The following is a 72,089-nucleotide window of genomic DNA, read 5'->3' on the forward strand; positions in this document are numbered from 1 at the left end:
CTTACCTGTCCTGGAGTCCAGCGACGCCGGCAGCAGAAGACATGCAATCGCTTATTACTCTGCTGCCCCCACTGCCATCCTCGGTGAGGGAACCAGGAAGTGAAGCATTGTGGCTTCACTGCCCGGTTCCCTACGGTGCATTCGCGACTCGCACAGCGCCGTGCTTACTGGTCCCCACTGTTCTGGGAGCCGTGTGTTTCCCAGAACAGAACGGGGGGGGGGGGGGGGGCGATAACTGACGTTCTGCCCACAGTCTACCCGCAGACTGTATGGTCGGAAGTGGGTGCAAATACCTGTCTTAGACAGGTATCTGCACCTCCCTCCACCCTGAAAGGTGTCAAATGTGACACCGGAGGGGGGAGGGTTGCGATAAGCGGAAGTTCAACTTTAGGGTGGAGCTCCGCTTTAAAGCTGTTGTATACCTTGCTTTGTGATTTTTTTTTTTTTTTTTTTTATCTACAGGAAAGCCAATAATTACCTGTAGGTAAAATGAATATCTCTTAAGCGTGCACCGTTCAGGTGATATTCACCCTGCATGCATTGCTGACTTCAGCGGCGCATGCGCTCTGTAGGTCTGGCGTATTGTGCCGAAACTTCAGAGCTTCTTGTCGGGAACCGGCTCCGAGGATGTTATCGCGGCTCCGGCCAATCACAGCGCTTGAGCCTCCGAACCCGGTAAGTAACGCTAAGGGGGAACATGTAAGTGGTGACCGCGTGCCGCTGCAGGGGCTTCATTCTAAGGTAAGTATATTAGCTGAGTAGGCCTTTTGTTTTACAGGGTTTTTTTTTTTCACAGAGTTTACAAGCACTGCCCTGCACAGTCCAGGATATAATTCCATCAAGGTCCAATCTGGTCTGGTCAATTGTGGATAGCGATATGCAGAACAATACATTTGTCAGTGTCCCATGAGATATCATTACCTGTAAGAACAATTACATTTTTTTTACAAATCCTTAAATCTATCCCCTATTTTGTAGACGCTATAACTTTTGTGCAACGCAATCAATAAACGCTTATTGCGGGGTGTTTTTTTTTTTTTTTAAAACAAAAATATGTAGTAGAATACATATTGGCCTAACTGATGAACAAATTTCTTTTTTTTTTACATTTTTTTTTGGATATGTATTCTAGCAAAAAGTTAAAATATATATATATTTTTTTTTTTTTTTCAAAATTGTCTGTCTTTTTTTTGTTGTTTTATAGTGCAAAAATTCCACCAAAAGAGAGTTCTATTTGTGGGGGGGAAAAAAACTATGTTATTTGGGTACAGCATCGCATGCCCATGCAATTGTCGATTAAAGTAATGCAGTGCTGTACCGCAAGAAAAATGATCTGATCAATAAGGGGGTAAATCCTTCCGGTCCTTAAGTGGTTAATAATCCAAGGGGAGAAGGCACAGGAGGTGTACCAGATAAGGTCATTTCCATACAATACTCAAATGACTGGATTCTGAAAAATTATCATTTTTTTTTAGACGGTTTTCTTTTGGTTGCATTTAATCGCCACTGTTTTTTTATTTTTGATAAACAAAAAAAAAAGACAGAAAATGTTAAAAATAAAATAAAAGTTTCTGTTATAAAATGTAAATTAAAAAATAAAATAAAATCTCCCTCACTGATGTGCACTGATGCGGCTGCACTGACAGGTACTGATATGCTGCACTGATGAGGCGCCACTAATATGCAGCACTGATTGACACTGATAGGCGGCACTGGTGGACACTGTTGGGGCTGCACTGATGATCAGTGTGCTGATTGTCAGAGCAGATGTCCCTACTCAGGAATGCCGCTTACTGTCTCTCTTCTTCTCATGCTCTGTCAACGTGAGGAGAGGAATGCCGATAACTGGCATTTCCTGTTTACACTATGATCAGCTGTGATTGGACACAGCTGCTCACATGGTAAAAAGCCTATGTCATAGCGCATTGTCAATCATGGTAAAGATCCTATGTCCCAGGGTGCACCACCAAATGCCCCACTGAGGATGGGAGGATGTCCTATAAGGTCTTACCAAAATGAGAGTGCTCCTGCCTGTCCATTTCATTATATGGCGGGCGGGAACCAGTTAACCCCTTAAAGTGTTTGTTAACCCACATGTCTTACACGTAGGCCCCTTTCACATTGAGGAGTTTTTCAGGCGGTACAGCGCTAAAAATAGCGCTGCTATCCCGCCTGAAAAACTCACTACTTCACTGCAGACTCAATGTGAAAGCCCGAGAGCTTTCACACTGAGGCGATGCGCTGGCGGGAGAGAAAAAAATCTCCTATCAGCAGCATCTTTGGAGCGGTGAGAGGAGTGGTATGTATACCGCTTCTTCACCGCTCCTTCCCATTGAAAACAATGGGAAACCACGGTAATACCGCCCGCAATGCGCCGCTATAGTGGCGCATTGCGGGCGGTATTAACCCTTTATCAACCGCTAGCGGAGGTTAATACCGCACCGCTAGCGGCTGATTCCCGCGGCAATCCCGGCAGTATAGCGCCGCTATTTTTAGCGGCGTTATACCGCCACCGCCCCAGTGTGAAAGGAGCCTTACTTTATATAATCTGCTTGGTCTCCTAAGAGATAGATAGATAGATAGATATCTGTGTGTTTTATTTATATAAAAAAAAGAGTCTTATATACCTATATTTGTGAGCGCTGATCAGCTGTCATGTGACACGTCACATATCTCCTCTCCCCATCTGACAGATGCAGCGGGAGGGGCCGCGATTCCCCCGCGGACATCAGTCTAGAGGGCTAAAACTAGCAGTGCTTTACCGCTAATGCCAGTGTGAAAGTACCCTTACTGGCTTTAAGGTCCATGCATGTCAAACAAAACAAAATAAAAATTCCCAGCTCAACTTACCAACCAGCCTACAACAAAACAAATTGTCCTGTCTAAAGCCTCGTACACACGATCGGATTTTCCCGCGGACAAAGCGTAAGACTTTTGCCCAAAGGGCCGTGAGCTTGTCTTGCATACAAACGGCAAAGAATTGTCATCCAACAAACACAAAACGTTGTGGTTTTTCAGCTCTTTAGCGCCACCCTTTGGGAAACTTCTTCTAATGTCTTATGGTTAGCATTGCTTCTGAGCATGCGTGTTTGTACTTTGGATTTTTTTCCGACGGACTTGTGTACACACAATCGGAAAATCCGACAAGACACATTTGTTGTCCGAAAATTTTTGAAGCATGCTAGCCAACATTTGTTGTCAGAAATTCCAAGAACAATTGTCTGATGGATTATACAAATGATCTTTATTATCCGACAACATCCTGCCATCACACAATTCCCGTCGGAAAATTTGATCGGGGGTACGGGCCTTATCAGTTTACATTAAAAACAGGGGTTTTGTTTACACACATTTGCAAATATATGCGTAAGCTGCAGAGGCTGCGTTACTGTGAAAAAATAATAAATACATACATTTTTATCTGTAAAAATGCAAATTTTTTTTTTTTTTAAGTGAACTTATGTTTTAAAATGGTACTAAAGTCTAAACTCTGCCTTAAAGCAGAGTTCCAGCCAATTTTTATGTTTATTAAAAGTCAGCAGCTACAAAAAGTGTAGCTGCTGGCTTTTAATAAACATACACTTACCTGCTCCAGCGTCGCGCCGGCCGGGGCTCTGCTCCTCCCCCCCCCCTCCCCGGCCGGTGTCTTCATTTCAACTGTGGGCACCCGGCCGTGACAGCTTTCGGCTTCACGGCCGGGCACCCACTGCGCAAGCGCGAGCGGCGCCGTCTGATTGGACAGGAGATCGCCTAGGACCTGTGACGTGTCCTAGGCGATCGCCTACAGGGAGGGGCTGCTGTAGGCGATTAAGCTTAATCGCCTAACCAGCCTTTCGGCGGAAGGAGGAAGTGGGACAGGAAGTCCCACTCCTCCTGAAGCCCCCACTCCCCCCCCCCCCAAGAGAAATTACATGCCAAATGTGGCATGTAAGGGGGTGAGGAGTGGGATAAGCGGAAGTTCCAATTTTGGGTGGAACTCCGCTTTAAGGCAAAAAATGGTCCTAAGTACAGTGACAGTGCAGATTTTTTTTTTAGCACTGATCACTGTATTTGTGTCACTGGTCCCCAAAAAGTGTCAGAACGTCCGCTGCAATCTCGCAGTCGCTAATCGCCGCCATTACGAGTAAAAATAAATAAATACATCTATTCCATAGTTTGTAGACGTGATAACTTTTGTGCAAGCCAATCTATATATACGCTTATTGGGATTTCTTTTTACCAAAAACATGTAGCAGAATACATATTGACCTAAATTTATGAAGAAATTGGATTGTGTTCTATTTTTTTTATTAGATATGTTTTTAGCAGAAAATAAAAACTATTTTTTTTTTTTTAATTTTCCTTTTTTTTTTTTTTTATAGTGCAAAATATAAAAAAAATGCAGAAGTGATCAAATACCACCAGAAACCAGTGCTATTTGTTGGGGGGGGCATCAATTATATTTGGGTACAGCGTCACATGACCGTGCAATTGTCAGTTAAGCGCAAAATGCATGCTGACTAAACTTGTACCTAGCCAATTGTTGGACGCTTCAAATTATATTCATAAAAGATCGCATTTGAACATTTTTTGTTAGTTATGTATAGTCTGCTCAGTGCTTCATGCAGTTTTTATATTGTAAAGAATGCCGTTTTATTTATATATATATATATATATATATATATATATATATATATATATATATATATATATATATATATATATATATATATATATATATACTTTTTCGTTTTTGTACTTTGAACGTTGTTGAATGATGAGGAAAGGAATATTGCAACTTGAGTGGAATGTTTGAATGTCGCAGGAGACACAAGCAACACCAACATCTTCTCACAAAAAATAAGCAACTGCAGTGACGCGCAATTTACCGCAGATTGTTCCTCCTCGGGCACCGTACACGTTCGTAAGTCCAGGACGTGCACACGCAGCCGACTTTGCGTACTGCTGTAGTGATTGGTTGGAGGATTGGATGACGATTAGTAAGCGCCGGAAGTAGGCGACTGCTAGTGGAGGTATCGGTGTTTGGCACACAGGGATACGTTTGTTTATATCATGGAGAATAGCAACCACAACGAGAGGAAAGTAAGTGGGGGTTCAAGAGGAGAGAGGGAAGTTTTAATGGGGGAATTTATGATTATAGTAAGGGTAATAGCATGTCTTCTCACGGTAGCCAGCTTATCAGAACCCATACTAGTGCTGGTACTGTAACTGGGCCTTATGTGACTGTACTAAGGTCACATACACTGCAGTATCACCACTTGTAGCGAAATAGTCTGACCTCAGTGCTGTATGGGATTTACTTTTCTCTGCTCCTTCACAACACTGTGTGCTTATATCACCAATAGAAGTAGGATCACAAGTACCACTGGTCAGGGCCCAGTTCAATTAAAGAGGGGGCAGCAATGCTCGGAAGATATAGGGATTGTACACTGCTTGGACGTTCAAATACTTCCATTGACATCACTTGTAGCTATAAACGGCTAGAAATTGAGAATAGTATGTACTACATTACTCAAAGTAGAACTATAAGCAAAATTTTTTTTTTTTTTTGGATAGAGCGAAGAAAGGTTATAACCCCTGTATTTTTTATTTATGATGGTTTTTAGGGTTTATTTTTGCCTTTTGTCCTATTGCAGAGATTTCCCTTCACTTCCTGTCCCATAGCCAAAACAGGAAGTTAGAGGAAATCCCTGCAAGTTAAAGGACAACTAAACCTTTGTTAGAAATAAACATGTCATACTTACCTCCTCTGTGCTGTTGGTTTTGCACAGAGTGGCCCCCGATCTTCCTCTTCTGGGGTCTCTCAGCGGTGCTCTCCTCTTCTCGAGTGCCCAGTTGGAGAAGCGCTCTCCTCGGGGCACTCGTGCGGGCATGCTCCCGTATCCTGCTGCTGCGTATGTTGACTAAGGATGAGCTCCGGCGTGTTCGCATAGAACACGTGCAGAGCCCGCCAGGAAGTGAGCACGGCGCTGTGCTAATCATAGCCAGGGAGACATTGTCCCGATGCTCGGCTGCAGGGATCGTGAAATGTCTCCCTGGCTGTTATTAGCGCGGCGCCGTGCACACTTCATGGCGGGCTCTGCACGTGTTCTATGCGAACACGCCGGAGCTCATCCTTAATGTTGACACGGGCAGCAGGACTCGGCCCAGCAACCCCCCAGGAACTTTTTTCCAATTGGAAGATTTACTGTCTATTACTTTTCTGGGGACATCCCGAACTTTGGGATTTTGCCGCGAGTGTGTAACTTTTTTTTTTTTTTTACAAAGCCTTGCCATTGCTTTGTATGGCCGAACGCCAATGCCGCCTGAAAAAAAGGGTCCGGGACTTTTTTTCAGGCGGCAGGCGTACGGCGTCTATGAGATGTGAACCATCTCCATAGACAGCAATGGGAATTCTCCCCTCTAGCGCCACAAGCGTCCGGCGTTTTGTCGCCTAGATGTGAATGGGCTCTAATAGGGGCACAGACAGCAATAAAAGCCTGACAGGCTTTCTAATCCATCGCTCCAAAAAAATAAATAAAAAAGTTTTGCCTTTCGTTGCACTTTAATTTAGAACGTGGGGCAAAAGTAAAGTTTCACCCAAGAACCGCTTCTATATAAGACTTAATAAATTAGAAAGTACATTTTACAGCAAGCTGCCTAAGAACAGCTCAACATGTTTTACTTTATTTTGCTACAAAATGGAGGGGAACTGTAACGTAGATGTAGTGCATATAGATAGCGTTGTACTGCGGTTTGTACAATTTGTATTCTCTGGATCCTTGGGATGTCAGAATGAGCACTTCAAAATGGGGTGACATGAGCTCCCCAACCCTATAATAACAGTTCATGATCTTACCATAATAGCTTGGTAATTCAGATGAAAGAGGACTTCAAGAACATGCATGCGCAGGATGTAATTATGCCAAAGTGCTGGGCTAAGTTTTTTTAGGAGATCATTTTTAAATTAACCCATCGATTTAAAGTGGAACTTTACCCATAGCAACTTGATAAAACATGATACAGGAGAGGGACAGAGGCTGCGGACATGACACAGGAGGGGGACAGGGGCTGCGGACATGACACAGGAGGGGGACAGAGGCTGCGGACATGACACAGGAGGGGGACAGGGGCTGCGGACATGACACAGGAGGGGGACAGGGGCTGCGGACATGACACAGGAGGGGGACAGGGGCTGCGGACATGACACAGGAGGGGGACAGGGGCTGCGGACATGACACAGGAGGGGGACAGGGGCTGCGGACATGACACAGGAGGGGGACAGGGGCTGCGGACATGACACAGGAGGGGGACAGGGGCTGCGGACATGACACAGGAGGGGGACAGGGGCTGCGGACATGACACAGGAGGGGGACAGGGGCTGCGGACATGACACAGGAGGGGGACAGGGGCTGCGGACATGACACAGGAGGGGGACAGGGGCTGCGGACATGACACAGGAGGGGGACAGGGGCTGCGGACATGACACAGGAGGGGGACAGGGGCTGCGGACATGACACAGGAGGGGGACAGGGGCTGCGGACATGATAGTGTCCTCCTCACAGTGGCCTCCTCCTCTGTCCACCATCATATAACTTCTCCTCCACATCATTAGTATGCTGTCCTCCTCCTGTGCCCCTTTCACCTCTCCACAGGTCAGAACAGCTCTGACCTGTGGAGAGGTGAAAGGGGCACAGGAGGAGGACAGCATACTGTTAATGAGTAGAAGTTATGATGGTGGACAGAGCACATCAGTCTCTGTCCCTCCCCTGCATGCCATGGCTGCTTCAGTGCAGTCCTCCTCTCACTTCATATCCCCCCCCCAGTTTTACCCCCCCCTTCTCCCTGCTCGGCCTAGTCTTACTATGGCGAGTGCCCTTCACGAGCCACTGTAGCGACCACACTCCCGTCCCGATCGTCTATTCAAAAATGGCACTGGGTGGCGCCATTACGTTACTGCGCATGCGCCGCCTGGCCGAACGGCGCATGCGCTGTTGCATGGTCGGCTTGCGGCCATCTTTTTTACGGGCACCCGTGCCCATAATGGACTTTCACGAACACCAAGGACGGTTGGCAAGGCTGCAATTTGCCTCAGTGGGGCGGGCGGAACGGTGATGGCGGGCGGCAATTTGCATTTGGTTCCATGGTAGGGCTGGCCCTGAGCACGATGGCAGTTGCAGTTCAAACAGAAGCAGCTTCATTGGCTGTAAAGGATTGGAGGGTTTAATTCCACTTTAAGGCTGTCAGCAGATCAGCCTCTATAAACTCAGCAGTGCCTAAAAATGAAGAGAAATTGAGCATGTGCAGAGCAAGGTGAGACAGTGTATTACTAAATTTTTAATGGTTTACATAGCTATACCTGTAAAAGAGGCCAGCCTAAAGTGCTCTAGCAGGATTTCATTTTATGACTAAAGTTCCACTTTAATAGTTTCAATAAACCGTTACATTCTCAACATGCCAGGAATGCAAACTGTCACATTTGCTTGTGCCTTTAACGAATTTGTCAAACTATCACATGGCTGGTGTCGTAACTGATGACATGTACAGCATCATGACAGTGGCAGATGAAACAGAGGCTAAGATGGCAGCTTCCTTGGCTGAGAAGGATAGGAGGGTTTAGTTCCGCTTTAAACAGAATTCTGCTTAATGTCCCACAACCCCAACATTTTATGTAACCTTTAAAGTGAGCCCTATCACTTAAAGTGGAGGTTCACCCTTTAAAAAAATTTCTGACATCACACGGAGTCGCGCCATCCTACCGACAGAATGCCAGTGTTTTTTTTTTTTTCTCAGCACATACCTCTTAATCCCGATTTTCACCTCACGGCAATCCCGCGGGAGTGGGCATTCCCAAGCACTGCCTGTGATTGACAGGCTTCCGAACGGCACATACTGCGCGTCTCAGGTTCCCGACAGAACCCGAACGTCAGTGCGCAGGCGCCGTATAGAGCCGCACCGACGTTCGGGTTTTTACGGCAACCTGTGACGTGCAGTATGCGCCGTTCGGAAGCCTGTCAATCACAGGCAGTGCTTGGGAACGCCCACTCCCGCGGGATTGCCGTGAGGTGAAAATCGGGATTAAGAGGTATGTGCTGAGAAAAAAAAGAACACTGGCATTCTGTCGGTAGGATGGCGCGACTATGTGTGATGTCAGAATTTTTTTTGAGGGTGAACCTCCACTTTAACCTTGATTTGGTTGTGCTATTTTTTCTGTCTGCGCCAGAATCTAATGGAGTGGTGACATGCACTTCAGTTATGCAATGATGAGATTCCTTATGCCAGTAGAAGCTGCTCTGCTGATTTAATCAGCCAAAGGAACATTTACCCCCTATTTAATTGCAAGTTTTAATGACCAAGTCTTGGATTAACTGAAATGTGTCTTGTGTGGTACAAGCAACTTTCTTTTTGTGGCGCCACTTTGTTTTTAAGAAAAAAAAAAAAAATATTTGGAAATGTAAACCTTTTATTTAAAAGGGCATTAATGCCTATTTTACAGTTTTCTTTTCCAGCATGCGTTTGGATTTAGTTTTTGTAGAAGAACCTTTTGTTTGTGGTGGTACCTTAAATTTGATTAAGTGGAATAATTTAACCCACAAAAACAGCCATTGTCAGCAAGGGTTTCTTCAGAGGTTACTAAGGTTTCAATGAGCTTTGGCTATGCAGGCATCTGATGGTGCCTGCATAGTTCCAGGTTCATCGCCACTAAGAGCCAGCAGCTTGACAACAGTTTTTTTTTTTTTTTTTTTTTTTTTTTTACTCTAAGGGTGGCAATAAAAACTGTCACTGTAAAGGGGGCATTCTTTCTACTGATTACCAATGTAATGGGCATTTTTCTTATGACCCCTTATTGACTAATCTTACCAGGGGTTCCTTGAGACCTAATAATTGGGCTAGGTTTTCTTTGGGCTAAATTAAGCGAATTAAAAGATTCCAGGATATATTGTACTAAAATGTAAAAGTTAATATGCATCCACAGAGGTTGTCCATCTAAATCTAATAAAATATGGGATCAATGGCTAGAACACTCAGCCATTTGTGTGTAAATACCTGTATTGTAATGTGTGGAGGGCTTGTACAAGGGCTCCTTGGGTTGTTCTCTATCCACCCGATCTTTGCCCAGTCTTATTGATACTTTGTGGCAAACACCCTACACCTTGTTACCTTGGCACCTTTTAATTATGTTACCTCTCACCAGGGCTGAACTGGGACAACCAAGCCCCCTCACTAGCCACTAGCTGTTCCACTTTATTAGAGTAGAACAGTTGGTACTTATATAGGCAGTACCAGTGGGGAAGCTGGACATTATTTCACCTGGGGCAAAGAATCAGTTTGGTGCCCCCCCCTTATGGGACAAGATTAGGCAGAAGTGAGAAACTCCCAGGCCATAGCTGTTGAGTCAGCTGTCTGTCCCCTCCCCCCATGTTCCTCTGTCGTCCTCCCTGCTCCTCTGGTCCTCCCTCTGCTTCTTTGTTCCCCCCAGGTGAGCGCTGTGGAGAGGGAGAGTCGGTGAGCGCTGCAAGAAGGGAGAGACAGAGGTTCACTATCACTGAAACCGGCCCACTGATCCATCGGCCCACCGGGAAACTCCCTGTAGTCCCAATGGCCAGTCCATCCCTGCCTCTCACCTCTATAACCTCAAGTATCATTTATTCTGTAAATTACTCATATGTGTGTGATTAAATTTATGTAAATCAAGTTCTATTGGGTTGTGTTTTAACATTTGTTTTGTTTACTTGTACTGTATATGTGAACACATCTCAATAATTAACTTATTTCTTTCAATATAAAAGAAAATGCCTGTGTTTCCACAGAGAGCCCGTCCAGAGGATGAAGAGCCTGAACTTTCTGAAGAAGACGACTATGTACCCTATGTTACTGTCAAGGAAAGGAAATCTCAGATGGTATATTGTTTTCTGGGTTCTTACCTTGAGATTTAATGATAATTTGTGCAATCCAAAAAGCAAATTGAGTTTTACATTTACAGTCAAGCCAACCATCAGATGTGTCATGATATTGCCACTGTGAAGTTTGATAGCAGCAGAATATCTAGGGACATCAAAACCCTTCTGTATTATATAACAAGTGTATAGCTTGTACCTTTTCTGCAAGATTTAGTCAGACCATGGAAACTTTCTCAGGCTGAACCTGATTTTTTTTCTGTAATATACAATTCAATATGTATAAGCCCCTTAAAGCGGAGTTCCACCCAAATATTAAACTTCCACTTTTCCCCCTGCTGTGTCCTGGGAAACGCACTGTTGCCAAGAGAGCGGGGACCAGTGAGGACGCGTCGCGATACTCGCGCAAGAGCAGTAGGAAACCGGGCAGTGAAGCAGCAACGCTTCACTTCCTGATTCCCTCACCGAGGATGGTGGCGGGGGCAGCCGAGAGATGAGTGATTGCTCAGCCTCGGCTGCCGACATCGCGGGCTCCTGGAGAGGTAAGTGTCCATTTTTTTTAAAAGTCAGCAGCAGCAGTATTTGTAGCTGCTGGCTTTTAAAAAAAAAAATATATATTTCGGGTGGACCTCCGCTTTAACAAAAAGAAAAAGCAAACGAAAGGACTTTAGAATGAAGAAAAAAAAATATTACATAACATTTTTTTTTTTTTTTTCTTTTAAAAGTATCCACGATAAAATTTGTTTTTGTTTTGTTGTGTTTTTGTTTTTTGTTTGTTTTTTTCTGTTCCTTATCCATACAGATTTAATGTGCATTAATTCACCTCTGACATTCCCATACATAAAATATGACTACATAAACTTATTTCTCAATTCATATTTCCATTGTTGATTTAGGTGAGTATCGGGGTAATTTATAAAACATTATGTAGTTCTGCTGTCTGAGGAGAATTACTGTATGTGAAATATGTATGCATAAGGAACAGCACATACACATTTTATCTTGGATACGTTTAAAAGGGAAAAATAAACATTATTTTTTTTTTTTATATATAGTCCATTTTAATATTATTCGTAGATGTTCACACCTTGTGTTGCTCTCCGCTGTGCATATAAAAATCGACAATTCAAAATGGTGCAGCGCTACTTCTATCCATATATCAGTGTGCAGATTACAAATGTAACCAATTTTACATGTATAAACTAATGTTCCATATACACTAGCCTCTTGGGGTCTTTCTCATTCTTTCACTAATAATGCTATGTGTAAAATATCCTCTTCCACACGACCGTATTTCTCTGCAAAAATGCATTTTTCTTGATGGATTTTGCCGAGCAAAACGGTCGTGTGTACAAGGCTTAATTTGGCTGCCTCTCCAACTTGGAATAAATGTATCAAAAGCCATAAAAATAGTACCCTCTGGATTTTTTCTATGATATACCCCATAGTGCTTTGAAACACTTTGTCCAGAAAAACCCCACTCGTATATTTGCAACATGTTCATTGCGATGGGTTTGGAACATTCGTACTAGAGGGTCAATACCTTCTGGTAAGGAGCTTATGTTACTCACTGTTGGTGGCACTTGGGTGAATACTCCTGTACATAATATTTATTTGCATGTTTTTTTGTTTTATGGTTTGGAGGTGGTTCACATTTTCTACAAATTCTCACTTTTTGGGACTTCATATGGATTGATTTCTTTTTAGCACTCACTAAGAGGACTTTATTTTTTCTTTTATAATATTTCTATAATCTTTTAAGATTATTCACGTATTGTGGGTTAGCACTACACTTGCACATATACTTTTAAAATTTGATGTCAACAAATTGTTAGCTGCTCTTATACTTTGAAAATCCATGAGCAGGTGGCATTTAAAAGATTTTTTTCACCTGGTGGCATCCGCAGGTTTTACGATAAGCATTCTGAAATTCTAGAATGCATGTGTATTGAAAGCATGTTGGAGAGGTGGATACAGTAGTGGGAAACTTGCTGCAGGGCTTCAGTAGTCAATTCAGAATTTTAATTATATTGAAGCTCAGTGTAGAGATTTAGCTGGATAAAACATATACTTGTATGCAGGCGCGAGCGCATATTGAAGACTTTGCAAACCAAAAAAAATGATGATTGTTAAATATCATAACACAGATTTGTCATCACAATTTAGTTTCACATTTTGATGGATGTTAACGATTTCCATAATTGCAGCTCCGAAAGCGACTACAGATGCGAAAGAAGGGAGTTGTAGACGTAGAGCCGAGGGACAGTGGAAGTGATCAACGAGGGGATGAAGATGACATTCCTTTGGGACCCCGGTCTAATGTCAGCCTCTTGGACCAGCATCAGCATCTAAAAGAAAAAGCAGAAGGTGTGTGAGAAAACTTTCTATGTGTGTTCAGTGGTTATCTGCACAAGTATTGATGCATGATAAATAAACAAGAATTGGTTGCTGTATTAATTAGTGCGTATCTTTCACAGCTAGAAAAGAATCTGCCAAAGAGAAGCAGCTGAAAGAAGAAGAGAAGATCTTGGAGAGTGTTACAGAAGGAAGAGGTGAGCATTTTTGGCATATTTAATGCATTGTCATACAGTAAGTTCCAGATACTGTCTACTGTGTAGTGCTGATTGCGTATATAAGAGACATACACAAGCTTGGACATCTGTGCAGTAGAAGTCAGGTAGTGCTAAAGAAAATGGCACTTTTTATTTGTGAATGTGCTCAGCTTAAACAATATATATTTTTTAAAATAAAGTAATATTTATTGAATTTTGTTCCTCATACAAAATATAAGATGTACACATCAGATGACAATATGGTATATCGTTACAGCTTAGGTTGTTACAAGCATTATGTAGCTAGGGACATATCACACCATATGCCAAAAAACATAAGAAAAGATGTTTTCTTTTCAAATATATATTAAAAAGCAAGACAGCATTAGTAAATGTTTGTCACTGTTAATGTGACAGGCTTGAGAGCATAGAGATAAATGGGCCTAAGATTGGGGAGGACAGCCAGAGGGACCAATTTTTTTTGACAATCCTTATGTTATTTTTTTTTCCTATCTAGGATGGTAATTTGTCCATTGTAGAAAAGTTGGGGGATTAGGGGATGGCAGTCTTTGAGCGATCAGTTTGCGAGTAAGAAATCGTAAACATACTAGTAACAGCTTGGACATTGGAGGTACCCTATCCTCTCAGTTGATACTAGAGAACTATTTTGAGGTGAAGGGGTAATTGGAGGGATCACAGATTATTAATTGTTTGAAAAATGGATAGCCAGTAGGGAAATGGCTTGGAGCACCTTCAAAGCATGTGAATTAGGGTGCCAATATTCCTAGAGCAATTGGAACAGCAGGAAGGTGTAACTCGGCTCCAACGGGCAAATTAAGTTTTTGTGTTTTTTTTTTTTGTTTTTTTTCCTGTAATTGATTTGCACCGGTCAGCAGTTTACCATTTACTTCAAATGTGCAGCGTGGATGACAGTTCAGAGGCTGTTTTGGACCTATTTTTGGATCGCTTTTCTTTGAGCAAAGCAGGCTCTATTAAGATGCAAGAGCATTTTGTGCATTGGCATTGGACAGAGAACCTTTCGTGGCATTTTGCACTGCTTTCAGCCCAGAGGCTATATATATATGTGTAGGGCCTCGGAAGGAAGCAGCTAACCCAGGTTCATATCTGCAGCTGTGATCCTGGTATCATTTTTTAGAGTCAACAATCGGTTTCACTGTGCAGCCACCCGGTCACTCTTGCAGCACTCAGAGGGCCTACTGTTCCTTGGCTTTCTCGTTCCACCACAAGTGGTTGGGTTGGCTTTGACATATTAAGTTGACAGTGATGAGGACATTGTCGTTTTTGGTTTTGGTGCTGTGTTTCCCTGGGCAGTACATACATGGGTACAGCTGATCAAACCGATCTCTGTTTGATTGGCTGCCTCGGAGGGCAGCAGAGGGATCGGGAGTATAAGGGACCCCTGATGTCTCAATAAAGAGTACCTGTCACTGCCCAAGCTATGACAAGGGGCGGTGTTCACAACAAAATTGCCTGGGTAGACAAGTGGTTATGTAATGGCAGGTCATGCAAGCACTTTGTTTTTTGAAAACATAGTGCCAAATCCTCAAAAGAGATACGACGGAGTAACTGCTGTTACTCCGTCGTATCCCTGGTCCTAACTATGGAACTGATCCACAGAATCAGTTTCCCATAGTTAGGACGAAGATCCGACATGTGTAATTGAATTACACTGTCGGATCTTAAGGATGCAATTCTAGGCCGGCCGCTAGGTGGCGAGGCCATTGCGGCCGGCCTAGAATATGCAAATGACCAGTTACGGCGATCCACGAACGCTCCGACGGGCCCGTCGCTCTAAATTTACGTCGAGTTCCGCCGCGTAAAACTAGGGCTGAGCCCTAGTTGTCTTAAGCCATGTTCCCACGTCGAATTTTAAATTCTACGTCGTTTGCGTAAGACGTCCGTGAATGGCGCTGGACGCCATTTACGTTAACGTCTAAGCAAATGACGAAGCGACGTCAGTAAGCGCAATGCACGTCGGGTAAGTTACCCGACGGAGCATGCGCAGTACGTCCGGCGCGGGAGCGCGCCTAATTTAAATGGGGCGAGTCCCATTTGAATAGGAACTCCTTGCGCCGGCCGGATTTAAGTTACAGCGCCGCAAATTTCCAGGTAAGTGCTTTGTGGATTGGCACCTAACGTGGAAATTTTGCGGCGGTGTAACTTAAATCCGAAAAGTTACGTTGCACCGCTTCTTTGTGGATTACCCCCATAGTTCCTGTGCATAGATTTTATTTTGTTTAGGTGGATTTCTTAATTTCAAACTTTCTTTCTATTTTTTGTCAGGTGACATGTTACTGTGTGCGCTTTCTATAATATTTAACTTCTTTTTGACCTGTTAGCAGTTAGCTAGCTATAGAGAAGCTGAGCACTAAAACAAAAACTCATTCTACAATAGGTTTTGAATGGAGAGTCCTACATTTATTACAATAACTTTTTAGTCTTTGCAGAATCCCTGCAACATCTATTTTAATGTTGATTGATTCTTAGGGAACTGTTTGTGGGAATTGATGTTCTGTAACTATTTTACTTTCTCTGCAGCTCTGATGTCTGTAAAGGAAATGGCAAAAGGAATCACTTATGATGATCCTATAAGAACTAGGTGAGTCTTGAGTTTTACTGTTCTTGAAGTCACTGGATGTGAGAGTCCTGAAAACTGATAACAGTGATGAACCTGCTGTAGTCTTTTTGCTTTTCCTTGGGGGTCTATTTATCAATGCTTTCGCCCAAGATTCACCCTTAAAGTGGTATTGAAGGTTTGTCTTTAAAAAAAGACATACTTTCCTGCTCTGCGCAATTGTTTTGCACAGAGCAGCCCTGATCCTCTTCTCAGGTCACCCGCCGGCACTCCCTGACCAGTGCCCCCAATAGAAAGCACCTTGCTATGGGTGCACCGGCGCATGCTCACTTCCAAGCTCTGGTCAATTCATTCATAAGGCACATGGGCTGCTGATAGGTGGGGCCCTCCTGTTGGTGGGCCCGGCACACAGAGGGGCCAGGGAGCAGGAGGATCGGTGGAGCAGAGAATGAAGAATGACAGAACAATGCCATGTGTGTCTCCCTCCAGCAACTTAAAGCTGGTTTCTTTTTGCCCCTCTCGCTGGCTTTCAGCTGCTGGGTGAGAGATACACAGGGTGCTGGGGTGGGTTGTGCCAAGACAGATTTCAGTTCTGCCCTCCAAGCTGGTCCTTCCTTAATTGATGTGCCATGCCTGTCCGTCAGCCACTGAGCTCCTACCCCCACCCGCACTCACAGCAGGGACAATGAGACTGCAGCCTGTAGGCTTGAGCAGTAGGAGTAGAAGTGGCAGAGAGAGAAGGTGTGCTGTGTTGTGTTCTTGCCTACTGTAGATCGCACTGTACACACAGCACCCCCAATCCACATTTCCCTCTGACGGGAGGTGAGCAGCCCTTGGAGGAGATAGGGGGTGCTGTGTGTGTGTGTGTGTGTACAGTAAGGGCGATCCTGTGCTGTATAGATGAACACTCTCTCTTCTGACAGGAGGCAAGAGCACAACACAGCGCACCTCCTCCTGGCTTTGTAATGTAGGTTGGGGAGGGGGGATATGCGCTAGGAGAGGAGGGCTTTGGAGGGGGGGTGTTAGAGCCAGGAGATGGGGGATTTGTGCTGGGGGGGGGGGGGGGTTTTAGGGAGGAAGGGGATTTGGAGGGGGTTGGCCTAGGAGGGGGATTGAACACGGATTTATGCTGGATGGGGGGGGGGGCTAATAGGAGGGATTGGGGGGGATTTGGGGGAGGAGATTTGTGCTAGGATACAAAGTTTGAAAAGGAGGAGGATGGGTGATTTTTTTTTTTTTTTTTTTTTTTAAAAGGGGTTAAGGGAGGATTTGTTCTAGAAGGGGGTATTTGGGGATTTGAGCTGGGGGGGTCAAAGATTTTGTGCTAGAAGAGGGAATTGGAACTGGGAGTTGGTAGAATGTGTGCATTACTGTTTGGGGAGAATTTTGTCTTTCAGGCGGAATTTGTTTTTTATGTATGACAGAATGTTTGTGTTCACTAATAATTAGGGTTGTCCCGATACCGATACTAGTATCGGTATCCGGACCGATTCCGAGTATTTGCGGGAGTACTCGTACTCCCGCAAATACCCCCGATACCCAAATAGAATACTTTCCCCGCCGCCGTGACGCCGCATCCCGCCGCCATTCGCCGCATCCCCGCTGCCGCCGACTGTGTCATACGCCGGGAACATTACAGCTTTGAATAGCTGTAATGATTGGCGCCGCGCATAGACACTCCCCCTCGCTCGGGTGAACTGTCCAATCCCGAGCGAGGGGGAGTGTCTATACGCAGCGCCAATCATTACAGCGATTCAAAGTTGTAATGTTCCCGGCGTATGACACAGTCGGCGGCAGCGGGGATGCAGGTAAGTGGGACATGGATGCATGGGGGGGAGACGCTGGATGCATGGGGGGGAGACGCTGGATGCATGGGGGGGAGACGCTGGATGCATGGGGGGGAGACGCTGGATGCATGGGGGGGAGACGCTGGATGCATGGGGGGGAGACGCTGGATGCATGGGGGGGAGACGCTGGATGCATGGGGGGGAGACGCTGGATGCATGGGGGGGAGACGCTGGATGCATGGGGGGTGACAATGGCTGGATGGGGGGTGACAATGGCTGGATGGGGGGTGACAATGGCTGGATGGGGGGTGACAATGGCTGGATGGGGGGTGACAATGGCTGGATGGGGGGGTGACAATGGCTGCATGGGGGGAGACGCTGGATGGGGGGGTGACAATGGCTGCATGGGGGGAGACAATGGCTGGATGGGGGGTGACAATGGCTGGATGGGGGGTGACAATGGCTGCATGGGGGGTGACAATGGCTGCATGGGGGAATACATTGCTGGATGGGGGAATACATTGCTGCATGGGGGGAGACAATGGCTGCATGGGGGGTGACAATGGCTGCATGGGGGGAGACAATGGCTGCATGGGGGGAGACAATGGCTGCATGGGGGGTGACAATGGCTGCATGGGGGAATACATTGCTGGATGGGGGAATACATTGCTGCATGGGGGGAGACAATGGCTGCATGGGGGAATACATTGCTGCATGGGGGGTGACAATGGCTGCATGGGGGGTGACAATGGCTGCATGGGGGGTGACAATGGCTGCATGGGGGGTGACAATGGCTGCATGGGGGGTGACAATGGCTGCATGGGGGGTGACAATGGCTGCATGGGGGAATACATTGCTGGATGGGGGAATACATTGCTGCATGGGGGGTGACAATGGCTGCATGGGGGGTGACAATGGCTGCATGGGGGGAGACAATGGCTGCATGGGGGGAGACAATGGCTGCATATGTGGGGGGACATCGCTGCATTTGGGGACACATTTAAAAAAAAGTATCGGTATTCGGTATCGGCGACCACTTGAAAAAAAGTATCGGTACTCGTACTCGGTCCTAAAAAAGTGGTATCGGGACAACCCTACTAATAATAATTTCATGTATTTCTAGTAAAAACATAGTTTTGATATGTTTGTGCCAGGGGGGCGGGTCCATCAGGCTGTTCAGGGCCCAGTGATTTCTAATAGCAGCCCTGTTGGCAGCTGTGGGAGACAATGACTCCAGCTGCTGTCTCGGCCAATTGGGAGAGGGAGTCCTGGGACAGCTGAGGCACATCTCGTGCACATCGCTGGATCGAGAGAGAGCTCAGGTGAGTATTTGGGGGGACGTGGGACCAGCACACAGAAGGTTTTTTTTACTGTCATGATGAAGGAAAAAAAACCTTCAGCCTTTACGACCACAATTTTTTCACACATTTTTTACATAAGAATCAGAAAAAAATGAGTGACATTTGAGTTAAACTTGTGAATCTTGGGTAAAACTATAAACCGGCTCTTATGTATTTTTGTGATATATATATATATATATATATATATATATATATATATATATATATATATATATATATATATATATATATATATATATATATATATAATATATTTTTTTTATAAAGTTTTATTGTGTCCCTGTGCAGGTAAAAGCCTGTGACAACAAGGATTGTGTGCTGCCATTTATTTTTATGGACCCTTATTAATTAATACTAAATAAAAAAATCTATATATATAATGTGTGGTTTGCTTAGCAGCAGCAGAGCTTTCTTTATCTTAAACATTAAATATATCTGTAGTACTGTTTTTTTTTTTTTTTTTCTCAAATTTTCTACAAAATAAAAATTCATGGACACCTTGATGCACCAATATGCTATTTTTATTTTAGCAAGTGATTTTATGTAGATATTGTAGTAGTTCTTTCAGTTCAAATATTTTTTATTTTTTTCCTGACAGCTGGCGAGCTCCACGTAATATCCTTGCAATGTCTCAAGCACGCCATGACCGTGTCCGGCGAAAATACCACATTTTGGTGGAAGGCGAGGGCATTCCACAACCTATCAAGAGTTTTAAGGAAATGAAGTTGCCTGCGGGTAAGTATGAGTAGCTATATTTTCCTATTTAATATTGTTGTGATGGACATTTTTTTTACGCACTTGATTTTGTCTTCAGCAATTTTACGGGGGCTAAAGAAAAAAGGAATTCTGCATCCTACTCCAATCCAGATCCAGGGCATTCCTACCATGTGAGTAGATTTTTATTTTTTTCATGTCAGTGGTTTGGTAAAATCTGAGGACAAAGGTTAAACCTACATTTTTGGTAAGAGGGGAACACTGTGGGCCAGTCTCACTCAAAACGAGTCCCCCCCCCTTTATTTTTATTTTTAACTGTGATCAGACTTTTACCATTGGAGGGTGACTACGTTCGTTCCCCCTGTAGGAACATTTGCCAGCTTCCTCCTGAGGCAGACTAGAGACTTATGGGATTTGCACGGTGCATACAGTAGTGCACATGACTGCAACTAGTGTGCACTGCTCTTTCCAAGCAAATGGAAGTGATGGGGGAAATAAAGGAGAGGTTTGAGAGCTCACAGAAGATGTTAGGACAGTGGTTCTCAACCTTTCTAATGCCGTGACCCCTTGATAAAATTTGCCAAGTTGTTGGGACCCCTAACAGTAAAATTATTTTCGTTGCTTCTTCATTGCAGACAGTTTTGCAGGATGCTTTGAGGATGCAAGTAACACCAGCGCTAAAAAGAAACCTCTAGTGGAGCAACATGGATGAACCAGCTTGCTCCACTAGACACTGTCTAAATTGTCCCTAGTAGTATATGCTTGTGTGTTGGGGACTTTAGATTTTAAGGGGAGGTGGAATCGGTGGCAGTGCTGAGGGGAGTTCTGATCAGCAAACTTGGGTGCTCTTGATCAAGGTCATCTGCTGATCTAAGAAATGTAATTTCAACTATAATCACAGGCAGTGTTACTCGCTGTGTCTCTGGCTTCACCATGTGCTTGTCTTCTTGGTGTCTCGCAGCAGTGACACCTATGCCGAAATCAGGATATACAGTAGGGTCTCTTTCCCACCCCTCCCACTTCATGATCCTCACCAGTCAGCTGACCTCTAGTCTCCGCCCCCCAGCCATGCGGTGAACTGAAAGGGCAGTCGCAGGCTCCAGGAAAAGCCCAATTCCAAATCGCATTTACAAGTCGGAGCCGATTGCCAGGAATGGTACCGTTCAAATTGCTGGGACTCATGTCTCAGAGACTTTGAAAAAGGTTCCTGCACTATTCTCTGATTTCATTGAGACCTGCATGGACTTCTGTTAAACGAAGTTGCAAGCCGCAATAAAATTGGAGGTGCAAATCGCACTAATCTGCAGCTTTAGAATCACACTGAAGTAGTGTGATTTCCAGGCTGCACCAGTGTGAACCAGGGCTAAAGTGTCTAAACCCTGGAAGAAAAAATACAATATACTGCAGACCACTAGTCCTAAGAAATGGTGGTAACTTTTTTCAGGCTATGTTTTTCTTCTTTTTCTCATGGGGATTTGCCTAGAAAGCACTTATGGTACATTTTGGGACGTAGCACTTTTTCTTTGTTCACCTTTCTTTCGCCGTTTTTTATCTCTATCCTAATATTTTTTTTCCCCATCCCTCTAGCCATCTTTCTTGTTCTTTCTCTCCCCTTTTCTGTTCCTCCCCCTCTTTTTCTCTCTCTTTCATGTATTCTCTATTTGTATTCATTCTCTTACTTGGTATAGGATGAGTGGCAGTGCTGGCTCAGGGGGGTTGGGATGTGAGTGGCAGTCCTAGGGGGAGTGCTGATCAGCCAACTTAGGTGCTCTTGATCAAGGTCATCTGCTGATCTGAGAACTGTAGTGGGGACTTTTAATGGCAACTCTAATCACAGGTAGTGTTACTCACTGTGTCTCCAGCTCTGTGGTGTCTTGCAGCAGTGACGCCTATGCCGAAATCAGGATATAGGGTCTCCTACAGCCTCTCCCACTTCACATTCCTCACAAGTCAGCTGACCTCTAGTCTCTGCCCCCGCCATGCCGTGAACTGAATGGCGGCTGCAAAGAGGCTAAGCTTGCGGCCGAGGGCTCCAGGAACAGCCAAGCTGGGCAGCCACAGGCCGTGGAAAGGCTGGGAGAGCGATGCAGGCTTCAGAAACAGCCCAGGATTCGTGACCCCTGGTAAATCGGCATTTGACCCCCAGGTTGAGAAGCACTGTGTTAGGAGGAGGCCAGGAGTGTGTCTAAATCTGACAAGGCAGCTGTGCAGCTACCTGATTGCTTCCACACACCCGTGTAAGTGGTGGTCCTCTCCTGCATGCCCTTGCCATGTTTCTCAGGCTCCATATGCTCATTGATGGACCTGGGATCAGCATGGTGGGTGCAAGCGGGTAGACCTCACTTTTGGGTACTGCCACTTTCCCCAGCCCCTAATGTCTCATTTAACAGAAAGAAATACCAAAGGAAAATAAATCATCACTTATTGTCCTCTATTTGAGGAAAAATAAAGTTTAGTGGAAACATTTTGAGCCCCTACATAAATGCATGCATGAATCTAAATGCTTGCATTTGGGGTGCCTATGCACAATAACATTGATTATGATACACGTGTTGCATATCGCCAAGGGCAACCAGTGTGTGAGCACAAATTCTAGGCCTATTATTACTCTAAAATGATGACCTCTAGTGCCTTTTAAAGCGTCACCTATGTAAAACGGGTAAAAAAATGCCTTGATATGCTGGGTATCTATTTACTAGCTGCTACCTCATCTTTTATATTTTGCCCAAAAATTGGGTAATATATTGCGTTTGTACACTGAAATTAACTTTTTAGTGTATTTTTACTGTAAGTTTGCATTTCATAAACCAGTGCGCTAATATAGTGTCACATAAAAAATTTGGAGCAACCAACTTAATCATCTCTAGGGTGTCTGCTTTCAGAAAATAATGTATGAGGGTTTTAACTATTTTTCAGGCCTAAAATTATTTTCTAAACTTGTGGAAACTCCCCCCGAAAAAAAAACAGTTCTGGCAGGATAAAGATTAAAATGAGTATAGTAAACTTTTATATGGACTTTTATTAACTTTTATTGCATATTTTATTGCAGCTTATCAGGAAGGGATATGATCGGCATTGCATTTACTGGCTCTGGAAAAACGCTGGTGTTCACCCTGCCTGTCATTATGTTTGGTCTAGAGCAAGAAAAGAGACTACCTTTCACAAAGAGAGAAGGCCCTTATGGACTCATCATTTGCCCATCGGTAATTCAGTCTTCAGATATTGTACTTCTTTGTATTTTATACAACGTAAAAAATAAATAAAAAAAAACTAAATATCAGCCACAGATGGATATAGTTAGAAAATTGTTTATAGTATATAGTTAGTTAGATCTCTGATCATTGCCCATCCTCAAATGAAGAATTATTTGTCTACTAGAAATGGTTAAAGCACAACCATTGGGCTGCGACTACAGCACAGCATAAATCCAATATAGTGCCAAACCACAACAACCCTGTCTACACGGATAGATTTTATTTAGTTTTGGGAATCCAGGGGATGAGCTTCCTCTCCCATATATAGTTAAAGCAAACATTGCTTTAATCAGTTGCAATAAGTAACCAATGCTGCTCCTAAAAATATCCCATGCTGGGCATACCATTGATTTGGGATCCTTAAGATTATTGCTGGTTTTAGAGTATAAGTTCACCTTTTAAAAAATAAGGATGCATATCTTTTTGCAGGCAGGAGCCTGAAAAGCATTGCACCCACAATCAGCAGATCGCAGGTGCCATGCAGGACTCCTGCAGACTTTTTTAATGTATCTGTCTGCTCATACTTCATATGAGTAGGCAGTTACACACTGACATGAAGAGGCAATGAACTACCTAGAACTCTCAACAGTGCCCTGATAGTTCATTCAGAACTACAAGCCGGCAGTCAAAAATTGCAGTTTCTCATTCACAATGTTTTTAAATGGTGACAGTGTGCGGGGAGAGATGATCCCCACTTGTCGCTAGATGCAGCGTTTTCGGAGAGATGCTGCAGAAGTGGGAACATGTTGCATGTTTCACCCTCAAAACGGGTGGAACATGTAACAACTTCCAATGGGTGAACTTATCCTTTAAATAGTGTTAGGCCCCTTTCACACGGGGCGGATCAGTAATGATCCGCCTCCGTAAGCTCAGCGGGGATTGCTCCGTTGATCCCCGCTGAGCCGACGGATGACAGGGCCGTCCCCGCACACTGTGCAGGGACCTCCCTGTCTTTTCTCCGCTCTCCCCTATGGGGAGATCGGATGAACATGGACCGTATGACCGTGTTCATCCGATCCGCTCTGCAGACGGAAGAAAAAATAGGGTTTTACTACAGGGCCAGCAGGAGGAACCACAGTGTAGATACTGTACTGCCTGCATCTAAATGGGGACGGTAATGCTCCGTTAAGGGAAAGTTGTTTAGAAGGCTGGAGGAGCTTTTAAGCTAGGATCTTGCGGGGAGGGATCAGAAAAGCATATGCCAAAAGGAGAGCAAGGGTCTATGGGGGAACAAGATATATAGGGGGTGGAACTATGGGGGAGTGCAGGGCTTAACTAGATAGCAGAGGAATTGCATCACCTAAGGCCTCGTACACACGGATGGACAGTCCGCTGAAAACAGTCCGCCGGACCGTTTTCAGCGGACATGTCCACCCGGAGATTTCTGTCTGATGGTTGTACACACCATCAGACAGAAATCCGCGCATAAACAATACGCGGGGGCGGCCCTGGAAGTTCAAAGCTTCCACGCATGCGTCGAATCGGTACGACGCATGCGAAGAATGTCGGTCGGTCGGACGTGTCTGGTGAGTCTGTACAGATGACCGAACACGTCCGACGGACAGGTTTCCAGCGGACAGATTTCTTAGCATGCTAAGAAATTTTTGTCCGCTGGAAACTGTCCGATCCGCCGGACAATTGTCCGGTCGGGCCTACACACGACCGGATCTGTCCGCTGAAACTGGTCCGTCGGACCAGTTTCAGCGGATAGATCCGGTCGAGTGTATGGGGCCTTAGAGTAGTGGAAAAAATCTGACAAAAGCACAGACGTCAGGACACAATTTCTAGTCACCGTGGTAATCTGGCGCCTGGGATTTGTCGAGCCCTGCCATATGTTACAGAAAAGAGAGGCAAGTTGGTATGCCGACAGCACTTAATTTCAAAAAATATATTTGCGATCCACTAAATGGGACCAAATATTTGCAACAAAGGTAAGTGAAGATGTTTTTAAAAAATAATTTAAACAAGTGCACAACTGCTCCCCTTATTCCCAGGAAACCTGGAATTCCCAAAACCTTAAAAGTGTGACTCCCGGCAGACCCTCAGTTTTAGTGCTCCCTGCATGGGAGACAAGGGGACGGTGCTCTGTCTGGCGGAAGCCAAAAGCTAGTAAGGGCATAAGTGAGCTGCTGTTTCACACTGACCTATCCTAGTTGCTTTGAGTATGCTGTTTTTGTCCGCTCCCCCAGGGAGAGGAGGTATTTACCTGCATGCTCACCACCCCAGCTCTGGAGGTGGAAGTTTTTTTTTTTTGGTCGATGGGTGTGTAGAGTGGTGATAAACGACTCCTTCCTCAAATGGTCTAAAATTGTAAATGGTGTACCCTAGGGTTCTGTTTTGAGGTCAATGCTGTTCAGTTGGTTTAATAATTAATTATATAGAGGTTGTAATCAAAAGCTTAATTTCAGTGTTTGCTGGTGGTACCAAATTATGCAGGGAAAGCATTTCGGCACATGACCACATCATTACATGATAACCTAGACAGCTACATGGCAGCTGGGATTCAGTATTGAGAAATGTAAAGTTATGTACTTGGGTGCCAAAAATTCACATGCAAATTACACATTAGGAGAGGCTCCTCCTGAGAGAATCAGTGATTGCAAAGGATCTAGGGGTGCTTGTGGTGCATTAAAAAGGGCATACATTGAAGAGCTAAATCAATAATTCCACCCTTTTACAAAACACTGGGTGGCCTCTTCTTGAAATAGCACTTCAGTTTTGGTCACCAATCCTCAGGAAAAACATTTACCTTCGAAGTTCAGCGAAGGGCAAAAAATGAATATAGGGGATGAAGGACCTTGGCTATGAGGATCGTTTACATAGATTAGAGTTATTCACTCTGGAGAAGAGGCACTTGAGGGGATATGATTACTTTGTTAAATATATCAAAGGTGATTTCAGTAACTATAATAAACTGTTTACGGCAAGGCCACTGAAGGGGACATGTGACCATGCTTTGAGGTTAGAAGAAAGGAGGTTTAACTGTAGATTGAAAAAAGATTTCTTTACTGTTATGCCGCGTACAGACGGTCGTTTTTTGTGATGGAAAAAAAACGACGTTTTAAATCATGAAATAAAAACGTTTTTGAAACTTCATTTTCAAAACTTCATTTTCAAAAACGACGTTGCCTACACACCATCGTTTTTTCAAAATCCTCCTGTTTCTCTAGTAACCATACCAAAATCCATGTTCTTTTCTTATGATTTACTGATTATTTGTATCTTGTATTTGTCTCGCACAGAGAGAGTTGGCACGTCAGACACACAGCATCATTGAGTATTTTTGCAAACTGTTGCAAGAAGACAACTTCCCAACTTTGCGTACAGCGCTCTGTATAGGTGGCATGTCTGTCAAAGAACAAATGGAAACCATTAAGCAGTAAGTCTTGATTTCTTACACAAAGACGCAGCATATAATGATCTACCTGTCTGTAGAGAACATGGCCAACCCTATACTACTTTGTAAGGGCAGGTATTGCTCCTACTGCACATTTTCTCTCCTGTCTGGGATCTCTGCTTGGAGGTTTACGCCTACCGCTTTTATTAGCACAGTAGCCACTGACTGAGCTTTACTTTTCAGTTGAACTGCTGATTTCTTCAGCTAAGTTATGTTCTCCTTAGACCCCTTTCACACTGAGGTGCTTTGCAGGCGCTATAGTGCTAAAAACAGCGCCCTGAAAGAGTGGCTCCATTCACTCCAGTGTGAAAGCCCGAGGGCTTCACACTGGAGCGGTGCGCTGGCAGGACAGTAAAAAAAAGTCCTGCTAGCCGCATCTTTGAGGTGCTGTAGGAGCGGTGAATACACCGCTCCTAAGGCGCCCCTGCCCATTGAAATCCATGTGAAGCTCTGCCGAACCGCCGGCAAAGCGCTGCTGTAGCGGCACTTTTTGTGGTAGTTTTAACCCTTTTTCGGCCAATTAGCGGGGCTTAAAAGTGCACCAGTAAAGCGCACCTAAAAATAGCAACGCTTTATCACCAACACACCCACCGCCCCAGTGTGAAAGGGCTCTTAGAGTAACTAATGGTCTAGGCCATTTTTTTTTTTTTTTTTTATGTTTAAATATATATAGACTGATGTTTTGAAATATTTATTTATTATCTGTGTTTAATTTTTATTTTACAAATATTTATTACAGGGGTACTTGCAAGAGTATACCAGGCTTTAAAAAAAAAAAAAAAAGCCAAGCACTGCACATGCGCTTGTTGACTGCTATGCAAAATAAAATTGTAGATGGGTCTTCTCCTGGAAGGTGGCATCCCTCCGTTGGCCTGTTAATACCTAACTGAAAAGAAATAAAAATACACTTCAAACTTTTTATTTTATTTTTACGTCTTGAACATAAAAATATACCAAACACTATTCACTCCTTTTAAAATGACTAAGAACAATTTGCTAGGAGGGCCCTGACTCTTACATACCCTTTCATCCTCCCTCTAGTGTATTCTTCGTATATCTATTTATCTATCGTATACTGTGTTACTGGTCTTCATTCTTCTGTAAAGCGGTACATGTGCTTAGGCTTGCCATATGAAAAAGCAGACATTTCAGCAGTGCAGCTTAGTTGAAATATATATTGTACAGTATATTATATTTATATATAATATTGTGAAGCCTCAAAGCTGCTTGGCTGACACTTGATGCACATATTTTTCTTGTCTTTTGTAATGCAATCCCTGCATTAGCTGTTTGTGAGGTATCTGTAAGGACTTGTTAGTGTTGTCAACCTTTTTAATAACCTTTAATACTTTAATAACTCTTTGACAGCATTGGCTTGCCACGTGTAGTACTTCATATAGCTGGATGTAAAATGAACAACATGATACTAAAACTTTAATATTAGTGCAAAGAGTAATTTATGTACCTATTGCTCCTAACAACCAGTCAGCTTTTTACAGACCAATGCATTAAGAAATGGGTGGTGGTTTTTTACTAGTATATCTTGTCCAAATATCTTTGTCTTTATTAAAACTGCCCTGTAGTTTGCCAAATGTAGGGCATACAGCCTTGTGTCATAGATGTTCTTAAAAAGCCAAAACAACTCAATATTGAACCCTACGGACTAAGACTTGGATGACACAAAATGTTGTGTGTGTGTAAAGGCAGGTGTCCGAATACTTTTGGTAATATAGTGTGTGCATATACACTCACTGGCCACTTTATTAGGTACACCTTGCTAGTACTGCGTTTTACTCCTTTTTGCCTTCGGAACTTCCTTAATTCTTCATGGCATGAATTCCACAAGGTGTTGGAATATTCCTCAGATTTTGGTCCATATCGACATGATAGCATCACACAGTTGCTGCACATCCAAAGTGCGAATCTCCCCTCCCACCACTTCCCAAGGGTGCTCTATTGGATGAGATCTAGTGACTGTGGCGGCCATTGGAGTACAGTGATCTCATTGTCCTGTTTAGGAAACCAGTGGTGAGATGATTTGAGCTTTGTGACATGGTGCATTATCCTGCTGGAAGTAGCCATTAATAGATGAGCACACTGTAGTCATGAAGAGGTGGACATGGTCAGCAACAATGTTCATGTAGGAAGTGGCGTTTTAACGATGCTCAGTTGGTACCAAGGGGCCCGAAGTGTGCCAAGAAAATATTCCCCACACTTTTACACCACAACCAGCCTGAACCGTAGATGCAAGGCAGGATGGATCCATGCTTTCATGTTGTTTATACCAAAATCTGGCCCTACCATCTGAATGTCGCAGCTGATATCGAGACTAGGGAATGTTTTTCCAATCTTCTATTGTCCAATTTTGGTGAGCCTGTGCGAATTGTTGCCTCAGTTTCATGTTCTTAGCTGACAGGAGTGGCACACAGTGTGGTCTTCTGCTGCTGTAGCCCATATGCTTTAAGGTTCGATGTGTTATGCATTCAGAGATTGTTTTCTGTATGCCTTGGTTGTAATGAGTGGCTATTTGAGTTACTGTTGCCTTTCTATCATCACTAACCAGTATGCTCATTCTCCTCTGACATCAGCAAGGTATTTTTATCCACACAACTCCTGCTCACTGGATAATTTCTTTTTTTTTTCGGGCCTTTCTCTGTAAACCCTAGAGATGGTGGTGTGTGAAAATCCCGGTAAGATCAGGAGTTTTTGAAATACTCAGACCAGCTCGTCTAGCACCAACAACCATGATTGGCTGATTAGCAATTTGTGTTACCAAGTAATTGAACAGGTGTCCCTAATAAAGTGGCCGAAGAGTGTGTGTGAGTTAGATTATCTATCTGTCTGTGTGTATTAGATATGTAGATATGTATCTCTATGTATGTGCGTATGTGTGTGAGATAAATATATATAAATAAAGAATTTTGCTGTATGCTTTTAAAAGGTGTTATGTTTAAATGGTGAATAGCCAAGAGAAAAATAAAGGAAAGAATCGTTATCGAACAACCAATAACTAAGAGATTTTTTTTCCCCCAAGACTCATCGCAGCATTGGCTAGTTATTAAACAAAAGAAAAAACGTTTAGTACACCCTTTTTAAATTAATTTAGTCCATCAACTGTAGCTTTTTGAATTTTGTAAACAAGTCGTCTTCCTGCTTCTAGAATCTAGAGAATCTTTCTTTTGGTGTTTTTAGGCATAATGTATAGTCACAAAAAAAGCAAGTTACACCTGGGAGAAAAACTGCTAAACACATATTACATTTATTTTCTGTTCTAGGGGAGTTCACATGATGGTGGCAACTCCAGGTCGGCTTATGGACCTCCTACAGAAAAAGATGGTGAGCCTGGATATCTGCCGGTATCTGGCTCTGGACGAGGCTGATCGTATGATTGATATGGGCTTTGAAGAGGATATTAGGACCATCTTTTCATACTTTAAGGTTGCTAACCTTCCACTTATTACTTTAATCTACTGTGTTTTCATGTTTTTTCTGTGGGTTTCTGTACACAATGTTTTTTTTTTTATTGCACTGCCTTCAAAGTTAAACACAGAGCATAGGTGAAATTATACTGTGTTAGTAATGTTTCCCAGCCATATCTGTATTGTGCGTTTCCTAATATAAAGGCTTCCCTGCCAAAAAAAAAAATTATATATATATATATATATATACCACACACACACACACACACACACACACACACACACCCACCCACACACCAAAAGTTTGGACACACCTTCTCATTCAAAGAGTTTTCTTTATTTTTATGACTATGAAAATTGTAGATTCACACTGAAGGCATCAAAACTATGAATTAACACATGTGGAATTATACATAACAAAAAAGTGTGAAACAACTGAAAATATATTTCATATTCTAGGTTCTTTAAAGTAGCCACCTTTTGCTTTGATTACTGCTTGGCACACTCTTGGCATTCTCTTGATGAGCTTCAAGAGGTAGTCACCTGGCGCAGCACCCCATCACTCTCCTTCTTACACAGCCTGGAGGTGTGTTTGGGGTCATTGTCCTGTTGAAAAATAAATGATGGTCCAACTAAACGCAAACCGGATGGAATAGCATGCCGCTGCAAGATGCTGTGGTAGCCATGCTGGTTCAGTATGCCTTTAATTTTGAATAAATCCCCAACAGTGTCACCAGCAAAGCACCCTCACACCAACATCACACCTCCTCCTCCATGCTTCACGGTGGGGACCAGGCATGTAGAGTCCATCCGTTCACCTTTTCGGCGTCGTACAAAGACACGGGGGTTGGAACCAAAGATCTCAAGTTTGGACTCATCAGACCAAAGCACAGATTTCCACTGGTCTAATGTCCATCCCTTGTGTTCTTTAGCCCAAACAAGTCTCTTCTGCTTGTTGCCTTTCTTTAGCAGTGGTTTCCTAGCAGATATTCTACCATGAAGGCCTGATTCACACAGTCTCCTCTTAACAGTTCTAGAGAGGTGTCTGCTGCAAAAGGTGGCTACTTTGAAGAGCCTAGAATATAAAAAATATATTTTCAGTTGTTTCACACTTTTTTGTTATGTATAATTCCACATGTGTTATTCATAGTTTTGATGCCTTCAATGTGAATCTACAATTTTCATAGTCATGAAAATAAAGAAAACTCTTTGAATGAGAAGGTGTGTCCAAACTTTTGGTCTGTACTGTGTATGTATGTATGTATGTGTGTGTAATATATATATATATATATATATATATATATATATAATATGTATGTATGTATGTATACTACATATATTCTACAGTTGGGCTTTAAATAGGCCAGTTTTTCACTTTGTCCTTTTGTCTTTTTTTTTTACCTTCTGCATATAGGGTCAGCGACAGACGTTGCTTTTTAGTGCCACTATGCCCAAGAAGATCCAGAACTTTGCCAAGAGTGCCCTTGTAAAGCCAATCACTATTAACGTGGGGCGAGCAGGTGCTGCCAGCTTAGATGTGATACAGGTAAGGCTCTTCTCTTTAAATTTCTATTCATTCCCTTTTCAAAGTTTATAAAATATAACCTGTCTGGTAATGTAAATAGCATGAGCATATATGGTGTCTCAATAACTATGTAAAATGTAATGGTATAAAACTACTTATGTCATGCTTTTCCATTTTCCAGGAAGTGGAATATGTCAAAGAGGAAGCAAAGATGGTTTATTTATTAGAGTGTTTGCAGAAGACTCCACCTCCTGTGAGTATATTAATTCAACCAATTATTTAAAAAATTGAATTTTAATAGGCAAAGAAAATGAATGTAAGAGCTGTTCTGTGTCGAAAAGCCTTCCATAAGCACAGACATATTTGTCCATTGTTGGAGCAGTGACTTTTTTGTTAAGCAATTTCTGCATATAGTCCTGCTGTAGCTAATATCAAGAAAGAAATCCCCTGCTGAATGCTTTAGTGGCATTGGTGGTGTTGTGTTGGACAAAAAGTATGAGGATAGCCAATCCCCTTTTGATACTGTCATGCGAATTCAGTTACATTCTGTGACGGATATCATATACCCCATGTGGGCACATCCGCCAGACCTGTGTCTCCTGTCCTCCAAACGCACCCACAGCCTGCAGATTCGCCATCACCAACCCTTAACCCCTCAATCACGAGACAATCCACACAGGTGTTGAGGGTTAAACATGCAGAGCTTAAAAACAGTTTATTAAATCCAGAAACAGTTTATTAAATCCAGAACATACAGTTTTACACACAGTTGGGGACACTCCCCTTAGCCTTGTCTAAGTGCCCATTCACACCTAGGCGTATATACGCCTGTAGCGCGACGCCGCAGCAGCCCCTGATACGCTGGAGGGGTGAGTTTACATTGTCGGCTATGGAGATGGTTCACATCTCCACGCCGAACGCCGTACTCCTGAAAACAAGTCCCGGACCTTTTTTTCAGGCGGCGTTCGGCCATAGCTGACAATGTTGTGACCCCTCCTGTGTATGTTACCGCGGCGTATTTTACCGCGTTTTGTCGCGGCAAATCGCGGGACAAAACACCGCAATTTGTCGCGGCAACATACGTCTAGGTATGAATGCAGCCTAAGAGGGGAGGGGGGCAAGGAACAACCAATGGGAAATGAACATTTGTACATTGAAACAGGCTACAGATAAACCTAATGAGATTATGGTAAGCAGGCAGCCTTTCAATACACATCCCCTGCGGAGAGACGTCTCCAGTCCAGTCTCCATTGTCTATGTGTCATGAATCGACACAATTAGGCACAGCAACAAGGGGCGGGGGGGAGGCTGTAGCATTACATTACTATCTCAATGCCAGCTTGTCCCGGGTCTCCAGTATCTTTTCTGGCCCATAGTCTGTCGGTAGGAGGACAGCCCCCAGTCCCTTCCAAAACACACAGTGACAGTGGGTTCTGTCACACATTCTAAGTTCCCGAGGCTCTGGTATTAATAGCAAAAAAGGTGAATACAATGTAGTAACCTAATCTGTTTTTCAATCAATAACAAAAAAATGAAAATGGTGCTTGAAGAACAAATTTAAGTTTTTTTTTTCTTTGTTGTACTCCATGTTTAGGACAGAGATGATTTTTACTGACTTTTGATTTATATAAGAAACTATAAACGTGAATATGAAGTAAATTTATACACAAAATATTTCAAAAGCTCAAGATAATGGAGATTATACTTGAAGCAGAAATATGACCAGTTCAGTGTAGAATCTATAAATTTTCTGAGACCCTTGTCCTTGGACTGCATGCGTGTCTACCCACTATCCCTTCTGATTTTGTTTTTCTAGGTGCTGATATTTGCAGAGAAGAAGGCAGATGTAGATGCTATACATGAATATCTGCTTCTCAAGGGGGTGGAGGCAGTGGCTATACATGGAGGCAAAGGTGAGAATTGTATTTGTCTTTTTGCCTTTTATGAATTTCTTTGCGCTGAGCACACAAGTAGAAAGTTTCCATGTAATTGGCCTTTGACATTTGCACAATAAAGGGGCAAACGGGCCTAATATTGGTCGGCGTTGGCCGGTTCAATAGAAACCGGTTGAAATTTGGCCCGTCTGGCCGGCTTCTGTCGAAAGGGGCATGACTGAAAAAGGTATCCGCCGGCATCCCAACCAATGACTGAGTGCTCTGACCGGTGCAATTGCTCAACAGGGGAGATCGCTGTACCAACATTGCATAGTTAATACAACGGCTCCTCCCAAGAACTTAAGTCTTTTTCGTTCAGCCCTCTTGGTTGAACAAGAAAAAATGAATTGTGTGTACCAGGCTTTAGGCCTGCAGAAGAGACACATTTTGGGAGCTTCCAGGACAACAGGATTTCTAGGCTCTGCACTACAGAGGCAATTGGGTACTTAGCCACCAACAGGAAGTTTTGGTATTGTATTGGGATGGAAAGAAGGAACATCCTGGACTGCCGCACTCTGTTAAAGTGAATTTTATTCAAAAATTTTAAAGGATAAAATCCAAAAATATGATCCAAAAGCAGTCAATGACAAAAAGCGGACATGCACAAATGTCTGACGCGTTTCACATCATAATTTGATGCTTACTCATAGCTGAAGTGTGCGGGAATCCAGATGTGTATAAATGGGAGACATGAAAAACCTCTCTGCCAATCAAAGCTGTTGTGCACAGCATTAAGGTATTAAACACATAATTGGATCCGGCACACTTCAAAGTCAGAAAAGCACCTGCATAGTGAAAAAATATATATGTATGTGTGTGTAATATATATAATGTATGTATGTAAACCAAAACACACCGTATAAAATTTAAATGCAAAAAGCAGAGGCTTTGAAATAAACTTGTGGGCCGGGGTGATAACAGGTGTAGAGTTAAAATGAACTCAGTGCTTATCCGTGACAGATAAAACAACAACTACATATTTGTGTGTATTGTATTGGGATAGCATAAACCAAAGCTTGTTTTCACAAAAGCCTGGTACACACAATTTGTTTTTTCTTGTTCAACCAAGAGGGCTGAACGAAAGACTTAAGTTCTTGGGAGGAGCCGTTGTATTAACTATGCAATGTTAGTACAGCGATTGCATCGGTCAGAGCGCTCAGTTTTGCAGAAGAAACTCATAAAGTTCAGTAGACTTATAAAAGTTGACGGTTGTTACGCAATTTCCCTGATTTAGCAATGGCTCAATGAGTAAAAGAACAGAAGATGTTGCCATTCCATAATTGCTGTATTTTGTATTGAATTTTGTTCTTTTTCCTGTGTACAGGACTGAGTTCCAAATGTAGCCAGTGGACTATTCGCATAGAATGTAGGATTTTATGACAAATCGTGCTCTTTGATCCAGTTGAGCCTTCTCTTGTAGATCATTAAACTTAGATTTATGCTGATGTCTCCTTCTGGCACATGGCTCCTTTTGGAAATTCTTTAGAATCATTTGAGATACTTCCCAAATTTTCTTTAGGGCAGGAGTTGTTTCATCAAATTCTTTGTTTTCGAAGTGTAAATATTTCATGATCAGGGAAAATCTGTACTCCGACATGACGGTGCCAAAGAATGGAGTGACAAGTAATTTATTAGTTGTCCAATACCACTTATTCAGGGGTTTCCCCACCACTCCGTAAAGTATTGTTAGGCCCAAAAATTTCCAAATGTCATCTTTGGTCACTGGTTCTCGCATCTTGGAAAGTTCTGATGTGTAGTAGCTATATGTTGCTCTTTGTACCCGTTTTGTCTCAGTAACTATTTTTTCAATAACCTCATCGGTCAGAAATAATTGTAAGTATGCCAAGGTGTTGTCGTGTTCAACATCTACTTTCATACCAGATGCTCCAGTAAATGGGTATCTTGGGGGGCGCTGCGTGATCCGTACCACAGTCAATAGAGCACCAAGTTTGCACATAACTGAGTTTAGTCGCAGAATCGTCGCTGTCGTCTTTCAGTGTCTGATGATGAATTTCCTCATGAATCGTTATTGCTCAATCCTGCAAGTGATTCTGATTCACTATCGCTCTTTTCTATCTGGTCTTAAACCGCTTTTGACCTAAAGGGACACTTTTTGCACGTCATCGAGTTTTCAGGCAGAAAGATTGGTAAAAGTGCAGGCAGGGCGCTGGACAAAGCACTAGGCACAATCTGAGGTGAAATGGTTTGATACAGTAATGTAATCCCGATTAGTGTGTGTGTGTGTGTGGTGTTTTTAAACTTTTTTTTAATATCCCACCCCCCCACGTCGCTCGCAGGGAAGGGAACCCGGAAGATGGTTGCATCGGCCGTAGGACACAGCGGGAGGACATTGGGGGGGGGATCGTAGGGACAAGGTACGGTAAGTACCATTACAGAGATACTATGGTGTAATCCCAAGTGTTGCTTGTGGTTACTGCTTTTGGTACTGAAAATTAACCCCAGGCCACACTTGGGATTACCGGCAGGGAGGTTAACTCAATATGTATAATTATGCATTTAAAAATGTGTCTCTGACTGGTCCTTTATACCGTGCTATTTAACACCACATATACCCAAATGATATTGTTCTGCTTAATGCTGTTAATTCATCTTGCACCAAAATAAGGTCACAGGTGGCATTTTTTACACCACTTCTTTTGCTGCTTATCTGTCAACAAGCCTTGTCTTGCTCTTTCAGATCAAGAGGAGAGAACAAGAGCAATTGAGGCTTTCCGAGAAGGCAAGAAAGATGTTCTGGTTGCTACTGATGTTGCTTCCAAAGGTCTGGACTTTCCAGCTATACAGCATGTGATCAACTATGATATGCCAGAGGAGATAGAGAACTATGGTGAGTGTGAAGACTCCAATGCATGCTTCTGGGATGTGAGTGAGTGTTAACTGTTCTGCAGTTTTTGTATGTGCTGTTCCTGGTAATACATTTTTTTTTTTTTTTAATCTCTTTATTATTTTTTCTCAAAAAACAAATATACATTTCATATTTCCATTAAAATCACATAAATACCCACATTTCCCTACATACTTCACATTTATGTCTTCTTCCGTTTACCTCCCTTTTTTATCACTTTCTTCCATTGGTGTAGTTCCATCCCCCTACCCTGAGGCCGTTTTCGTTCCAATTTGCCCATATTTTCTTATATTTCTGCCCATTTCCTCTATTATTGTATGTCTCTTTATACAATGGCAAATTACTATTTATCAAGTTCTTCCATTGCGCCACCGAGGGGGCTTCCACTTTCTTCCAATTTAACACTATTACCTTTCTTGCGTAGAAGAGCAACAGACCCACCTGTGTTCTTTCTATAGGGGCCCTAATTTCCTCTATTAAACCTAACAGGCAGACCGCTGCCTCCAGGTCGTGTTGAACTAATGTCACTTCATCAATTATTCTCAAGACCTCTCTCCAAAACCACCTTATCTTTGGGCAGGTCCAGAATATATGTATACAATTTCCCAGAATACCTGCACCTCTCCAACAGTTTTGAGAGTTTGATGGGAATATTTTATTTTTTTCTGACCTTTTTTTCACTTCATGCTTGTTCTGGTTTGTAATTGAGAAACATAAAACCAGACATGGCCAGGGTAACAAGTATTTTCAGGAGGCCAGCAGTGGTAGCCCCAGGTTGCTCTTATGTCAGGTGTGCTTTAAATCTTAGTTATAGGGTATGCAGTATTTATCTCTTAGCAGTAGCAAAGGATCCACTGGGTCTTCAATTTCTTACACAAATGTCCCGGTTTAAGAAAACTGATCCATCTGCAGGCATAGATCTTGGCCACAATAGCAACTATACTGTGCTTCTAGTGAAGTTTCATCAATGCATGATCTTCCTCCGCTGAGTGAACAATTCAACCAGTGTACCTTGCAGACCGGCCCTGGTATCCTCTCATTTGTCTCCTCACTCTCGGCTATCCAAGCCTCATTGTCACTCCTGATGGCTGCCTCTCAAGAATGCCCAGGACACTTCTGTTGGGTTCCTCACAGCTCAGTCTCCGTCTACTTTCATCGGCTGGACCTCAACAAGCAAACTCTGATGCCACGTACACACGGCCGTTTTTAATGTCATGGGAAAAAAAAAAGTTTTTCTCGACGTGATTCTTGTCAAGCCTGCCTTGCATACACACGATCGTGAAAAAAAAATGCTCGAGCAAAGCGCGGTGACGTACAATACGTACAACGGCACTATAAAGGGGAAGTTCCATTCGAATGGCGCCACCCTTTAGGCTTGATTGTGCAAATTTCCCTTCTCATAACTTGCTTCTGAGCATGCGTGTTTTTTTCCCATCGTTAAAGCTTACACACGACCATTTTTCACGACGTGAAAAGAGACGACAGCAAAAACGGTGAGAAAAAATAGAGCATGTTCTAAATTTTTAATGCCCATTTTTCACGTAGAGAAAAATGCTCTGAAGCCTACACACGATCGTTTTTAATGACCAATTTAAAAAATACAAATTTTTCTCGTCATGAAAAACGGTTGTGTGTACTCCGCATAAGGCTCACCTAACCTTATCTTTTATAGGAAATCAAATTAGCTTAGCCCTTCCTAAATCAATAGGACTCACAAATAATTGATGCTAATACAGGAAACCATCTTGTGGACCAGCAAAGAGCGTAAATAATGTGCTAACCATTCTGTGTTCTAAATAACTATTTGTTCATCTTATAATTTCTCAAGCTGAGTCAGACATCTGACTGTTTTGTGGAAGATTGTTAGAGGGAGTACTATATTGAGTTTAAATCAATATAGTTAGCAGACAAAGTGCTGGTTCTTTTCTTAAAAATTACATTTTTGGTGGGGTGGGGTGAATTTCTTTAAAGGGATAGCACACAGATCTTGTTTTTAACTAAATCTCCTTTCTTCTGTTTAGTCCACAGAATAGGACGTACTGGTCGATCGGGTAACACTGGCATAGCGACCACTTTTATTAACAAGTCATGCGGTAAGTATATAGTTTGTGGTCATTGGACTTCACTTGGTGACTTTTTGTATGGTTATGGTGTTTTACAATTCATAATAACAAATGTACCATTTCGTCGCACAGATGAATCTGTTTTGATGGACCTGAAGGCTCTGCTTCTGGAGGCCAAGCAACGTGTACCTCCTGTACTGCAAGTGCTCAACAACAGTGATGAAACTATGCTGGATATTTCAGGTGAGCAATCCCAAACATCGCCTCTAATTTTCTCTGAGCTCTGTATTCACACGTTTGTCATTGTTTTAAGCATTTCCACACTTGGAACAGCTTATATTACTCTTACATTGAACATTTAGGGATTAAATGGTATAATTACGTTGCCCTGAGATGTGCAAACAGATTATTGTAAAGGGCGTTGCTCTGAAAGGCATGAGTTGAACAGTGTCTGTTGGTTCCTATTTGTCTTCTGAAAGCTGTAAAAGAGACTTTAAAGCCTGGATTACATTGGTAGAGTGCAAAGTCTGTTTTATAGTAGATAGATAAATATAAGGATGGGAATTAATGAATATTATCCTTCAAGTCAGATAAGTACTAGTTGATATATATACTTTGAGGAATTTAATAAAATACAGAAACAGTAATTCCGCAGAAATGCATTGAAGTAGGTGGAACCTGGCACACTATTAATTTCCCAGATGTTACCAGTTGCAGATGTGTTTAGTGGTTTCCTTATCAGCTAACAGAACTTGGTGTCTTATGGGTTTCAAAAACAATATTTGTTATAAGTGGAACCTGGTGTGACATCATCCTCCTGCTTCTTTTATGTCTTTGATATTCCAATAGAGAGATTTCCCTGTCATAGTTCCCAACTCTGTTCCTGTCCATTTGGGAGTTTTTGGTGTTCTCAAGCAGAGATCTCAAAAAATGGAGTCCATGTGAGATAAGAAATTGTTAGGTGGTTTAGCTCTTCAGTGTTTACAAAAAAAAGTGCTTGTTTTGGGTGACAAACTTATTTTTTTTTTTTATTTTTTTTTACAAAAAAAAAAAAAAATCCGATGGCCAGTTATTTGTTTTTATTTAAACCGGCCATAGACTGAGAGATTTTTTTTTTTCTCCAACCACGCGGTTAAGAGATCCCTCCTGCTAAGCTATTCCTATTCGGGAGAACATGCAGTGATTATTGGTAGCGCCTATACCCACTGGCAATAATTACATGAAACACTTTTTTGAATATATAGCATGTTAACCATTAAATATTGAATATATTATTACCCTAGCCATCTTCCAAAATCCACCTGACTTCTCAGTTTGTTTAAAGTTTTACACTGTTATTCCTGTTGCCATAAAATAGACTGAAAATTTAGTATGCTAATCTAGCCTTAAAACCAAAGTTTGCGTAGGGTGAAAAATGGAATGGAGGTGTGTTGCATGTCATTACCATAAATGGAGTCTCACATTTTGAGGTGTTCCTGTTTTAACATGTCTTACATTTTGTATGATTTTGATGCATGCTGCACCAAACTCGCAAGGTGTGCACCGCGATCTGTAATAGATATGGTTACTTGAATGTCTTGACATGTTAATGTGCTTTACCCAAAACACAAACACTGGTGGCTACTGCCTTCTCTATAATAAATGGATACATCAGCGATTATAATTTTGGCTATAACCTGAATTATTTTTTTTGTCTTTAGATGAACGAGGCTGTGCCTTTTGTGGAGGTTTGGGTCATCGTATTACAGATTGTCCTAAACTGGAAGCAATGCAAACCAAACAAGTCAGCACCATTGGAAGAAAAGACTACCTGGCCACAGGTTCCATGGATTTCTAAGGGTGGAAGGCCACAGCCAGCTCTTAGATGGAGGATTCTATTTTGTGAATCTCCTGGATGCGTCTGTACATTGGGCTTTGTCTCCGTCTTAAAGAAATGCTCTACAGCAAATATGTATTTATTTGTCGTGATTTACCTGGTAGTGTCTCGTTCTCTGGGCACCAAAACTTACGTTTCTATGAAACCTTTTATCTGCTCTCAGAACATATATAAATCTCCATAACTGTATACATTTTTACTTGTATCATCTTTTTTTATTTTTATGGTTGGTGAACACTGTGATGTCTGTCTCCATAATGTGTTTGCCCATGAACTTAAATGCTCTCTTCAACAGACTGTGAGAGTATTGGCATTGTTGGCATGGCGTCCTTTTTATGATGGTAACCATATTTTGGGGCGATTGTATTCTGAATAATGAAGTCTGCATTACAAATGCTCTATTTTGTACCGACTACATCTTCTGCTGTACATCCACAATAAAAGATTGTGAACACAATACATTTTTTATTTACATTTATTTTTTTACAGTTTTTATGATCAGATGCTTGCCTGGCCAGTAACGGCTAGTAAACAACAAACCCAAACCGGAACTGACTAAATCCTTTATGCTTTCAGCCTTATTTGTGACACAGTAGGGGAAGAAACAGATGTTTCTTCTTCTCCACATTATCACATTACATAGTGTGAATCACTGTGGTTTAACAAGGAAGAAGGCTTTAGAGCAGGGATATGCAATTAGCAGACCTCCAGCTGTTGAAAACTACAAGTCCCATCATGCCTTTGTCTTTGGGTGTCATGCTTGTAGCTGTCAGTCTTGCTATGCCTCATGGGACTTGTAGTTCTGCAACAGCTGGAGGTCCGCTAATTGCATATCCCTGCTTTTAGAGTTTCTGTGGGAGCAGCACTGGAAATAAGTTGAGTATCAGATACACCTGTACGCTGTACTTCCGTATACGTGAACACAGCAGCGCACAGCCATTCATGTCAATGACAAGCTGGGCAGAGGAAATACACTGAACAGGGCTCAGCCAGCCCGTGTGCAAGAGCTCGAAGGATTCTTCACTTCAACTACAATGGTTTGGTAGTAGGTTGCAATGTTTGTGCAAGTAAGGGCTGGGCACATGCTTTATAAAACAGCTGGTAAATGTAGTTTTATTATTTTTATTGTTTGATAATAAACGGTATTTAATTATATAGCTTTTTTACTAGCCTGTAGAGAATTTTTTTTGAGCTGCTGTAAGAAGCTGTCAGGAGGGTAATGAAATCTGTAACATTAGTTCAGAAACAATGTGCTCTATAATGCTTTTTCAAAAAAAAAATTAATGTTGGTGTAGCGCTACCCCCAAAGGAGCCGCTGGTTGAATTTGGGGATCGGCCTATTAAGTTACCCTGGCGTTGTCCAGGGGTGCAGTTGTAGAGACAAGCAGTGAGCGAAGGTCCAGACAGTGAATAAAGGTTTTTATCCAATGCTTTATTTTCCAGGCCAACATCAATTGGGAAGGACAAAGTTGATGAGTAGATAGAGAGGAAGAACCTTGCCTTATCAGGCCTGGATATTAGATAGAGCAGTCAGTACTGCTCTGCATAGTACCAATTTGTAACACGTCGCCACTCCAACTGAGTGGGTAAAGCGCCCCCGGACAGACCTCTCTTTACAGGCCTGGCAGCCGAGACACCACTTAGGATTTCTGGGAGGAACAGGCCACTCTCACAGACCCGGCTCAGGGCCTCTGTCACAGGCCAATTACAATAACTGAGCTAGATAGATAGATGGAGCGAATCCTCCCAGTAGATTTCTGCATCGGTCACCAGATGACAGCAAACATACCTGTCAGTACTCTGGTCACCGGATCCCCAATTGGTTTGTTCAGGCTCTGTTGGACAACCTGCCCCTGGGTCCTCAAGCCGACTCCCCAATCGAACGGCACCCAGCCTGGGATCCTTTCAATAGAACCGGGAACCCAGACAGTCACTGGGGTCCCCTTGTACCTCCGGATGAGGTCCCTCGTCTGCAATTATGGCCAGGTGGGCCACGCCGGCGGGGTCCATGGATGCGCGCACCCTGAAGGTGGATGCCGCACCTGGAACGGGGCCCCTGTGAAGATTTTAGAACATATGACACCTGTCACAGATATACTCCTCTCCAGCATGCCCCGCGAGGGAAAAACTCCTCTGATTGGCTGCTGGGGAAACTTCCTCTGCCAGAACCCCTCTGGCGCCAACTGCTGGCCAGGGATGACATTGCATCCCTGGACCACAGAGCGACCCAGTGGACATTTCTGGAATGACAGAAGTCCCATATTTAAACAAATAGTGAATGGGAGCAAGGTAACTCCCTCATTCCCCACCAACTTTAGCGTAGTGACCATACTGAAAGTAAGGGGGCGCTACATTGGTTTTATTAGTGAGCCATTCATTTTAACTTAACACCGTTCTTAGATGTGATGGCTGCATTTGTTTTCTTTTACAATGTTGTGTTTTTTTTTTCCTTTATTTTCACCTGATGAACAGCCAAGTCTTACATTTTTTTAATTCTTTAGCCCAGGTTCACACTGAATGCGGGCTAGAAATCGTGCAAGTTCAGCTGAACTCGCACAATTTCAAACCGGCAATGCAGTCCCACTTTGGTGGCGATTTGACAGACATCTGTGCGGGTTGATGCATCAATGTCTATTCAAATTGCTTCTGTTTCTGGCAATTGGTAATAAATTCAAGATTAATCACTGCGCTAGTATTACAGAAGCAGCTGGCATAAATTGTATGGCGGCAACAAAAAAGCATAAAAAAAATGGGTGTATGCAGCGCTAGTAGCATAAAATTAAAAGTAAGAGTCCATAGTGTTTAAAGTAAAGTCCTTGTTCAGAAAAGGAAGCTGGAACCACCCACGGTGTAAACAAAGACACAATCACGTGAGCATGAAATGATCCTCCACGAACCTCAACAAAGAAGCGGCCATCTTTGTGGCTGGAAACAAGTGCTATTCATGACAAACTTGAAGCCTTTGATGGTTTTTTATTTGACAAAATGTGAGTACCCTGGCTCTTTTTTAGAAATGTACCCTTGTTTTAATACTATACCATGAGGAGTTGCCTTTCTTGTATTTTATGTATGCATGGATCCAATTGAAGTGGTTTCGTGGCGCTGTGGACATTATGCTTGTTTGACGACCTGTAATTCAGTGGTCCATTTTCTTTAGGAGGCCCGGTGTGTTGCTGTTCGGTGGAGGATAATTTCATCCTCACCTGATTGTGTCTTTGTTTACACCGTGGGTGATTCCAGCTTCCTTTTCTGAACACTATGCACTCTTACCTTTAATTTTATGCTACTAGCGCTGCATACACCCATTTTTCCGGCAATAGCTGCCGATTTGGCATGCCTGCCAGGTAAACCCCTGATGTGAAACTTGCCTGAAAACAAAGCATTCCAGCAATGTCATGTCGTCGCTGGAGGCTGCTTCCATCTTCATCTGTCTTCCTTCTGGCTGTGTGACTGGCCGGAGCCGTGATGATTTCACTACCGTGCATGCGTGGGTGAGCCGCCGTTTATGGCACAAGATTCTGAAGGAACGGCCGGGGGTGCATTCCTTCAGAGCGCATGCACCGATGACGTCATTGGAGATATTTACAGTACCTATAGATGGCCTCATTATAGGCTTACCTATAGGTACAGATATAAGATAGATGTTTACAACCACTTTTAACAAACCAAGTTGTCCAGCAAATCGGGGTTGAAACAATTTAACACTGACGGGGTGCTTACAATCGTCAATTTTTATTTTTGTAAAACCTTTTATATCAAAAGGAACAAAAAAACTTTCTGTAACTGAAAAGTGTTTGCTGGAGTTTGGCTTTTGTTTGTTCGGTCCATCTAAATTTGCTAGTGCATCCAACATTACCCTCTCCCCAGATCGACAATGCTGTTGTCCAAAGGGGTCTCTGATGCTCCTCTATCCAGAAAGGAGACAACATAAGACAAGGAGGTGTGTTACAGGCTGCTTCACCAGGTGGAAAGTCCTAAAATCTAATACAGCCACCACTTTTAAAGAATAGTAAATTGCACAAAATATTCATAATGTCTTTGAGTTTAATACTGCTTTAAATGTACATGCATGAGGAGGTCAACATTTTTTTTTATTTTGGAATGTGGGTACATTTTATATCATTTACTTTTTTTTTTTTTTTTTTAGGGGAGAAATCGTTCACATTAACTTATTTATATGTAAAATAGCTTGGTATTCAAATGTACTGAGATAAAAATAATTGAATATAGATGTAAACCAACAGTTTAAAAACGAAGTACGTTTAAAAACAAAACAAAAAAAAGCAAGCATAAATAACCAAACCCCAGTTTTGCTTTGAATTCTTCAAGCCAATGATCTGGAGAAAGTGCAGAGATTGGGTGTGTCCTGTAGAGCTGCACGATTAATCGTCAAGAATCGTTATCGATCTTTTTCCCGTTGCGATTCTTGACACAGGGTTTCACTATCTTTGACATGAAAATAATTTTCTCTCTGCACTTTGGTATGCAAAGAATTTCCTCTCTAATCTCAGCCAAAAGTCAAAGTCTGGGCAGCCTGCCAAGTTTTGAAAACATTCTCTATTAGTGGAAAGTTAAGTCTAAACATTGTATCACATCAAAGGAATAAACTTCTGTGGGTAAATTAGGGAACGTTTAACCACTTAAACACCAAACCTTTTTCTGACAGCTCTTTTCAAGTTAAAATCATAATTTTTTTTTTTGCTAGGAAATTACCGTATTTATCGGCGTATAACACGCACAGGCGTATAACACGCACCCTAACTTTAAGAGGAAAATTTCAGGAAAAAAAACTATCCACAGCCCCTGCGTATAACATAAAAAAACATAATATCAAGCGCACTCCCTATAGATGTCTCTGTAGACAGTAAACAAGGAATAAAAGATGGGAACAATAGAACTCCAAACAAATTTTGAGAGTATCCAAAAGTGAAAATATAATGCTCATATGGAATTACTATAGTCCATCAATAAAATGTCCACAGCACTAATAACCAAAAGATGCCTTGCTTAGACGGCTGCCAGCTGACAGATGAAGCAATCTGTAAAACAACAAGCAAAGAGACACAAAGCAGCGCCTTCTGAGCGTAGCAAGTGTATTTAATATTGGAAATGTATTTAAAACATGTAGATAACCTACTCACATGTCTGATGTAGGTAAAAGCATAGTCAATTGTAAAGGGTTCATCCGCGGGGGTCCCGGAGAAGACGAGAGGACATCTCGTCTTCTCCGGGACCCCCGCGGATGAACCCTTTACAATTGACTATGCTTTTACCTACATCAGACATGTGAGTAGGTTATCTACATGTTTTAAATACATTTCCAATATTAAATACACTTGCTACGCTCAGAAGGCGCTGCTTTGTGTCTCTTTGCTTCCTGCGTATAACATGCATGCACAGTTTACCCTCTATTTTCAGGGTAAAAAAGTGAGCGTTATACGCCAATAAATACAGTACTTAGAACCTCCAAACATTATATATTTTTTTTGTAGAGGCCATAGAGAATAAAATGGCGGTTGTTGCAATATTTTATGTTGCACTGTATTTGCGCAGCAGTCTTTTTAGATGCAATTTTTTTGGAAAAAATTACTTTAATGAATTAAAAAAAAAACTAGCCAGTAAAGTTAGCCCATTTTTTTTTTTTGTATAAATGTAAAGCCTGCCAATAACTTCTTACAAGGAAGTTCAGCTGACCAGTTCTTAAGCCATTAAAGTCTGCACATGTGTACAGACAGAAGAACCAAACCATAGACTTGCTGTATCACGTCCGTTAAGGCATCTACAGCAAAACACAGTGCTTGAGGTATATCTGTTCTGCTTTCCGTAGGATTCTCCTCTTGGTTAGGCCTGTCAGGCCATTTGACATGATCCTTTTAGGACTGGCAGACTGTTGGGAATGCTTCTTAGTTAGGGTTGTCCCAATACTAGTATCGGGACCGATACAGAGTATTTGCGCAAGTACTTGTACTCACACAAATGCTCCCGATACCGAGTCGGCGGGCGGAGTTTGTGAGCGGAGAGGTCGGGCAGAGTGGGCGGGACGTGCCCGTAGGTGGAGTCAGTGGGGCGGAGAGCGAGTCCTCAGCTAGGCAAGCTGGACGTGTGCAGGGTGATTCCGAGAATCAAAAAGCGTTATCACTTGGAACTTTAAAAGCAGGGGGAAAAAAAAGGTGATGTGTGAATTCCTCTTGTAAAATCAGTCCCCACCACCCAATCACAGCCTTGCTGGGCAAATCTCTGTGGCGATACGGTCACAGACAGCTTTTTATGTCTGATTTGCACACATAATCAGGATTGGTGACTGTCAGCTTGGACATCCCAACGCCCATCTTGGTACACCCTGTACTTGGCCACAGTAAGCCAGCACCGGACATCTTGTTACACTCAGCCCGAACTATATGGGCTGGGTGTAACAAGATGTCTGCTGATACTTACTGATGCCGAGTGCAGGGTGTACCAAGATGGGCGTTGCAGCATAGCATTTCAAAATCCTTTCCTCATGTCATTTATTGTTGCATTTCAGTGCCTGTCCATAAGTGCTCCCTATTATTGCCAGACACCTGTCAGTGCCATCTAACAGTGCCAGCCACCTCTCAGTGCCATCAGTGCCAGCCAACTGTCAGTGCTGCATATCAGTGCCATCTTTCAGTGCCCATCAGTCAAACTGTCACATGACATTAAAAAAAGTATCGTAATCGGTATCGGCGAGTACATGAAAAAAAAAAGTATTGGTACTTGGTCCTAAAAAAGTGGTATCGGGACAACCCTATTCTTAGTACATATTAAATCATTATACAGCCCTCAAAATTTCCACTCGCCTACTAGCATTTGGCGAGTGGATTTAAGCTGGGGGCGAGTGATGCCAGGGCTGCATGACCAATCTCCCTCCAATCTGTGCCTACACTTAGAGTCCCAATGAGATTGGCAGTCGAAGAGGAAAGGTGCATGCTCGGGAAAAGTAGTCTGGTGAGACGCGCACAGGCAGAGCAGTACACAGATGCTCTCCTTACAATTCTCATTAAGCCATGGGACCTAACAGTATGACCTCTCTGAGCCTGCCCCCCTCCCCCGGGCCCCTACCAATGTAGCTGGTCTCAATGTGTTCTGTGCGCTGTCAGTGTGCGCTGTACTATGGCGTCTATGGCTGTGCAGTTGTGTGGATCTCGGCGCTGGATTGTACTCCCTCCCGCTGTGCTGCAGCTCCTCTCCTCTCTGCCAGCCTGAATAAAAGGGGGAAGTGGGGACATGCAAGCGTGGAGCCGCACACACAGGCTCCTGATGATGAGATGAATGGGAGAGAGAGAGAGAGGATGGATGGGAGTTGCAGAGGAGACAGCAAGAGAATGGGGAAGAGACCCAGTTCTAGTGCCCTGTCTCTCTGGTCTGCCCCCAGTGCCCTGTCCCTCTGGTCTGCCCCCAGTGCCCTGTCCCTCTGGTCTGCCCCCAGTGCCCTGTCCCATTTTGTTAAAGTTGTTGTTGGTAATATTTAATTTTGTAACTTGATTCTGCATAAAACATTGTCATTCCATGAGATAATCTACGAGGGTGTGTTTACGGGTGCAATTAGGCGCAGGGCAGTGTATGAATTAGGTGGGGCAACTGGTGGCGAGTAACTCTTGAGGCCTGGCTAGTAGCTCAGGACTTGAAATTTTGAGCCCTGATTATGTAATAAATTGGCACCTAAACATAAATGAGTTGCAAACATTACGTGATGGTGTATCTTTCATATTTCTTTATCGTACATCACGGGACACAGAGCGGCATATTCATTACTATATGGGTTATATGGAGTACCTTCAAGTGATGGACACTGGCAATCTCAAAAACAGGAAGTGCCCCTTCCTATATAACCCCCTCCCATAGGAGGAGTACCTCAGTTTTTACGCCAGTGTCTTAGGTGTTGGTCATGGTTTAGCTTGCCTCCACATCCTTGAGATTAAGGTGGGCTAACCGGTTCTGTCCAAAGGCCTCAGTGCTAAAGTGGTCAGCAACCGGACCCCAAACCATTGGGGTATAGCTCATAATGCTTTCTGTCACAGAGAGCTGGACCCTGGGCCCAGAACTTAGAAACCTTTGGGGGCCTAATGTTTCTGTTGCCAGAGTGCTATATGGGCCCAGGACAGTGGATCCTTCATAGGAACCCAGGGCCTGAAGGTCTAGACGCCCCACGGAGATGGGGGAAGATTGGACCTCTTGCTGTGCAAAGTCCTGCGGCATGGAGCAGGTAAGTGAAGGGAAACTTGCGGAACTTGGTTCGCAGCAGGTTTTTCCTGGGGGAAGGTCACAGTGGGACATGCCTATGGTTATGCGCTGCATCTGGCAAGGTGAGTCACATATCTTAGGATAGGATGACTGTATGTATATATTCCCCATAATCGTGACCTCCCTGGTAGTATTGCAACTGTGCTAGAAAGCATTGAAAAAGGGCCTGTGTGTTTAGTGACAATTCTCTCTAAGAGAAGCCCCTGGGAATCTATTGAGGTTTTCTTATGTAAAAAGGGAGTGAATGCTCCTACCTGCAAGCCTGCTCAGAGAGGTCCAGGCGGTTGCTGCAGGGAAAGATGCCGCTCTGTGGATCCTGGCCTGGACGGCAGGATCAGCCTCTGACCTCCTCGTGGGCCCCCTGCCCCCCCCCCGCCGGCGGGCGCGCGTCCCCGTGATATGGGCGCAATTTCGCGCCGTTTGCTGAAGGGGAAGGGCGGGCCTGTAGGTAAAAGGAAGGGGCGGCCCTTCCAGAGGTTCCCAGCTCAGTGAAGTGTGGAACTGAGAGAGGAAGGACCAGAGCGGCAGCGTGGGGCGCCGAGGACACACAGTGGCCAAAGAAAAGTATTACAGTCTTCAAGACTGTCTTTTACCCTAAAGATAGGGTTTCTTTTTCAGCAGTTTTTTGTTTGGCAAATACTACTAAAGGGGGACAGAATGGTTTTTCTTTCTTTGGTTTAAAAAAAAAAAAAAAAAAAAAAAAAGAAACCAAGTTAATAAGAAAGAAGGCATTTTTTCCCCAGAAGGTTTTTGGGCAACAACTGTTTATTTTCCCAAACACCGTTAAGTAGCGGGCGTACCTCAGTATTGTACCATGGCGTCTGGCTTAGAGGGTACAAGAGGTGGGGATTCCCCCAGAGAGTCTGAGGTCTCAGACAAAGGCATGCCGCTACTTTCCCCAGAGGGAACCTTGGTGGGACCATCGAGATCTGGAGCTGGAGCTAACACGGGTCAGTCCAACCCTAGGGTGGTCACGGACGAGGTACTGTCCACCTCTCTAAAGGAGATGGAAAAAAGAATGGAAAAAATGATAGCCAAGGCTATGCGGGGCAGAAAACGGAATAGATCTCCGTCGCCCGTGCGTGAACCCTCAGATGAGGAGGTCCCTTCCGCAGGGGAATGGGAAGACCTCTTGGACAAGGACCAAGTAGGTTCAGGGATCGAGGATCCGGGTACGGAGGAGTCTGGCGCAGCCTCCCAAGGGGAGAGCTGGTGGGTTCAAGTTTTAACAGACTTGGTCCATAGGACGTTCAACTTGCCAGTACCAGATCTCCAAGTATCAACGGTCTCAGCTTTGGGCTCACTAAGAGCGCCTCAAACCAATGCGGTTTTTCCGATCCATCCTCTACTAGAGGAAGTTATGTTCCAAGATTGGGCCAAGCCAGATAGAATCTTTGTACCACCAAAAAGATTCTCTGCCTTATATCCTATGGAAGAGAAATTTTCCAAGAGATGGGCAGCCCCGGCTGTAGACGCAGCCATCTCATGTGTTAACAAATCTTTAACATGCCCTGTAGAAAACATACAGGTGTTCAAGGATCCGGTTGATAAACGCTTAGAAACGCTACTTAAAACCTCCTTCACTACTGCAAGGGCAGTAGTGCAGCCAGCTGTGGCTGCAATTGGGGTTGCACAAGCATTATCGGATCAAGCTAAGCAGATGCTTAAACTTATTCCTGCCCAGCAGGCAGAAGAATTTTCGGACGTCCCTAGGGCCATACGCTTTACAGTAGATGCGATTAAGGATTCGATCCAGCAAGCGTCACGTCTATCGTTATCCCTTATCCATATGAGAAGACTCTTATGGTTAAAGAGCTGGGAGGCAGAGCCCCCATGCAAGAAGCTCCTGGTAGGGTTCCCCTTCCATGGAGGACGACTCTTCGGAGAAGACCTGGACAAATACATCCAGACCATTTCAAGCGGAAAAAGTACTCTTTTGCCCACCAAGAAGAAGTTTCGGGGGCCTGCGTTTAAACGACAGTACTCCCCTGGGCAGGGGCCCTCCAATACCAAACAGTATCGACGGCCTCCTGCAAGATCAAATTTTAACAAGTCGCAGGGACAGGCCGGCGCAGGCAAGAAGCAGTGGTTTCGCAAGCCAGCAAAGCCAGCCCCCAAGCCGGCCTTATGAAGGGGAGCCCCCACCCTCGAAGGTGGGGGGAAGACTGCGTCTCTTTGCAGAAGTTTGGGAGGCCAGCATTCCCGACAAATGGGTACGGTCCTCCGTGGCTACAGGCTACAAACTAGACTTCCTAAAGTTTCCTCCTCCTCATTTTCAGGAGTCAAAAGTACCAAACGATCCGAAGAAGGGAGCCGCATTAATAGCGGCATTGAATCATCTACTCTCTCAGGAGGTAATAGTAGAGGTACCAGTCCAAGAACAGGGGCTAGGTTTCTACTCCAACCTATTCATCATCCCAAAGCCCAACGGCGATGTCAGGCCAATTTTGGACTTAAAAATGGTAAATGCATACCTAAAGGTCCGCTCATTTCGGATGGAATCCGTGCGGTCAGCAGTTGCCGCACTTCAGAAGGACGATTTTATGGCATCCATAGACATAAAGGATGCTTACCTTCATGTTCCAGTTTACCAGCCACATCAAAGATTTCTACGCTTCTCGGTGGCTCTACGTCATTTCCAATTCATGGCGCTTCCCTTCGGGTTGGCTACGGCCCCCCGGGTGTTCACGAAGGTCCTAGCTCCAATCCTAGCCAATCTAAGGATTCAAGGGGTCACGATCCTAGCATACCTGGACGACCTCCTAGTCATAGATCACTCGTCTCCTGGCTTGGAACGAGCAGTGGCCCTCACAGTTCAGTACCTCGAGAGGTTCGGCTGGGTCCTAAATCGAGAAAAATCAGCATTCCAGCCCACAAGGCAGTTGGAATATCTCGGCATAAGATTAGACACAGAACAACAGAGGGTGTTTCTGCCTCTGATAAAAGTCAAAGCCATCAAGGAATTAATTCTACTGGTTCTAAACAAGAAGGAACCAACTGTTCGCCTATGTATGCGGTTACTAGGCAAGATGGTGGCCACATTCGAGGCGGTACCGTACGCCCAGAGCCACACTTGCATCCTGCAGGCAGCCATCCTGTCAGCATGGAGCAGGAGGCCACAGGCCTTAGATATCCCTTTGCCGCTCTCATCAAGAGTCCGACAAAGTCTGTGTTGGTGGTTAGACCCTCAGAATCTACTGAAGGGGAAGTCTTTCAGCACAGTGGCTTGGAAGATAGTAACCACAGACGCCAGCCTAACAGGCTGGGGAGCAATTTTGGATGGTTGCACTCACCAAGGCACTTGGGCAAAGCCAGAGAAGCAGTTGCCCATCAACATCTTGGAGCTCAGAGCTGCTCGACTAGCCCTCAGGGCTTGGACGTCCAAGTTGCAGGGGTTCCCGGTGAGAATTCAATCGGACAATGCCACGGCAGTGGCATACATAAATCACCAAAGGGGAACCAAGAGTCAAGCCGCTCAGAGAGAGGTGAGCTTGATTCTCCTATGGGCAGAAGCTCATGTGCCCTGCATATCGGCAATATTCATTCCAGGAGTGGACAACCTTCAGGCGGACTTTTTAAGTCGCCAGACTCTATTGCCGGGGGAATGGTCTCTACATCCACAGGTCTTTCAGACACTCTGCCAGAGATGGGGAGTGCCGGACGTGGACGTCATGGCATCAAGACTCAACAAGAAGCTAGACAGGTTCATATCCCGCTCAAGGGATCCGATGGCCTGCGGAACCGATGCGCTGGTTTGCCCTTGGCATCAGTTCAAACTACTTTATGCTTTTCCCCCGCTCCAGTTACTACCCCGCCTACTACGCAGGATCAGGGTGGAGCACATACCAGTCATCCTGGTAGCCCCATCATGGCCCAGAAGGGCATGGTATGCACTAATCCTAAAGATGGTAGTGGGAGACCCTTGGACTCTTCCTCTACGGCCAGACCTGCTATCGCAAGGTCCGATCCTCCACCCTGCCTTACGGCATCTAAATTTGACGGCCTGGAAGCTGAATCCCTGATTCTCAGGGATAGAGGTCTGTCTCAGAAAGTAATCTCTACCCTAATCAGAGCCAGGAAACCGGTCTCTAGGGTGATTTATTACAGGGTCTGGAAGGCCTATGTAGGCTGGTGTGAGTCCAAGCGATGGCTTTCTCGCAAGTTTACCATCGATAGAGTATTAAGTTTTCTCCAGCTAGGAGTGGATAAAGGACTGGCATTAAGCACAATCAAAGGACAGATTTCAGCTTTGTCAGTGTGGTTTCAGCGGCCGCTGGCCACCCACTCGCTAGTTAAGACCTTCCTTCAAGGGGTCTTACGTATTAATCCTCCAGTTAAATCCCCGCTTTGTCCGTGGGATTTAAATCTTGTTCTGTCAAGTTTACAGAAACAACCGTTTGAGCCGTTGGCTGAAATTCCTTTGGTTTTACTGACAAGGAAGTTAGTATTTTTGGTCGCCATAGTTTCCGCCAGAAGAGTATCGGAACTGGCAGCCTTATCCTGTAAGGAACCATATCTTATTTTTCATAAGGACAAGGTCGTTCTCCGCCCTCATCCTTCCTTCCTACCAAAGGTTATATCCAGTTTTCATCTAAACCAGGATTTGGTATTACCATCCTTCTTTCCTAAACCTACTTCCAGAAAGGAAGGCTTGCTGCATACATTGGATATTGTCAGGGCCATGAAGGCCTATCTTAAAGCTACAGAGAAGATCCGGAAAACAGATGTGTTGTTCATTTTACCGGATGGGCCCAAGAAGGGGCAGGCAGCTGCAAAACCCACCATCTTGAGGTGGATTAAACAGTTAATCACTCAGGCCTACGGCTTGAAAGGGTTGCCTCCTCCCTTATCATTAAAGGCTCATTCTACTAGGGCCATGGGCGCCTCCTGGGCAGCACACCACCAGATCTCTATGGCTCAAGTTTGCAAAGCGGCAACCTGGTCTTCTGTCCACACGTTTACAAAATTCTACCAGTTGGACGTAAGAAGGAATACTGATACAGCCTTTGGGCAGGCAGTGCTGCAGGCTGCAGTTTGAGACCCTCGGATTCCGGGGGCTCCCTTTTGAGTTAAATTTAAAATTTAAAATTATTTTTTCTCAACTAAGTTGGATTTATTATGATTTGAGTATATCTCTAAATTAAATCCTTTTGTCTTAGGAAGATGTTCTCCCTCCCCTCATTGTAAGCATTGCTTTGGGACATCCCATATAGTAATGAATATGCCGCTCTGTGTCCCGTGATGTACGATAAAGAAAAAGAGATTTTTAATACAGCTTACCTGTAAAATCTTTTTCTTGGAGTACATCACGGGACACAGAGCTCCCACCCCTCTTATGGGGACCATTTTGGGAGGCATACTGCTTGCTACAAAACTGAGGTACTCCTCCTATGGGAGGGGGTTATATAGGGAGGGGCACTTCCTGTTTTTGAGATTGCCAGTGTCCATCACCTGAAGGTACTCCATATAACCCATATAGTAATGAATATGCCGCTCTGTGTCCCGTGATGTACTCCAAGAAAAAGATTTTACAGGTAAGCTGTATTAAAAATCTCTTTTTTGCTTCATTGCTCATTCTTAGATGGGCAAATGCACCACAAATGGGGGAAGTTCCTACCATTTAGGAATCCTGGAAGCAGAACGACATTATGTAGTTTTAATCTGGATGAAAATGGGAGCAGCCTTGTGCATCTGCACTGCAGAGGATTTTATGTCTGTTGCCCTAAGCTGAATGCAGTATCAGCCTGGATCCTGCAGAGGTCAACAGTGCTCAACCTTCATGCTTTAGAAAGCCTTGATTCAGTCCCTGAAAGGTAACTTCTGAAAGATATCACCAAATTAGGAAGATGAGAACTTCTGTCTAAATTCCTGAAGCTGTGCCAAGTCCTAGGAGATTTACAAAGCCCACATTACACTGCAGCACTAAACTGTTAACCCTTGTCTATAATGTACTCGCTGACTGATATTTAATGAACCAAAATGCGTATTACACTAAAAGCTTTAAATCATAAGAAAAATGACAGCCGTACCATAGTAACAAGAATCTATATGGAGCCGCATTAGCATGACTAATTCAGAAACGGTATGGATTCTTTTTTTTTTTTTTTTTTTTACTTTACTTTGATCAGCTTAGCTCACATATTGCTGGAAAAAAAATCACCTGGGTGTCCACGGCAGCTTAAATAATTCCCTTTTGCTTAGACTTAACAATTACATTTGATTTATTTACTGCCATGAATAAAACATTGCTTTTCCCCAGCCTAGGCAGCCTAGATCACATGGCCTCTGGTTTCCAATCATTACAACAGAAAGTCTGTTTCTAATAAGCAATAAGATAAGAAAATTTCAAAGGCTGCCCCTCTATTACACATTAATAAGACCGTGAACATTAAAGCGAATCCAGTACAGTATATAATTTCTTCAGTAATCTCTGTCATTTCATGTCACAATGCAACAGCGACAGTCTACTATAAATGAAAGCCTTTTATCTTTAAAAAGCAGTCATCAGCTTCAGTCAAGTGACTGCGCCCAGTAACACTTTCTCATGGTCTAGGAGAAACATTCTGGTAAAATGATTTCATCAGTGTTCTGTATCTTTCCTCAGTCTTCCTCCCCCAGTGATCACTGTGTTCACTATAGTGTTCTGCCATCTCAGAAGGTAAGAGTCAGCAGGGGGCTCATTTTTGAGAGTGTGATGGATTTTTACACTGGCTGATCATAGACTGAGCAGCAGCTGCAGGATGCAGATCTGGGTAAGTCAACATCTATACCTATAGCATTCAACAAAAGGGCTTCGCAATGTAAATGACTGGGCTCTTTAGTTCTGGAACAGATGCTAACCTTGGATCATGCCTAAACATGATGGCGCTTACCCTCTAGGAAGAGAAAAGGTGAATGTATTGTCAGTGGTAAGTATTGTGATATTTGAGATACAATAGTGTTATATTTATATTCATCACTTAGCATTAGCGATCAGCGCTGATGGGGTCGGGTCCAAATCTGAACCCACCTGAGTGAGCCTGCCATGAAGCTGTCATCTGCAGCTGGGCATTCCCTGCCCTGAAGCCACACATCTAAATAGTGTTGGGCCACTCATCTGCATCTGGGGCATTCCCTGCCCTGAAGCCGGACATCTAAATAGCGTTGGGCCAATCTGCAGCTGGGGCATTCCCTGCCCTGAAGCCGCACATCTAAATAGTGTTGGGCCAATCTGCAGCTGGGGCATTCCCTGCCCTGAAGCCTCACATCTAAATCGTGTTGGGCCAATCATCTGCAGCTGGGGCATTACCTGCCCTGAAGCCGCACATCTAAATAGTGTTGGGCCAATCTGCAGCTGGGGCATTCCCTGCCCTGAAGCCGCACATCCAAATAGTGTTGGGCCAATCATCTGCAGCGGGGGCATTCCCTGCCCTGAAGCCGCACATCTAAATAGTGTTGGGCCAATCTGCAGCTGGGGCATTCCCTGCCCTGAAGCCGCACATCTAAATAGTGTTGGGCCAATCTGCAGCTGGGGCATTCCCTGCCCTGAAGCCGCACATCTAAATAGCGTTGGGCCAATCATCTGCAGCTGGGGCATTCCCTGCCCTGAAGCCGCACATCTAAATAGCGTTGGGCCAATCATCTGCAGCTGGGGCATTCCCTGCCCTGAAGCCGCACATCTAAATAGCGTTGGGCCAATCTGCAGCTGGGGCATTCCCTGCCCTGAAGCCGCACATCTAAATAGTGTTGGGCCAATCTGCAGCTGGGGCATTCCCTGCCCTGAAGCCACACATCTAAATAGTGTTGGGTCAATCTGCAGCTGGGGCATTCCCTGCCCTGAAGCCTCACATCTAAATAGTGTTGGGCTAATCTGCAGCTGGGGCATTCCCTGCCCTGAAGCCGCACATCTAAATAGTGTTGGGCTAAGCTGCGGCTGGGGCATTCCCTGCCCCGAAGCCTCACATCTAAAAAGTGTTGGGCCAATCTGCAGCTGGGGCATTCCCTGCCCCGAAGCCTCACATCTAAATAGTGTTGGCCCAATCATCTGCAGCTGGGGCATTCCCTGCCCTGAAGCCGCACATCTAAATAGTGTTGGGCCAATCTGCAGCTGGGGCATTCCCTGCCCTGAAGCCGCACATCTAAATAGTGTTGGGTCAATCTGCAGCTGGGGCATTCCCTGCCCTGAAGCCGCACATCTAAATAGTGTTGGGCTAATCTGCAGCTGGGGCATTCCCTGCCCTGAAGCCGCACATCTAAATAGTGTTGGGCTAAGCTGCGGCTGGGGCATTCCCTGCCCCGAAGCCTCACATCTAAAAAGTGTTGGGCCAATCTGCAGCTGGGGCATTCCCTGCCCCGAAGCCTCACATCTAAATAGTGTTGGCCCAATCATCTGCAGCTGGGGCATTCCCTGCCCTGAAGCCGCACATCTAAAAAGTGTTGGGCTAATCTGCAGCTGGGGCATTCCCTGCCCCGAAGCCGCACATCTAAATAGTGTTGGGCCAATCATCTGCAGCTGGGGCATTCCCTGCCCTGAAGCCGCACATCTAAATAGTGTTGGCCCAATCATCTGCAGCCGGGGCATTCCCTGCCCCGAAGCCGCACATCTACAATTGGTGTGTTTGCATGCAACTGCGGATCAGTGAATGCCTTAGCCACTTATGATTGGTCTAGTACAGTGATGGCTTCCTGGCAGGCTTGCTTAAGTGGATTCAGACTAGGAACTGAGCACGCCTCCTTACTATCTGCACTTAGGACCAGGTCACACTGCATTCCCATACAGTTCGTTTTTCACAGCCTATGCATTTGAATGGAAGAAGGAAATTCACCGCTCAAGGTGGGTCTGCTATAGGGTCATACACAGGTGTAGGATTCCAAGGGTGCTGACTTAGTGCTTATTCATGGCATGAATAAGCACTAAGTCAGTGCGAAACGTCGGTTATCCTCCTGTTTCTGTTGCTGTGATCTGGTATGTTTTTGCTGTTCGTTTAAATAAAGACAACCTGTTTGGTTTGGAGTGTGGCCATCCATCCTTCATTTTACGCCTATGCATTTGAATGGGTTGACAAATGCATGGGAATGTGCAAAAAGTAGCGCAAGAAAGCGCCAAACCACAGGGTACTGCAGTACCTTGAGGTTTGATGGCCAAGATGAGTTTGGGGTGCCATTAACAATGCCACCCGTGCATGTCTCGCAAAGGGCAGTGCATTCACATGTGGTGTGGAAAAAGTGCGTGGAACACGCCTTTCCCGCACTGCTTTCCGGTGTGAGCCAGCCCATAATGTCTAAACAAAGGCAAAACTTTTGTAGACTGTAGAGCGATTATAACACCTGTAAGGTTTTATTGCTGTCTGTGTCCCCATCAGGGAGATTCACCCCCTTTATTTGTCCTGTTTAACATTATAATCAAAAGTGAAGGTGAAAGAAAATCACAAATTTGGGGTTTTCCCTAGAACAAGATTATAAGGAATGTCTTTCAACGGAGACACTGGTAACAGCCAGGGATTCCATCACTTTGGAAGGATTTCTTCACTTCACTTCCTGTTTTGGCTATGGGACAGGAAGTGAAAGGAAATCTCTCTGACATGACACCCCTGCTAGGAGGTTATAACCTAGCCTTACTCTATTCTTTTTTTTTATTCAGTTCTACTTTAAAGTGGTTGTAAACTCTGTTACGCCACTTGCATCTACAGGTAAGCCTATAATAAAGCTTACCTCTAGGTACTGTAAATATCTCCTAAACTTGCACAGTTTAGGAGATATTCAATATATATGCTGCTGCCGATGTCATCCGCTGGTGCCATTTCTTCAGGGCCCGTGCCATGACCATACGCGCGGGAGTGACGTCATCGTGGCTCCGGGCAATCACGGCGCCGGAGCACACAAACCCAGAAGTAACTCCAGTGAAAGATGTCGCCTGTGGGAGCGGAGTGCGGGCGACACTGCAGAGCATCTTTCTAAAGGAAGTATTTTATAATGAGCTAGTATGCGATGAATACTAACTCATTATGCCTTTGTCTTGCAGGTTTTTTTTTTCAGTTTTTCTCCCCGGAAGTTTACAACCTCTTTAACATTCACAATATAGCTTTTAGGTCCATCATAAATCGATCACTTTCCCATGTATGTAGCGCCCCTTTGCTTCCAGTATGGGCACTACGCTAAAGTTAGTGGGGAATGGGAGAGTTATTTTTGCTCCCATTCACAATTTGTCAAATTTGGGCAGCTGTCATTCCAGAAATGTCCTGTAGGTCAGCCTGCGCTCCAGGGGTGTTGTTTCCACCCCTGGGCGACAGGTGGTGCTAGAGGGGTTCTGGCAGAGCAATTTTCCCCAGCAGCCAATTAGAGGAGTTTTCCCTCGCGGGGCATGCTGGGGGAGAGTATATCTGTGGCAGACGCCATCTTTATTGGTTTTCTTCCGGCGGGTTCCAGGTGCGGCATCCACCTTTAGGGTGCGCGCATCCAACGGACCCCGGCGATGGCCTTCCAGGCCGGGGTCAAATGCTACGCGGAGCTCTATGTTGCAGAGAGGGGCCTTACTGGGTCCCCAGTTCTATTGAGAGGATCCCAGGCTGGATGCCGTTCGATTGGGGGGTCGGCTTGAGGAGAACTCGGAGGCAGGTTGTCCAACAGGGCTTGAACGAACCAATCGGGGATCTGGTGACCGGAATGCTGACAGGTACGCTTTGCTGTCATCCGGTGACCTATGCTAAAACCTACTGGGAGGATTCGCTCAATTCGTCCATTTAGCTCATTCAAGTAATTGGCCTGTGGCAGAGGCCTAGAGCCAGGTCTGTGAGAGAGATCTGTTCCTCCCAGCAATTCAAAGTGACACTTCGGCTGCCAGGCTTTTGACAGGAGTCTGTCCGGGGGCACTTCACCCACTCTGGCTGGAGTGGCGACGAACTGTTATTTGGTACTACTGAGAGCAGGATTGCTCGGATCTTATCCAGGCCTGATACCGCAAAGTTCTCCCTCTTTCTTCATCAACATTTTCTTCCTATTGGATGTTGATGTTGGCCGTGTTGGCCTGGAAATAAAGCATTGGAAAATCTTTATTCACTGTCTGGACATTCGCTCAATACTCTGCTCTCCAACTGCACCCCTAGACAACACCAAGGTAACTTAAAGCGGGGGTTCACCCTAAAACATCTATATACTGTTATATCCATCATACTGCATCGACAGTATGCTGGGGTTTTTTTCTCCGCTGTACTTACCGTCTAATAGTTGTTTTTACCCGGCTTCCGGGCTCTCGCTCCCCCGGGAGTAGGCGTTCCTAAGACGAGGCATAGATGATTGACGTGCGGGTAATGCGCATCACGCCTTCCGAGCTCTACACGGCAGGCGCCGTATAGCGCCGTAAAGTGCAGAGTCCCCCTCGGATATTTTCGGAAGGCGTGACACGTCAATCATCTATGCCTCGAGCACAGCGCGTCTCCTGGGAGGATCAACACTCACTCCCAGGAGACATTGCGCAGAGCTCCCTGTCGGGGAAAAGGAGCGACACGCCCACTCCCCGCAAGGAAGAAGACCCGGAAGTGAGGCTGAAGACAGGTAAGTGTACAGATTTAAAAAAAAAAATTACAACGCTACAAGCCTTTATTAAGGCTGCAGATAGCATAGATAGAAAGTTAATTTTGAGGGTGAACCTCCGCTTTAATACGCCGATCCCAACAATAAATCAGCGGCTCCTTCGGGGGTAGCGCTACATGTATATGTAGAAAAGTTCCCAATTAATAGCAAATAAGCAGTGCGGAAATTTGTGAAAAGGTTAATGTATATTAGTTTACCAGAAGTCCAGTATTGATGGGGAGGAAGCAGAATGCACAGCAAGCAACCTGGAGAAGCACCAACTCTCATTATGTGCAGGATGTTAACACTGCTGTCTGGGAATGCATGACAGGGCCAGAAAACCACAAATTTGCACATTCCACAAGTCCAGAAAATCGTATTTTTGCTGGGGCCACCTGATAAAGTTTATTTTCACAAACTGGCCATAGGGTGGCTCACTAACCTAGACTATTATTGTTTTTAACTGGTTTAACTTCAGTTTTGTTGAGAAAAAAAAATAGCTGGACTTCATACAATGTGAGGAAATGAGCAAACTGTGTTTTGCAGATTCGCAGCTCTCTGTTATGATGAAATTACTATCAGATTCGGGACGTATTTTCTACAGCTGATTCCTGAATTCGAGGATCTTTATTACAGGAGGCTTTGCTAGGGTTGTGAGAGACTTAAGCCGGGTTCACACTATTAGCGCGAATGAAAAAAAATTATAAAAAATGTCAGCTCCAGTCAGAGCCGCTGTACTAACCATGCAAGGTTTAGTTTAGTACATCAATCTCCCCCACTGAGCTGTTGTGTTTTGGCAGGGTGGTGTGTCCCCAGCCAGAACACTCCGATCAGAGCTCTCTGCCTTTAGCTGAGACCGCTTATCGGGAGTCGGTCGGATGCTGGTTTTCCAGCATGCGCGTCTGACATACACACGAGCTGACTCTGTCGTTTTTTTTTTTTAACTGGCCGTTGTCTCCCGACATTCGGCCCATGTGTACGGGGCTTAAAGTGGAAGTAAAACCCATCTTTATTCTCCTGCAACGTAAAAGCATAATGGGCTAGCATGCATCGCTAGTATGCAAACGAAGCCCGCAATGTCCGTGATGTCCCCGCTGGTGGAAGCATCCATCTTCACCCCTCTTTCTTCTGGGGCCACGGACTCTGGCTCTGTGACTGGCAGGAGACGCGGGAGCTGACGGTCATGGCACGGGCCCTAAAGAAAGGCACAATTGTGCCCTTTCTAAAGTGCGCATGTGCCGATGATGTCGGTGCAAGCGTATATGGTAAATATCTCCTAAACGGTCCAGGTTTAGGAGATGTTTCCACTACCTACAGGTAAGCCTTATTATATGCTTACCTGTAGGTGAAAGTGGTGTATAAGGGTTTTACAACCACTTTAAAGAGACCCTTAGGCACTGTAAGTATAAGAATCATGTAGTGCACCATGGTGAATGGTGGATGTGGCCTTCCTGCGCTGACAGTGGGAGGGGCATACTTAAACAGAACCATAGGCGTGTGCCAGGTGTGCCCAGGCACACCCTAATCACCCTGTGCTGTACAGATTCACCCTGCTGCTTGGTTGCCGAGAAAGGGACTCAGGAATCTCTGTCCTGAACCCCTTTGTCTTAAAAGTGAGATATCAGGGGTCTGTTTAGGCCCCTGATATCTCACCAAAGCCCCCCAACGGTTCTCCTAAAAAATTGTAAAAGAAAATAATAAAAAATAAAAAAAATCTAAAAAGTAATAATAAAAAAATGATACCATCCACTGTTCTACTGACACCATCCATTGCTATATACGCATGTGTTTTTCAGCTTTGGGGTGCACACCCTAATGTAATAGGCTGCGCACACCTATGAACAGAACCTACGCCTACTCACTGTATGTACAGCACACATATGCCACGATCCTTATACCTATAAAATATAATTGAATTATTGTACCAAGAACAAGAGTCTCCCAGACACATATAAACCTCAGCACATTCATTTAAAAATGTATCTATTATATGTGCTTGTATCCCCCTGAGGAAGATACGAGTTAATCCCAGTATTGACATGCGTAGGGGATGGGACAGGACGGTGTAGGAGGCAGTGAAGCGTTCTCAGCTAAAGGAATGCCCCGTACACACGATTGAAATTTTCCGATGGACTTTTTCCATCGGATTTTCCAATTGAGTGTAGCCCCATAGGAGTTTTTTCATCGGAAATTCCGATGAATTCCATTGGACTTTACATATAGAACATGTTCTATATTTTCCGATGGAATTCCGTCGGAATTCCAATGTGATTTGGCCGGGCAAAAGCCTGATCGTGTGTACGCAGCATTAAAGGAACACTAAAGGTTTTTTATTAGATCAATTGATTGCTGTAAGCTAGAGCATTTAAATATCACTTACCTCGATTTTCCTTTTGACCTCCAAAATACAGAAATCCAGGTTTGAAAATGCCATTTCCTGTCTCTCCTCTTCTTGCTTTCCACCAGCATCTGAGCCGTTTTGCATGGTGGAAAGCAGAATGTGCTCACCCCCTCCCTGTGACTACAGCCCTGCGTGAAGATGCTCTCTTATCCCTCACAGGCATTGAGGCTAAGCCTAATGGGAACTGTAGTTCCCATTAGGCCGTGATGTAGCAAGAATGAATGCGCACCGCAAACCAGGAAGTCAGTGAGAATAACGATTCAGGAGTGACGGAGGTGAATAAAACACCTCGATTTCAACAGGTATCAAACTAGTTATAATGCAAAACATTACTTTTTACTTTATCAACTACTGTCAGACTTTAATTTAAGAGGAAAATATTTTTGTCTTTACAACCCCTTTAAGGACACATTACTTCAGCTGCATCCCTGAGCTTGTAAAGAGTGGTGCACTATAGCACCCACGAAATGTGAGTACCCCACAGTAGGGGCTAAGTTTTATTTACACAATAAATTGTTTAAATGATATCACACTATCAAGTTTTTTTCATCATACACATGTGGAACACATTACCAGCAACCAACCCAGGATTCCAACATAATCACTGAACCCAGAGGTGGTTCATACGCTTGTTCTGACCATGCTCTAAGGTGAGCGCATAGAAGGAAGGGGGGAGCACCAGAGTGGACACAAGGACACATTTTGCTATCACCAGTTGCTTTGGATTTTTTTGAACTGTGAGTGGACTGTATATATTATGCATCAGTTTGTGAATCAAGCAAAATAGCACTTTGCACATAGCACTTTTGTAGCGCATGAGAACACGTCTGTGAATATTTTGAGCGCAATTATATTGGATATATTTTATGACAGATGTTATTTGAGCATCAATGCATATAATTTTTTGTTGTTGCACAGAATCACTTTAACCACTTATACGTCGGCAGAATGGCACGGCTGGGTACAAGCGCGTACCTGTACGTCCTCTTTAAGTGCCCAGCCGTGGGTCGCAGGCACGCTCCCGCGACCCGGTCCGAAGCTCCGTGGCCGCGGGACCCGAGGACCTGATCGCCGCCGGATTCCCACGATCGGTCCCCGGGTCTGAAGAACGGGGAGAGCTGTGTGTAAACAAAGCTTCCCCGTTCTTCACTGTGGCGCTGTCATTGATTGTCTGTTCCCTGATCTAGGGAAAGGCGATCAATGACGTCACACGTCCGGCCCCGCTCCCCTACAGTTAGAAACACATATGAGGTCACACTTAACCCCTTCAGCGCCCCCTAGTGGTTAACTCCCAAACTGCAATGGTCATTTTCACAGTAAACAATGCATTTTTATAGCACTTTTTGCTGTGAAATGGTCTCAAAAATGTGTCAAAATTGTCCGATGTGTCCGCCATAATGACGCAGTCACGAAAAAAATCACTGATCGCCGCTATTAGTAGTAAAAAAATTTTTTTTTTATAAAAATGCAATAAAACTATCCCCTATTTTGTAAACGCTATAAATTTTGCGCAAACCAATCGATAAACGCTTATTTTTTTTTTTTTACCAAAAATAGGTAGAAGAATACGTATCGGCCTAAACTGAGGGAAAAAAAAACATTTTTTTATATATTTTTGGGGGATATTTATTATAGCAACAAGTAAAAAATATTGCATTGTTTTCAAAATTGTCGCTCTATTTTTGTTTATAGCGCAAAAAATAAAAACCGCAGAGGTGATCAAATACCACCAAAATAAAGCTCTATTTGTGTGGGAAAAAAAGGACCCCAATTTTGTTTGGGAGCTACGTCGCACTACCGCACAATTGTCAGTTAAAGCGACGCAGTGCCGAATCGCAAAAACTGGCCAGGTCCTTTACCTGCATTTTGGTCCGGGTCTTAAGTGGTTAATTAGCATTAAGTTGTGGCACTAAATAGCACTTTATCAGTGGCGTATCTAGGGTATGGCAGCCATGGCAAGTGCCATGGGCGCCATGGGGGGGGTGGCGAAAAGCCACCCCTGCATGAAAAAAATCCCACCCGCCTCCCGCACCAATGTAGCTCCCGGCATTGCAGTGCATTAACTTTAACTGAATGTGGACTGTTTAATAAGCAGGGGTGGCCTGACCCATCGGGCACTCGGGCACTGCCCAAGGGCCTGGGGCCATTAGGATAAGGTGACCAGATTTTTAAAAATAAATCCGGGGACATATTTTTTCTTTACTAGTAATGGCAACAATCAGCGACTCTCTGCCTGTCGCCGCCCGCCCCACAGCCTCTCAAGTCTTACTCTTCGGGCCCCGCCTACTACTGGATGGGGAGCGGAGGAAGATCACTCTGCCAGGGAAGGCAAGGAGTTAGGCAGGTGGCTGGCCAGGATTTGAAAACCAGGGACAGACTTGGTCCGGGGACAGTGTCCTCAATCAGGGGACTGTCCCCTGAAACTGGGGATGTCTGGTCACCCTACAGTCTAGCATGGGCAGTGGCTGTAATAGGACCTCTCATGGCGCACTGCTCCCAGCCGGCCCCTCCTTCCCTCCCGTCCACCCCAGTGCTTGTACTGTAAATTACATCACCCAGGACAGATGAGAAGAGAGGAGGGGCCGGCGGGGAGCAGTGTGCCATGAGAGGTCTTATTATTACAGGCATTACGCTGTGTACTTTTTACAGGAGTCTAGAGACACCAGGGCCGCCACCATCGGTGGAAGGGGGCGGGGTAGCCAGTACAGATGTAGGGGACCTGGGCTCCCACAGGACCGCAGGAGGCCCCTGTCTTTTTGACCCCAAATCTCATATCTAAGAGGACCTGTCATGCTTTTTTCTATTACAAGGGATATTTACATTCCTTGTAATAGGAATAAAAGTGACCCATTTTTTTTTTTGTAAAAATAAAATAAAAAAAAAAAAAAAAAATAAGAAAACAACATTTTTTTTTTAAAGCGCCCCATCCCGACGAGCTTGCGCACAGAAGTGAACGCATACGTGAGTAGCGCCCGCATATGAAAACAATGTTCAAACCACACAAGTGAGGTATCACCGCGATCGTTAGAGCGAGAGAAATAATTCTAGCCCTAGACCTACTCTGTAACTCAAAAGATGCAACCTATTGAATTTTTTAAACGTCGCCTGTTGAGATTTTTTAAGGGTAAAAGTTTGATGCCATTCCACGAGCAGGCGCAATTTTGAAGCATGACATGTTGGGTATCATTTTACTCGGCGTAACTATATCTTTCACAATATAAAAAAATTGGGCTAACTTTACTGTTGTCTTATTTTTTTATTAAAAAAAAGAATTTTTTCCAAAAAAACTGCGCTTGTAAGACCGTTGCGCAAATACGGTGTGACAAAAAGTATTGCAATGACTGCCATTTTATTCTCTAGGATGTTAGAAAAAAATATATATAATGTTTGGGGGTTTTAAGTAATTTTCTAGCAAAAAAATATGTTTTTATCTTGTAAGCACCAAGTCTGAAAAACAGGCAAGGTCCTTAAGTGGTTAATATACCTATCACAGTGCAGATATTATCTCTCACAATTTTATTATTAAAAATGTCACTAAACCCACATCATAAAAAAACTGTCAATAAATGCTGTATTACATGCTGTTCTTACTCACTCAGCCAACTCAATATTGAACCCTACAGACCAAGACTGGGATGCCATTAAAGTGATTGTAAAGGTTCGAAAAAAAATAAAAATAGCAAACATGTCATACTTACCTTGGCCCCAATTCTCATTTTCTGTGGTCCCTCGGCAGCTGTCTCGGCTCCTCCCCGCATCAGATAACCCCAGATAAAGTGCTTTCCCAAGGGGGTTACCTTGTGGGCGCGCTCCCGCCCCCGGCTCCCGCATCATTGGATTTGATTGACAGCAGTGGGAGCCAATGGCTGCGCTGCTATCAATCTATTCAATAAAGAGCCTAGAAGCCCAGGCCGAGATCCAGCGCGTTCTCGAAGCGGGACCTTTGAGGGCTCAGATAAATAAATCATGTAAGACATTGTAATGTCAGAACCGACTGGCCTTTCAAAAGCATACATATTTTATTGCCATAGGCACTTAATAAAGGTTATCTATTATAATGTTAATAATCTTTAATAAATAATAATAGCAACCAATCACAGTTTACCCGTATCCTGTTTAGAGAGAGAATTACTGATTGATTTTACATGTCGCTGCATTTTGCTTTAGATAACTGAATAACATAAAAGTATGAAAAACAGGATTTGTTCCATCTATTCTTCACTTTCTGGCATCCTGTAAAACAAGAGTTCTCCTGTCTAAGATGAAGAGAGAAGAAAAATACTTTTTCATCTTTATTTTAACTCACTGCAAGCTATTTCTCAATCTGTAAACCCTGGAGTCACAGCATTACCTAATGACATTCTTTCAGTATGCTGTTGCCCAAGTATATTTGTGAGTCACAAATTTCTTCCATATAAACCAGAAATTGGTATCATATTGCCTATTTAGGTCATCGAACCTGAAGTCGTAAAACGCTAAGAAATGTTTTACGTAGAATTCCCCTTCTCAGTAATTGTACAAAATTGTCGTTTGTGAGCAGGGTACAGCGTGGTGTGTCAAAAAACTGTGATCAGGCAGAGGCTGAGGTAAATGAGAACAGCGTGTTAAGAAAGTCCCAGCAATGCACAATTAAGCCCAGCGGGTAGGTACAGCCAACTGGAACCACTCACAAAACTGTAGCAGTGGAGCATTAGCTTGGTGTTGACAGATTCTGCAACAAGGAGCGGGAATGCAGCCTGACCAGTACACACCCAAATGGGAGTCTTTCTAAAACTGAGAAAGGACATTCCCTGCACGGTCCCTACTCCTTCAGAAACCTTTTACTACCTCTAAACACTCTCCTTGACAGAAGAGGAGCCTGTCCCTACACTAACCACTTGCCAACTGCACGCCAAACCTGGGAGCCAGTGTTTTTAAATAGACACTGTCTTAAAGCAGAAGTAAACCCATCCATAAAACAGTTTCATTTCCGGCACGTGCCAGAAATGTAACACTCCCATTGGTTGTGCTTTCAACCAAACTGTCAAACCCTCCAATGGCTGGTGTTATAACTGATCACATGTGCAGCATCATGGCAGTTGTAGATTAAACGGAGGCAAAGATGGCAGCTTCCTTGGCTGAAAACGATAGGGGGGTTTACTTACACTTTAAATAGACACTGCCCTGACCCAAGATAGCCGCAGAGACCATGAGGTCCACCAACATCCAATGGGACAGCTGTTTTCCTGGTGACTGCAGGAAATAATAAAAGGAACCAAGTTCCTCATGACTTCCTTCTTCCTCACCTAGAATGGGGAGTGCAGACTGCACCTGCAAAGAAATTTCGATTCATTTTTAAATCAGAAATGTAACCATATAACCAAACACATTAACCAATGTAAAAGTCTGACTGAATTGTACACTTACTAACACAGGGTTCGACAAACCCTGGGCGCCCGGTCGCATTTGCGACTTGAATTAGCGACCTGGCACCTGGGGCAGCACAGCTGGGGTATCCTGTGTCTCCGTGCGCCGCCACCTCCCACACCACACGATCGCGTCGGGCCGCGCCGGCCAGTAATTGAGGCCGCGGCTTTGCGGTCTTCTGCAGGCCTATGCTTCCTTCTGTGATCTGGCACCATCTTGTGGTGGCCGTTGGTATGACAAGACAACCAGCAATGCTAATGGAGTTTCCCTTGTCTGTTTTCACTGCCATCTCCTTCCCTCTAATTAGAACCCCCAAACATTATATATATATTTTTTTCTAACACCCTAGAGAAATAAAAATGGCTGGCGTTGCAATACTTTCTACCACACTGTAATTGCGCAGCTTACAGTGTGGCACTTTTTTGGGAAATAATACACTTTTTTTAATTAAAAAATAAGACACCAGTAAAGTTAGCCCAATTTCTTTTTATATTGTGAAAGATAATGTTACGCTGAGTAAATTAATACTCAACATGTCACGCTTCAAAATTGCCTTGTGGAATGGCGACAAACTTTTACCCTATAAAATCTCCATAGGCGACGATTAAAAAATTCTACAGGTTGCATGTTTTGAGTTACAGAGGAGGTCTATAGCTAGAATTATTGCTCTCGCTCTACCAATCGCGGCGATACCTCACATGTGTGGTTTGAACACCACTTTCATATGCAGGCGCTACTCACGTATGTGTTTGCATCTTCGTGCATGCTCGGGTGGAAGGGGTGCATTCCTGGCTCCTAACTTTTTTAGCTGGCTCCTAGATTCCAAGCAAATTTTCCAAGCCCTGTATTAACAAGTAATTAAACTGACAAAAATAACTAATTTAAAACAGAACATGGTACCCTGTGTGGAATAGTTGCAAGTGGTTGGTCATGTGGTTAAGACTCTAGAATTAGTGATTGGTCAGGCGATCGCCTGGGACCTGTCACGTGTCCCAGGCGATCGCCTACAGGGAGGGGCCACTGTAGGCGATATGACATATCGCCTAGGCAGTCCCTCGGCGGAAGGAGGAAGTGGGGCAGGAAGTCCCACTCCTCCTGAAGCCCCCACTCCCCCCCCCAAAAAAATACATGCCAAATGTGGCATGTAAGGGGGCACAGGAGTGGATTAAGCGGAAGTTCCACTTTTGGGTGGAACTCCGCTTTAAATTGTTCCAAGCTGGACAAATGTAAGTGTAGCGCTCACCCCCGAAGGAGCCGCTGGCGTTGTCTAGGGGTGTTACCCTGGCGTTGTCTAGGGGTGTAATTGTGAGAACAGAGGCAGTGAGCGAAGGTCCAGACAGTGAATAAAGATTTTTCCAATGCTTTATTTTCCAAGCCAAACACAGCCAACATCAACATAAATTGGGAAGGTCATGGTTGATGAAGGAGAGATAAAGAGAACCTTGCAGTATCAGGCCTGGATATTAAATGGAGCAGTCAGTACTGCTCTGTGTAGTACCAATTTGTAACAAGTCGCCACTCTGCTTGGAGTGGGTGAAGACAGACCCCTGCCACAAGCCTAGCAGCCGAGGTGTCACTTTCGATTTCTGGGAGGAACAGGCCTCTCTCACAGACCCGGCTCTAGGGTCTCTGCCACAGGTCAATTACAATAAAGGACATAGGTGGATAAAGAGAGCGAATCCTCCCAGGAGACTTTTCTATATAGGTCCCCGGATGACAGCAAGCATACCTGTCAGTGGTCCGGTCACCCGATCCCAGCTTGGGATTCTCTCAATAGGTCCAGGAACCCAGTGAAGCACTGGGTCCCCTCTCATCTCCGGATGAGGTTCGATGCAGTCTGCAGCTTTGGCCAGGTAGGCCGCGCCGGCGGGGTCCATGGATGCGCGCACCCTGAAGGTGGATACCGCACCTGGAACGGGGACCCGCAAAGATTTTCGAACACATGACACCTGCCACAGATATACTCCTCTCCAGCACACCCCCCGAGGGAAAAAGCTCCTCTAATTGGCTGCTGGAGAAACGTACTGTGCCAGAACCCCTCTGGCGCCAACTGCCGGCCAGGGATGGTATTACCCTGGACCACAGACTGACCCAGTGGACATTTCTGGAATGACAGAAGTCCCAAAATTTAAACAAATTACGAATGGGAGCAAAGTAACACTCCCATTCCCCATTAACTTTACCGTAGTGCCCATGCTGAAAGCAAGGGGGCGCTACATAAGCATTCACTACAGATAAATCCTCGAGTTCAACTTTAATGTTAACACCACCATGCCACATTCGAGGAGCATCACTGCCAAAACACAGGCCCTGGGCCAATGAAAGTTATAATTCATGATCTTCCAGTAAGACAGCTGTAATTGGTGCTCAGGAACTGGCTAAGGTAGCATGATAGCTTTGCATTGCTTCTTTTGGGCCGTCCTCTGACATTGGCCATCATTGAATGATGAATTGGCTAGCCAAAGGACAAGAGTGACTAAATGAAGCAAACCTGGAGGTAGGAGCTCAGGAAAGGCCTCTGCCTATACCAGCAGATTAGCAATCCAGGTGATACAGTCTAGATCAAGACAGAATTGTATGAGTTGTACTCGTTAGCTCAGGGCCCTATCCTCAGCAACCTCAAGAACATCTGAACCACAGTAAGTGACTAAAATGAACCATCTCATAAAGGTAATTAAATAAGAACTATAGGAAAAAAAAAAAAAATTTTTGGAAAGAGTAATGGAGGGTTATGAGCCCTTTCAGATTTTTTTTACCATCTGTGAGATTTAGCTTTGCTTCCTGTCTCATAGCCAAAACAGGAAGTCAGAGGAAATCCCTGCAAATTAAGGGAATCCCTTGCCTGCCCCAGTCCACCAGAACTAGTGTCCCATTGGAAGATTTCTCCACTAAAAATGCTCCTCTATATTTTACTCTTTGCCTCAGGGCCGATCCTAGGCAGGGTGCACAGGGTGCATTGCACCCAGGCGCCTGCAGAGGTGGGGGCGCCGAAGTGCCAGAGTTCTCCCCTCCCTCCTTCTCTTCTTGTTTGTGTCTGTCCAGAACTAGTGTTCTGAGTATAGGTGTGTGTTCGTCCAGAACTGATTTGTGAGCATAGGGCAGCCCATCCAGCCTGGCAGTGCTCGGGGGAGGGGCCGCTCCTCTTCCTGACATGAGAGTTCTAGTTTTCAGTGGCTGCTGAGTGCTGATGTGCAGGAATGAAGTCTTGAATCTTGGATCTCCACCAACTCCAGTTGGAATGCCTCCCACTCCCATCTCTATCTCAGGCTGCACAGAGAGAGAGAGAATGGAGGTGAGTCACAGTGTTTAGTAAGCTGTGTGCTGGGGGATGGCATCCCCAGCATCCTTTTACACGTGTTCTGGGCTGCCCCATGCTCCAGATGTTTTATGGCATGATAGATTGCATAGGATACACAGCCCCTGCCCATTCCTGCACCTAGTCCATCTACAGATGTGATGTATAATGAGATGTAAAGGGGAGGAGTTAGAAAAATGACAACGCCCATGTGGGGGCGCCAGAAATATTTCTGCACCCAGGCACCTGTGACACTAGGATTGGCCCTGCTTTGCCTGCTTTGTGTCTATATTCAGAATGTGCTGTGTTGTATTAGAACCTTTAAAAGGATCTAATGGAAACTATTATAAAAGCATATATTTCTCTCTCACGTTGCAGAGTGTGCTGAATTTAACAAAATTTGGCACATATTAATTATTGGAGGAAATTCTTGGATCCATTATTGAGAAAGCCTGCATTCTTAACATTCTGCTTGAAGCATTTCAATAGGGAATCAGAATTACAGAATCTAGAAAAGCAGCACAATGTTCTCATATTAAAACAGAATTCATAGCCGTGCCTTTACTAATCCCTGTTCATTGTTAAGCATGTCAACAAGGATGATGAACAAAAATAAAAAGCAATATGTAGAAATTCATGTGGACTTCAAAAGCAAAAATGAATATCTCTGTTTGGGATAGTACCAATAGATTAAAGGAGAAGTACAGGCATGCCCCACTTTTAAGTACACAATGGGGGTTTATTTACTAAAGCTGGAAAGCGCAAAATCAGGCTCACTTCTGCATAAAAACAGTGGGGTGGATTCAGGTAGGGGCGCGCAAAACTGCGGCGGCGTAACGTATGACATTTATGTTACGCCGCCGCAAGTTTTACGGGCAAGTGCTTGGTTCACAAAGCACTTGCCTGTAAAGTTGTGGCGGCGTAGTGTAAAAGGGGCCGGCGTAAGCGCGCGTAATT

General features: G+C 44.2%; 1 protein-coding gene across 2 annotated transcripts; it reads left to right on the forward strand.

Annotated features, from left to right (window-relative positions):
* Window positions 1-4,913: 4,913 nt before the first annotated feature.
* Window positions 4,914-40,678, forward strand: DDX41 (DEAD-box helicase 41). Of its 2 annotated transcripts, none has more exons than XM_040344433.1 (17): window positions 4,914-5,082; window positions 10,770-10,880; window positions 13,085-13,244; window positions 13,355-13,429; window positions 15,989-16,049; window positions 19,772-19,908; window positions 19,988-20,060; window positions 22,937-23,090; window positions 26,384-26,520; window positions 29,814-29,976; window positions 31,372-31,503; window positions 31,664-31,735; window positions 33,299-33,395; window positions 36,115-36,264; window positions 38,304-38,375; window positions 38,478-38,588; window positions 40,046-40,678. In XM_040344433.1, the coding sequence occupies exons 1-17, from the start codon at window positions 5,053-5,055 to the stop codon at window positions 40,180-40,182; spliced, it is 1,872 nt and encodes a 623-aa protein (XP_040200367.1). In that variant the 5' UTR covers window positions 4,914-5,052; the 3' UTR covers window positions 40,183-40,678. The 2 variants fall into 2 exon arrangements, with proteins under 2 accessions (XP_040200367.1, XP_040200369.1); XM_040344435.1 differs by having other exon boundaries at window positions 10,791-10,880.
* Window positions 40,679-72,089: the final 31,411 nt, after the last annotated feature.

This window comes from Rana temporaria, chromosome 3 (genome assembly GCF_905171775.1).
Source record: "Rana temporaria chromosome 3, aRanTem1.1, whole genome shotgun sequence".
Classification (NCBI taxonomy): domain Eukaryota; kingdom Metazoa; phylum Chordata; class Amphibia; order Anura; family Ranidae; genus Rana; species Rana temporaria.

What these genes read in the sequence shown, in the direction of transcription:
- DDX41 (XM_040344433.1), top strand. Translation starts at nt 5,053, where the DNA reads ATGGAGAATAGCAACCACAACGAGAGGAAA. An exon ending in GATGATCCTATAAGAACTAG is followed by an intron (nt 16,050 to 19,771) that starts GTGAGTCTTGAG and finishes TTTTCCTGACAG; the next exon opens with CTGGCGAGCTCCACGTAATA. An exon ending in AGAGGAGATAGAGAACTATG is followed by an intron (nt 36,265 to 38,303) that starts GTGAGTGTGAAG and finishes TCTTCTGTTTAG; the next exon opens with TCCACAGAATAGGACGTACT.